This window comes from Delphinapterus leucas, chromosome 4 (genome assembly GCF_059928025.1).
Source record: "Delphinapterus leucas isolate spDelLeu-1000000601 "Yukka" chromosome 4, BTC_Dleu_Yukka2, whole genome shotgun sequence".
Classification (NCBI taxonomy): domain Eukaryota; kingdom Metazoa; phylum Chordata; class Mammalia; order Artiodactyla; family Monodontidae; genus Delphinapterus; species Delphinapterus leucas.
This window is the reverse complement of record NC_143132.1, coordinates 96,463,763-96,535,358: the sequence shown is the minus strand read 5'-3', so window position 1 is coordinate 96,535,358 and position 71,596 is coordinate 96,463,763. Positions and strand designations below refer to the sequence as shown.

At 39.9% G+C, this 71,596-nt stretch overlaps 3 protein-coding genes and 1 non-coding gene across 7 annotated transcripts; 2 read left to right on the top strand and 2 right to left on the bottom strand.

Annotated features, from left to right (window-relative positions):
• Window positions 1-19,510: 19,510 nt before the first annotated feature.
• Window positions 19,511-22,621, bottom strand: ACTRT3 (actin related protein T3). The gene is made up of 2 exons (XM_022575455.2): window positions 22,407-22,621; window positions 19,511-21,827 (listed from the first exon to the last, which is right to left on the bottom strand). Exons 1-2 carry the CDS (start codon window positions 22,604-22,606, stop codon window positions 20,909-20,911), a joined length of 1,119 nt encoding a protein of 372 aa, XP_022431163.1. The 5' UTR covers window positions 22,607-22,621; the 3' UTR covers window positions 19,511-20,908.
• Window positions 22,622-24,122: 1,501 nt separating this feature from the next.
• Window positions 24,123-24,195, top strand: TRNAV-AAC (transfer RNA valine (anticodon AAC)). Its single transcript has one exon. It is a non-coding gene; the product is annotated as a tRNA-Val (tRNA).
• A 3,054-nt stretch (window positions 24,196-27,249) lies between these two features.
• Window positions 27,250-51,368, top strand: MYNN (myoneurin). Of its 4 annotated transcripts, XR_002644412.3 has the most exons (9): window positions 27,351-27,451; window positions 28,344-28,640; window positions 33,405-34,195; window positions 34,920-35,079; window positions 36,912-37,090; window positions 37,977-38,060; window positions 39,125-39,211; window positions 40,976-41,296; window positions 42,934-51,368. XR_002644412.3 is itself a non-coding variant. In XM_022572703.3 (8 exons), exons 2-8 carry the CDS (start codon window positions 28,375-28,377, stop codon window positions 41,236-41,238), a joined length of 1,830 nt encoding a protein of 609 aa, XP_022428411.1. In that variant the 5' UTR covers window positions 27,250-27,451; window positions 28,344-28,374; the 3' UTR covers window positions 41,239-51,368. The 4 variants fall into 4 exon arrangements, 3 of the variants coding, with proteins under 3 accessions (XP_022428411.1, XP_022428432.1, XP_089767044.1); XM_022572703.3 differs by having other exon boundaries at window positions 27,250-27,451; window positions 40,976-51,368; XM_022572724.3 differs by lacking the exon at window positions 37,977-38,060 and having other exon boundaries at window positions 40,976-51,368.
• LRRC34 (leucine rich repeat containing 34) lies at window positions 49,352-68,928 on the bottom strand. The gene is made up of 11 exons (XM_089910919.1): window positions 68,786-68,928; window positions 64,332-64,446; window positions 63,538-63,656; window positions 63,375-63,439; window positions 62,278-62,361; window positions 58,283-58,411; window positions 55,953-56,048; window positions 52,767-52,921; window positions 52,226-52,381; window positions 51,471-51,597; window positions 49,352-49,678 (listed from the first exon to the last, which is right to left on the bottom strand). Exons 1-11 carry the CDS (start codon window positions 68,883-68,885, stop codon window positions 49,475-49,477), a joined length of 1,350 nt encoding a protein of 449 aa, XP_089767045.1. The 5' UTR covers window positions 68,886-68,928; the 3' UTR covers window positions 49,352-49,474.
• Between the last annotated feature and the right edge of the window lie 2,668 nt (window positions 68,929-71,596).

Here is a 71,596-nt window from a genome sequence, read left to right as displayed (position 1 = left end):
TCCCTGGTGGCACAGTGGTTAAGAATCCACCTGCCAATGCAGGGGACACAGGTTCGATCCCTGGTCCTGGAAGACCCCACATGCCGCGGAGCAACCAAGCCCGTGCACCACAACAAAGAGTAGCCCTGGCTCACCGCAACTACAGAAAGCCCGCATGCAGCAGCGAAGACCCACTGCAGCCAACAACAAAAATAAAAATAATTTTTAAAAATCATTAAGAAAATTCAAACAATAGTAGCTAAAATACAGTTTTGTACTAATAAAATAAGTATTTTAAAGTATTCAGTGAAGGGTTATTTGAGTATTAGAAGAATGAAGGAATCCTTGCAGGTGACCTAGGCTCTAACTTCATGTGGAGGGATGGGACTGAAAGTTTCAACCCCTAATCACCTGGTTGATTCCCCTAGCAACCAGCCCCCCCAACCTTAGGTACTTTCCAAAAGTCACCTTATTAACATAAACTCAGGTGTAGCTGAAAGGAGTTTGTTATGAATATCAAGACATCTTTATCACTCTTACCACTTAGGGAATTCCAAGGGTTTTTAAATTTAATTTTATTTTATTTTGCGGTACGCGGACCTCTCACTGTTGTGGCCTCTCCCGTTGCGGAGCACCGGCTCCGGACGCGCAGGCTCAGCGGCCATGGCTCACGGGCCCAGCCGCTCTGCGGCATGTGGGATCTTCCCGGACCGCGGCACGAACCCGTGTCCCCTGGATCGGCAGGCAGACTCTCAACCACTGCGCCACCAGGGAAGCCCTCATATGTATTTTTTGTTTTTTAAGTTTAAAAAAAAATTTTTTCTGTAGTCCTCTCCTTTGCCCTCTATATACAGTAACTCTGTTTTAATTCCATATCTTGCACTAGCAGAGAAAATTACGTTATTGAACATGTAAGAACAATCTTTCTGGAACAGCATTCTGTCAGACAGAGAAGGGGAGACCTGTTGATGTGGAAGTCAACCCTTCAGAAGTATTATCGTCAGCAGTGCTATTCTTTGCTAGAGTCAGCTTGTTGCAATGAACACCAAAGGAAGATTTGTTCTGCAACAGGAATAACACATTAGACAGTCATCCAATAACATGTATTAACTCTTTTTAAATGTTAACTTTAAGACAAAAATTAAAGTAGATGGATATTCTCACTTCAGTTATAACATTATTCATATGAATTTCCCTGTAATAAACAACCAACCAAATAAGGTGAGGGCCTGTTCTGGGGAAAGGAAAGAATGGGAGTGGGAGATGGAGAAGGGCAGAACTTCAAGTTTTCATTATTGTATATCTCATTATTGAAAAGCTACACATCAATACCCCCCCGCCCCCCCCCCCCAAACACACACAGAAGAAAAGATTCTTTCTTATCTTAGGATAAGCATTCCAAGCACACTCTGTGGTTTCAACTTCCTCGCCTTTGGGCCTATATCCTGAATAGCATAGGTCTATTGTCAAGATTGGTTCTGCCTCAACATTACAGCCCCTGTGGCTCTGCTGTTTGATATTATAAATAATCACAAGCCACATCCATGGCATTTGATAGCTACAAAGCATCTCTAATGGGATCTTGCAAATATAGTATCTGAAAGTTGCAAGTCCTGTCTTCAGAAAGGGCAATGCTGGGACTTCCCTGGTGGCCCAGTGGTTAAGACGCTGTACTTCCAATGCAGGGGGTGTGGGTTCGATCCCTTGTTCTTGGGAACTAAGATCCCACATGCCGCCTGGTGCCATAAAAAAAAAAAAAAAAAAAAAAGGCAAAGCCACTTATCATTGGGGGTCCAGGGTATGGGAGTTTAAAGTGGCAGAAGAGCAGATCCCAGAGGTCTCTGAGGCAGGCTTCCTATCTTACGGAGAACATTTCCTTCTAGGACAGAAGCCATCTTAACCCCTCTTTTAGGACAGGACCACCGTACCATTCCTTGGCAAGGTAGCAGTAAAACTGGCAGTCATGCCAGTCCTTCTGCATCGTTAACGTAATTTTAGTAGAAGCAACAAGAAGCTCGACTCCAACTGGATTAAATAATCAAGGTGATCTATCAGTTCATGTATTTGAAAAGTCCAGAAGTAGAGGAAGATTTTCAGTACAGTACATTAAGGATTCCACCTCTCTCTCTGTGTTTCTCTGGATTCAGCCTTTCTTTATGTGTTGACTCTGTCCTCAGAATAGTTTCCCTCTTAGTTGCTAATAGCAGCAACATTGGTTTCTAGCTTCTTCATTCCCATCTGAAGAGAGAGACCCTTACTTCACTCAACGATTAAACTGAAGTGCTGGACTTGTTTCACCTGGACCATCCCAAAACAATCACAATGGCAAGGGAGATGGGATTAGAACCATTCCGGAAATAGGCAAGGGTCAATCCATCCCACCTACAATGCCTGGCTGCAACTGAATGCACGAGGAGGGTGTGATGTAGGAGAGGCACCATTATGTCCATGTTCAGCCTCTGCACTGATATGCTTTGTCCGTGTAACTCAGAACCACAAAGCTGCCCAAGAAATAGACTCACTCCGTTTTTAGCCATTCTCTCTCTCTCTCCCCTTTTTCTTCTCTCTTTCTCTCTCTCTCATTCCCCCTGTCATCTTTACCTTCTGCTTTGTTAAAACTGACTGGCTGTGAAAGCAAGGTAGGAAAGAGGAGGAGGAATAAGACAGGAAAGATATAATGTGTCCTTCATTTTAGTAGAAGAACTCTAGAAAACTCTAGACTCTAGAAAACTTCTAGACTCTAGAAAACTTCTAGACTCTAGAAATCAATGATTAAATCTACACAGTTACCCAAAGTCTGAAGCTGTGGCCAGAACTAGTGCTCTAGATTAGCAGATGTATGTGGTAATCCAGAAAAAAATTTTATTTTGGGAAATTTTAGAAGAGAAAGCAAAATAGGTAGGTTACCCAGACGTACTATACAAGTCTGGACAATTCTCCTTCAAACCAATACTATCCCTTGTGTTAGTCATGCACTCTTAGTAATTAAATAAATGAATAATCTAAAAATATGGCAGGGAGTTCCCTGGTGGCCTAGTGGTTAGGATTCTGGGCTTTCACTGCTGTGGCCGGGGTTCAATCCCTGGTGGGGGAACTGAGATCCCGCAGGCCACTCAACGTGAGCAAAAATAAAAATAAATTAAAATATGGCAAATGTTGTGCATAATAATTATTCACAGTAGCAGGAAAATAATTGAAATTAACTTAAATATCCATCAGTAGGCAAAGTGTTATCTAGATTATTGTATAATCATTCAATGGAACATTAAGTAACAGTATTAAATAATGGTTCTGAAGGATCTGTAATATCAAAAAGTAATGCCTATGATTTACTACCAAGGGTAAAAAGCAGAATTTGAAAAATAATTACATTAAATGTACATATCAGCTATAATTATATAAAATATACATACAAAAAGGAAATAGAAATATACCAATGGTACCTGAGTTTTACTGAAATGTGATTGTTTTCTACTTCTCAACGTTTTTTGTGGTACTGTTACATTCATTTTATAACTGAAAAAAAGTTAGAAAGCATTATCACTTGGCAGATATCTATTTAGCACTTTGCCTCTGTGCTGCTAAAATAGCAGTTACGATTAGGTGGTCTGTCCTCTGTCCCAACAGCACTCATTCATTTACCTGACAAATAATTATTCAGTACCTATTATGTACTAGGCACCAGGGATATTTCACTGAGGTAAATGACTTGGTCCCTGCCTCTATCCTTACAGCCCAGTGAGGGAGACAGACGATAAGCAAATCATTTATTACAAATCAGGAGAACATGGTATGAAGGTAACCAACATAACGTCATACTAGTAAGGGGAAGCTGCTTTAAAAGGGGGCCAGAGAGGCTTCCAAGGAAATGGTATCGAAATTGAGATGACAATGAGAAGGTGCCCAAAACTGCAAGTGCCAGGGCAGAGCAATTTAAGCAGGGGAGCTAAGGTGAGAAAGATCTTAGCAAGTCCTGGGAACCGAAAGGAGGAGGCCCCGGGTGGCTGGAGCACAGTGCAAGAGGAGAAGAGGAGTTAAAATGAGGTTGGAGACGTAAGGAGGGACCAGATCATGCAAAACCTTGATAAGAATTTTGGATTTTATTCCCAGTGCAATGTGAAACTACTGAAGAGAAAAAATACGGTTCAGTTAGTATTTTAATAAGCTCACTCAGGCTACTTTGTGAAGAATGACTTGGTGGTGAGTAGAGGACATGATAAGAAGCAGAGAACTAGTCAGAAGGTCTATGAAGGACATGATAGTGAACTGGAGTAAGGTGGTGGCAATGGAATGAATTAGAGAAAGACCAGAGGATATGATGAGGTGAGGGGAGAATGAGGCAAGGGTGATGCCCAGATTACTGGTTTGAGCAATTGAGTGTATGGCAACGGTGCTTACCGAGATGGGAAAAGTGAGGAAGAATTTACTTAAATTTAAAGAACACTGAACTGCAATTTACAATCTGCTTATATAATCTTACTCTCCAGGAAGACCTTTAAGGATGGGGAATATGTTTTTCACCTTTGAAGTCTCAACAATGCAACATGTTACAGACTAGGCATTTAGTAAGTGCTTGTTAAATGAATGTCACAGCTTTGCAAATATTTCATTCCTTCCAGTGTAATAAGAGTCTACTTATTGTGCAAAGCCTGATTTTAGACAGTTTTCCTTACCAAGGCAAACAAGGACAAAATGATTGACCATTAATTATTCTCTAACTGAAAAGGAGAAAGAAAAAGTATGAGATGCTTATTTTTTAAATGCTTTGTTTAGTTTTCTGTAGTTAAACTAAAATGGGAGTTCAAAGCTTTAATGTGTATGTTTAAATTCTTGGGCCCGCTACTGACCTTCTTCAAGTGATTTTACCTCCCAGTGTCTTAGTTTCTCCATTTACAAGATGGAGATAATGGTAGTTGCCTTATCTCACAAGGATGTCATGAAAATAAGTCAGATAAATTGCTTTGCCCTCCTTAGAGAGGGGCTCTAGAAAGTAAGCATTATTAGATATGATGACGAATACCCACAACTTCAAAGATATTTTTAAATTGCCCCCCAAGTCTTTGAACATGTTAAGCCTGTGAATAGCACCGTGTTAGGTGTTTATACATTTCTGGCAAGCTTTCACCTCTTGTTAAAGCAGTAAATGGTCTTTGAACAAATGTATTTCTCATTCTTTGATAACTGTGCTTCCTTGTTTGTACACTTGAAAGATGATTATCATCTGGCATATGAGGTCGAGTTGAACTCCTTGGTGCCATTACAGTTCAATTGCAGCTTTGAGTTTTTCTCCCAAGGTTGAAAATAAGTCACTTGGTTCACTTTAGTAAGCTACTTACTTTCTAAATAATGCTGAGAAGAATTCAACTATTTTCTGCAAATGATATGTATAAATAATGCTTTTCATTTTAGCTATAATATCCTCATTCAAAAATTGACATAAAACTTCAGTATTTTTATTTCTTCATTGCTGTATTTTTTTTCTGATGGGTTTTCCTAGAATTGCTTTAAATATCTATATTTATTCATTTTAACATTTCTAACATAGACAGCCATGGTACACACATAAATATCACCAAAGTAAACACCTACAACTCTCAAGATAAAATATAGGATAGTGAACATCATCTAGAACGACTTTATTATATTTTTTGGCCAGCCGTGAAGCATGCTGGATCTCAGTTCCTTAATCAGGGATTGAACCCGTGCCCCCTGAAGTGGAAGCATGGAATTTTAACCACTGGATCACCATGGAAGTCCCTAGAACAACATGTCTTATTGCAGATGTGCATCAAGTTCATAATCAGTGTTATATAAAAAACTTGACATTAGCACTTCCACCCTTATCCACACATCCTTTACCTGTATACCCAACACAAATCAAAACCACTTTCTGTTGGAGTAGCCACAATGCTCCTATCAGATTGCTGTAAAATCATTCCTTGCAAACTATGAGAATAAGACCTACCTCTCCTCTTTAATAAAACCATTAGAGGAGCTTCCGGGAAGATGGCGGAAGAGTAAAACGCGGAGATCACCTTCCTCCCCACAGATACACCAGAAATACATCTACACATGGAACAACTCCTACAGAACACCTACTGAATGCTGGCAGAAGACCTCAGACCTCCCAAAAGGCAAGAAACCCCCTACGTACCTGGGTAGGGCAAAAGAAAAAAGAATAAACAGAGACAAAAGAATAGGGACGGGACCTGCACCAGTGGGAGGGAGCTGTGAAGGAGGAAAGGTTCCCACACACTAGAAGCCCCTTCGCGGGCGGAGACTGCGGGTGGCGGAGGGGGAAAGCTTCGGGGCCGCGGAGGAGAGCACAGCAAAAGGGGTGCGGTGGGCAAAGAGGTGAGATTCCCGCACAGAGGATCAGGGCCGACCGGCACTCACCAGCTCGAGAGGCTCACCCGCTGGGGCGGGCGGGGCAGGGAGTTGAGGCTTGGGCTTCGGTCTTTCGGAGCGCCGGGAGAGGACTGGGGTTGGCGGCGTGAACACAGCCTGCAGGGGGTTGGTGCACCACGGCTAGCCAGGAAGGAGTCTGGGGAAAAGTCTGGACCTGCCGAAGAGGCAAGAGACTTTTTCTTCCCTCTTTGTTTCCTGGTACGCGAGGAGAAGGGATTAAGAGCGCTGCTTAAAGGAGCTCTAGAGACGGGCGCGAGCCGCGGCTAAAAGCACGGACCCCAGCGACGGGCATAAGACCCTAAGGCTGTTGCTGCCGCCACCAAGAAGCCTGTGTGCGAGCACAGGTCACTATCCACACCCCCCTTCCGGGGAGCCTGTGCAGCCCGCCATTGCCAGGGTCCCGGGATCCAGGGACAACTCCCCCGGGAGAACACACGGCGCGCCTTAGGCTGGAGCAACGTCATGCCGGCCTCTGCCGCCGCAGGCTCACCCCGCACTCCGTGCCCCTCCCTCCCCCCCGGCCTGAGTGAGCCAGAGCCCCCGAATCAGCGGCTCCTTTAACCCCGTCCTGTCTGAGCGAAGAACAGACGCCCTCAGGCGACCTACATGCAGAGGCGGGGCCAAATCCAGAGCTGAGCCCCAGGGAGCTGTGAGAACAAAGAAGAGAAAGGGAAATCTCTCCCAGCAGCCTCAGAAACAGCGGATTAAAGCTCCACGATCAACTTGACGTACCCTGCGTCTGTGGAATCCATGAAGAGACAGCGAATCATCCTGAATTGAGGAGGTGGACTTTGAGAGCAAGATTTATGATTTTTTCCGCTTTTCCTCTTTTTGTGAGTATGTGTATGCTTCTGTGTGAGATTTTGTCTGTATAGCTTTGCTTCCACCATTTGTCCTAGGGTTCTATCCGTCCGGGTTTTTTTGTTTGTTTTGTTTTTCTTAATAATTTTTTAATTTTAATAACTTTATTATATTTTATCTTACTTTATCTTCTTTCTTTCTTTCTTTTTTTTCTTCCTTCCCTCCTTCCTTCCTTCCTCCCTCCCTCCCTCCCTCCATTCTTTCTTGCTTTCCTTCTTTCTTTCTACTTCTACTAATTCTTTCTTTCTACTTTTTCTGCCTTTTATTCTGAGCCGTGTGGATGAAAGGCTCTTGGTGCTGCAGTCAGGAGTCAATGCTGTGCCTCTGAGGTGGGAGAGCCAACTTCAGGACACTGGTCCACAAAAGACGTCCCAGCTCCACATAATATCAAACAGCAAAAATCTCCCAGAGATCTCCATCTCAACACCAGCACCCAGCTTCACTCAACAACCAGCAAGCTACAGTGCTGGACATCCTATGCCAAACAACTAGCAAGACAGGAACACAACCCCACACATTAGCAGAGAGGCTGCCTAAAATCATAATAAGCCCACAGACACCCCAAAACACACCACCAGACGTGGACCTGCCCACCAGAAACACAAGATCCAGCCTCATCCACCAGAACACAGGCACTAGTCCCCTCCACCAGGAAGCCTACACAACCCACTGAACCAACCTTAGCCACTGGGGACAGACACCAAAATCAACGGGAACTACGAACCTGCAGCCTGCAAAAAGGAGACCCCAAATACAGTAAGATAAGCAAAATGAGAAGACAGGAAAACACACAGCAGATGAAGGAGCAAGATAAAACCCCACCAGACCTAACAAATGAAGGGGAAATAGGCAGTCTACCTGAAAAAGAATTCAGAATAATGATAGTAAAGATGATCCAAAATCTTGGAAATAGAATGGACAAAATGCAAGAAACATTTAACAAGGACCTAGAAGAACTAAAGATGAAGCAAACAATGATGAACAACACAATAAATGAAATTAAAAATACTCTAGATGGGATCAATAGCAGAATAACTGAGGCAGAAGAACGGATAAGTGACCTGGAAGATAAAATAGTGGAAATAACTACTGCAGAGCAGAATAAAGAAAAAAGAATGAAAAGAACTGAAGACAGTCTCAGAGACCTCTGGGACAACATTAAACGCACCAACATTCGAAGTATAGGGGTTCCAGAAGAAGAAGAGAAAAAGAAACGGACTGAGAAAATATTTGAAGAGATTATAGTTGAAAACTTCCCTAATATGGGAAAGGAAATAGTTAACCAAGTCCAGGAAGCACAGAGAGTCCCATACAGGATAAATCCAAGGAGAAATATGCCAAGACACATATTAATCAAACTGTCAAAAATTAAATACAAAGAAAACATATTAAAAGCAGCAAGGGAAAAACAACAAATAACACACAAGGGAATCCCCATAAGGTTAACAGCTGATCTTTCAGCAGAAACTCTGCAGGCCAGAAGGGACTGGCAGAACATATTTAAAGTGATGAAGGAGAAAAACCTGCAACCAAGATTACTCTACCCAGCAAGGATCTCATTCAGATTTGATGGAGAAATTAAAACCTTTACAGACAACCAAAAGCTGAGAGAGTTCAGCACCACCAAACCAGCTTTACAGCAGCTGCTAAAGGAACTTCTCTAGGCAAGAAACACAAGAGAAGGAAAAGACCTACAACAACGAACCCAAAACAATTAAGAAAATGGGAATAGGAACATACACATCGATAATTACCTTAAATGTAAATGGACTAAATGCTCCCACCAAAAGACACAGATTGGCTGAATGGATACAAAAACAAGACCCATATATTTGCTGTCTACAAGAGACCCACTTCCGACCTAGAGACACATACAGACTGAAAGTAAGGGGATGGAAAAAGATATTTCATGCAAATGGAAACCAAAAGAAAGCTGGAGTAGCAATTCTCGTATCAGACAAAATAGACTTTAAAGACTATTAGAAGAGACAAAGAAGGACACTACATAATGATCAAGGGATCAATCCAAGAAGAAGATATAACAATTGTAAATATTTATGCACCCAACATAAGAGCACCTCAATACATAAGGCAAATACTAACAGCCATAAAATGGGAAATCGACAGTAACACATTCATAGTAGGGGACTTTAACACCCCACTTTCACCAATGGACTGATCATGCAAAATGAAAATAAATAAGGAAACACAAGCTTTAAATGATACATTAAACAAGATGGACTTAATTGTTATTTATAGGACATTCCATCCAAAAACAACAGAATACACATTTTTCTCAAGTGCTCATGGAACATTCTCCAGGATAGATCATATCTTGGGTCACAGGTCAAGCCTTGGTAAATTTAAGAAAATTGAAATCGTATCAAGTATCTTTTCCGACCACAACGCTATGAGACTAGATATCAATTACAGGAAAAGATCTGTAAAAAAATACAAACACATGGAGGCTAAACAATACACTACTTAATAACGAAGTGATCACTGAAGAAATCAAAGAGGAAATAAAAAAATAAGGGTAGGGTAAGCTGTGACAAAGCAAGAGAGAGGCATGGACATATATACACTACCAAACGTAAGGTAGATAGCTAGTGGGAAGCAGCCGCATAGCACAGGGAGATCAGCTTGGTGCTTTGTGACCGCCTGGAGGGGTGGGATAGAGAGGGTGGGAGGGAGGGAGACGCAAGAGGGAAGAGATATGGGAACATATGTATATGTATAACTGATTCACTTTGTTATAAAGCAGAAACTAACATACCATTGTAAAGCAATTATACTCCAATAAAGATGTAAAAAAAAACATTAAAGGTAAGTCTTAGTATATCCATTTAATAAATGTGGAATTTGAAGTTGGGAGACTTATACTAGATTCTTTTGGCCAGGTCAGAACCCAGGTTAAAATCGTTTGACCATTTCTTCCTGTTTCCTTTTTCTCTCAAGGAAGAAATGAGAATTTGAAGATACTGTTATCAAACAAAGTTTGTGTGCATGATGCAGAGTGAGGACAAATAAACCAAAACGTCAGAGTTTGGAGCAGAGAAAGGTTTATTGCAGGGCCAAGCAAAGAGAACTGGTGGCTTGTGCTCAGAAAACCTGAACTCCCCATTGGTTTTGGGGGAAGAGTTTTTATAGGCAAAATTTGGGGCGAGGGCTGCAGGGTGTATGACTTTCTTCTGATTGGCTGGTGGTGAGGTAACCCAGGGTGGTGCTCCAGGAATCTTGTGCTCAGCCTGAACTTGCCATCCTCTATCTGGGTGGGGACCTTAGTTCTGCCGAAGAACTCAAAGATATTGTTATAACTATTCCTTGAGGAGGGACTGGGACCCTGCCCCAAGGCTACACTATTGCTTCTTGACTGCTCCTCCCTTGTTTCTGCATTCTCTCTCCTCCCGGATTAGCAACTGTTTGAACCTGCCCTTTGAAGCTCAGGGAAGTTCATGGAGGCTAAGTGAAGCCTATTTCCTACAAACTATTGGGTTGGCCAAAAAATGTGTTGGGGTTTTTCCATAAGATGTTATGGAAGGTACAGTGGTTAAGAATCTGCCTGCCAATGCAGGGGACATGGGTTCCATCCCTGGTCCGGGAAGATCTCACATGCCGCGGAGCAACTAAGCCTGTGCAACTAATGAGCCTGTGCTCTAGAGCCCACGAGCCACAACTACTGAGCCCACATGCTGCAACTACTGAAGCCTGTGTGCCTAGAGCCTGTGTTCCACAACAATAGAACCCACTGCAATGAGAAGCTCGCAACGAAGAGTAGCCCCTACTCGCCACAACTAGAGAAAGCCCATGCTCATCAACGAAGACCCAATGCAGCCAAAAAAAAAAAATGTTATGGAAATACCTGAATGAACTTTTTGGCCAACCTAATAGAAATGGGCGACACAGAAAGGATTTGTACCCAGGAGCCCCACAGGGTCCTGCTTGGTTTCAATACTGCACACCGTGATGACTTTCTAAGAAGGGAGATCTAAACCAAGGTGGAGGAAAGGTATGGGAGAAATGTCCTCAATTCCACCAGGTGAAGGTATAAGCCTCCTCATGTTACCAAGTCCAAGCTCGCTCTGCTTGCTGCATGACAGGCCAATGAGTCGGGAGATGAGGTGTTGAGATAAGGAATACGACTTTATTTGGAAAGTTGGCAGACCAAGAAGATGGCAGACTAGTGTCTCTGAAAAACCATCTTACTGGGGTTTGGATGCCAGCTTCTTTTGTAGAACAGAGAGGGGGAGGAAGTAAAGTAAGAAGGCCATAAGATTCACATATGTCCCCTGGAATGGCCAGCCTCGAGGAGGGGATATGTTAATTTCTTCTTTCTTCAGCTATCTACAGGTGGACAGGGTCAGGATGTTTCCCTGAACAAAGGCACTTTTGTTAAACATTCAGGCAGAGGGGCAGTGTTCCCTGAGGCAGGCCATTGTGTATAGACAGTATCCTTTTAGTGAACAAAAGCAACGGGAAGCAAAGGTTAAAGTAAAAGAAACAGATCCAGCTTGTAGTCAGATTTCGCTCTCCCGTGTTACACTCACAGCCCCACCAGGATCTGACAGAATAGACACTGAAGGACAGGCCTATGCCTCAGGCTGATTCATAGAGCAAATATCGTAGGTGTCCTAAATGTGGGGGAGGAGTTCCAGTTCTATTTTCAGAATATTATTAAAGTTTTATTTTGAAATTTCTGTCTTTAGTGATATTCCCAGGGGCCTATAAAAGATGCTAAGAGCATAGCCTCCTTTCACATACAGTTACCTTGCATAGGCCTTTAACTGGTGGGATGGCCCAAACTCCCATACTTCTGGGAAAATCATTCCTGACTTCTAGTATCATTGAATTTGCGTAGGCCAAAGGTCACAGATTAGTAGCTATGATGGGCCAGATTTTTCCTCAAAAGGTTTTTTGAGTGGCCCATTGCAATGACTTCTGACACCAACACCCAAGTTAGGCCAAACTTCACAGGTTAAGGGCACAGGTCTCCACAAGACTGCCCTTACTTCAGACACCAGCTTAAAGTCTGGGGTTCCCCAAGCCATCTCCACTTCTGACCAGCTGGCTACAATTCAGCTGGCTAACCCTCAGCTTAGATAATTCACTGGAATGACTTGCAGAACTCAGAAAAGTGCTATACTTACGATTACAGTTTTATTATAGAAAAAGGATTCAAATCCAAACCAGCCAAAGAGAGAGATGTATAGGGTGAGGTCTGGGAGGGCCCCCAATGTGAAGCTTTCTCACCCAAGCTTCAAAGTGTCCAGAGTTTTGACTGGGACTTCATTACATCAGCATGATTTGTTGAGTCATTAGTCGGTCTCTAGCCCCACTCCTCTCCTAGGAGGTCTGGCTGATAATGACATGTTTGGTCTTGTTGATGTGACCAGTCCCATCTAGGTCATCCCATAAGCTATTAGTGTTGTCTGAGGGGCCCACCAGGAATAAGAAAGGCACTCCTACCAATCAGGAAATTCCAAGGATATGGAAGCTACTTCTCAGGACTCAGGAATAAAAGCCATCCAAATTCTTTATTATACACACACACAATATGTAATTTTATTTTAAATTAACTGTCAACATTTTAAAATCAGTCTTCACATAAACTAAACTTTTTGTCTCCCCCTGAAATATTTCCAATTTTAGGCCTCCGTTCCCACAAGGCTGCTTCCCCTTTAAAAAGGGTATTTCCCCACCATCTCCACAGTCTTATTCTTGGTGTGATTCACTCCTTTTGTTTCCTTCTGGTGCACTGCAGACATTTAAATTTGCAAACCTTGGCCTAAGCCTTGGGTATTTTTGCTGTTTTTACTTCCATCACACATTATTACCTTAAAAGAATAAATGGGGAAGGAATGACAATTACCTTTTGTCATTTCATTCTCACCTTAGTTTAATTTAAAACTACTTTTCCTCTACACTTTGTGTGAGTGCGGGTGCAGGTGTCTTCTATTTGTCTCTTATGTCTTGAGCCAGGCCAACGTGGAATTTTTCACCGCAGAACCAGGACAAACTAAATTAAAACTCACATCATCCTCAGAATCAAAAACCACAGCCAACCCAGGACCTTGGAAAAGAAGCCTCTCTTTCAAAAGACAAAACAAAACCCATGTTTCTCAATATTTTTAAAGCTGTAATTTCCTTCACAAGCATTAAATTCTCACATTCTCCTTTATTATTTGAAATTCATCATAAGTAACTAAAAATAAATAAATGAGACAAATAGTTATTTTCAAATTTCATTTACCCCTTCCCCCATTAAAACCCTTTGCAAATCACTGTTTAAATAATCTTAAAGGCATGAAATAAGCTCCAAGTACTTCAGGGGCCATGTGGATACATGCAGTCTCTCTCAGGTACAGGGGTTGCATAGACCTTGAAGTATAGGCAATCCTCAGTATTCGCAGATTCCATATTTGTAAATCCACCTACTAAAATTTATTTGTAACCCCAAAATCAATAGCTACAGCGTTTTTACAGTCATTCATGGACACATGCTGAGCAGTGAAAAATTTGAGTCACTTGACACAAAGTTTCCCCACTGAGGTCCAACAAGGTGACACGCTGCCTACTTATTCCAAAAAGAACACTGTAAACAAGTGCCCTTTTTGTGATCTATTTAGTGGAACTTTTTTTTTTTTTTCATTTTTGTGCTTGTTGATGATTTTGCTGTTTAAAATGACCCCAAGTATAGTGCTGAAGTGCTGTCTGGTGTTCCTAAGTGAAAGAAGGCTGTGATATGCCTACAGAAAATATATGTGTAGATAAGCTCATATACAGGCAAGAGCTATATATAGTGTTGTTGAATATGAGTTCAATGATAATGAATCAATAGTATATATTAAATAAGGTGTCTTTAAATAGAGACACACATAAAACAAGATTATTCATTGATCAGTTGATGAAAATGATGTGACTAGAGGCTCTCAGGAACCTAATCTTGTATTTCCCCTAGGGGAAATGGTTTCGTATTCACTAATTCAGTGTTAAGGTGACTTTATAGAACAAACTACCACAAATAACAAGAATGAACTGTACTTGTAAACTAGTGAAACACACAATGGACTTTCCAGCACAAAATCCTATCAAAGAAGGTTGTGGAGGGAAGAGAGCAGGGGATGAAAACTAAGCTCACAGGCAAGTAACCTTTAAAGATGTTATTTTATTTTAAACCAGAAAACGGTGGTGGAGTTAACACGAATCATCTTTCCCAGGCAAGCCAATGCAGCATTAAGGTGCCACATAGTAAATGGAACACTGGACTTTAAAGTTCAGGGGGCTAACTGCCGGTTCCAACTCCGCAAAAAATTGACTTAGCCAAGGGGGTTTCTTCATCTGGTAGAGGGACTCAAATCTTGTAGCAATAAGAAGTCACATTTGCCATAATTATTATCTCCAAAATGTTATCATGTAAATTATCTCATTGGTTGAACTCTGTGGCCCCTTCTTGCTCCAAAATTATATAATTTAAGGAAGAGGATCATTCTGCCAAAACAGAAAAAAATATATCAAATGTTCATAATACTGAGAATTTTCCTTTGGAATGTTTATAAGACATTTGTCAAGGAGAGGATTTCAAGTATAAGAACTAGAAAACGGCTGTGGTCTTTTAAATTGTATTTATTAAATCACTACTTTCTTTTTTAAAAATGAGAGAGGGACTTCCCCGGCAGTCCAGTGGTTAAGACTCTGGGCTTCCACTGCAGGGGGCATGTGTTTGGGAAACCCTGCAGGCCTCAGGAGGCCGAAAGAAAAAAAGAAAAAAAAAAAAAAAGGCCTTGTCCCCAGTAGGTGGCCATCCTTGCCTCAGGGCAGACTCCATCACAAATTTTGTACATGTGGAGAAGCAAAAGTACCACTAGATGGAGCAGGAACAAAAGACATCTATTTATTTCTAGTTCAAGGAACCCTGGCAGTCTTCAAAAACGATCTTAAAAGGTCACTTTCTGAGTAAATGGAAGCTTAGTGAAGCTAGCTGAGTTACCTGAAAAACCAAGAAAAATCTTTGGCAAAATCAGAACGAGAACGTCATTCACTAACTTACCCCATGTTCTTTCCACAAAACCATGCTGATGGGAAAACTTTTCCCTTCTTAGAGAACATTACCAGAAACAGGGCAGTCCAGGTTTTTCACATTTCTTAACTGAAAGCTAAGAATTGTATTAGACGACACCGAGGGACCTACTTCAGGCAATAGGATGAAATGCTAGACATGTTCATGTAGATACTGACATGGTCCTGATTTTTCTTTTCCATTGTCGGGTCCAGCTCCAGGCTGGATATCACACTGATAATTTGCCTTTACAATTCAGGCTGCAGGGTACTCTCTCTCCCAGCAATTGCCGCCAGAATAGCTGTCTCAAGGAAGTGAAGGCACTGACTTCAATTCCCACATAAACCTGGAAGTTAGATTTCGGAGACGAATGGGCAGAATGACCTGTTGATTGTTTCCTAATGGGCCTTTTTCTTTTTTTTCCCCCCCTTGGCAAAGAAACCTCACCCAATTCTTGGGGGGGGGGGGATATATTTCTTCGTACACTTTTCCGTCACCACTTAATACTTTGCACCCAAAGACGGAGACAAAGATGAAAAGCAACGACCATTAAGGAAGAATTTCCACTGTTTTAAGAACAGACTAGATCTTCCAGTTAACAAATATTAAGTGTTTAATAATCTCACAAAAAAACACTTCTCTTCCATACCCGATTGTCGGGACTGATCGGGATATACTTTGGAAGAGGCAAAAACCTCGACAAAATCCGCAGAGCAGGAACTGCGTTGTGATACTATGATAAAGGGCAACAAAACCAGAGGAGGGGGAGGACAAAAAAGCCCTACACAGGAACGGCCAGCTGGCTATTCGTCTCACTGCCCGTTCACTGGGACCAATTTTGGAGGTGCCTCCACGTGTCCTTCTGACAGTTGATTTGCACGCACTGTGGTCCAAGCTGCAAGTTTGGAAGCCCACAGGCCCACCACTGACGGCGAGGGAAGACGGACGCGCACCAACGGAGTCCCTCCCAGGGAGAAAACGGACTGCCCGCGCCCCACCCCCGCAGCTCCTCCGGCTGCAAGTGTCTGAGCCGAGTCCCGGGTGCACGTCCCACAGCTCAGGGAAGCGCACCGCGCGCGGGGACCGGCTCCGTTCCTTTCCCTGCGGTAAGAGCCTCGCCTCGGCCCCCCAAGCGACCCGCGGCTGACAGAGCCCAACTCTTCGCGGCGGCAGTGGGCGCCTCCGGAGAAGCCCCGGCCGACCGCGGCCTCAGGCGGGGCGCGGGGCCTGGGCGGGCGAGCCACGCAGGTTCCCGGGAGAGGTGAGCGAGCCAGCGGCTGACATTTTTTGTTTGCTTCAGTCTGGATGGTGGATGGCGGTAGGCCGAGGCTTTTCCGCCCGCTGAAAGTCAGCGAGAAAAACAGCGCGCGGGGAGCAAAAGCGCAGCGCCTACGCCAGTCTCAGTTAGGGTTAGACACGAAATGGCAGCCACCACTCCCGGGCCCACCCTCCGCAACCCACAGCGCCTCCTCCAGCGTCTCCTTATAAGGGAGCGGCCGCCGCCTGCGCGGATTGGCTGGGGCCAGCCCGCCGCGGCTCTCGCGAGAGCCGGTCTCGCAAAATTTTTTTTTTTTTCAAAAGTTCTGTTTCCCGCCATGAGGACAATCGCCGCCCCACCCACACGTTCCTTACGGGAAGATTGGATCTTTTCTTCAGACGTATTAACTTGTAATTTGAAAACTAACTTGAATGCTTTTTAGTGCTGTTTTCCATCTCTTACGGACCAGGCGAGGTGCACGTTACTATCTTAAAGAAATGGAGTTCATACAAAAATTGTAGGGCCAAATTCTCAGTTCGGATCATCACGTTTGTTAGAGAACTTTACCAAAATAGATTCCCGAACAGAATCTTGGCTTGGCTCATTGGGCTACCTCCGGGATCCTAACCTGTTCCCTTCTTGAGCAGAGGTTGTTTTATTACGTATAACTACTCTCTTCTCGATCTCAACATTGAGGACTGAATCTCCCTTTTATTAGGAAATAAAGGCTTTTCAGTCATTGACTTTGCTTTAATGTTGTGTCGTGATTGTGTTAAAAAAGAACAATGCACCATAAATTGTAGCAGGTTTTTATATTGGCCGGTAATGCTGTTTTTCATATAATTGGCTAATCTTAAAAGTTGAACTCTTCAATTGGGTGAACTTCATGGAGTTGTCGCTAGTGGCACCGCGATCTGAAAGAAAAGTAAAATGTTAAGGGGATTGGTTCGATATGGTTTACGATAGGGGAAAATATAACTAAACGGAAATTTCACATTTTATTTCCTTTCCCTAGATTACCTGAAAAGGATCATCCATGACCCCAATGAAGAGGCTAGAGTCTGTACAGAACATTCCAGGCTAGTTGTTGGGTTAACTGCCTAAGAAACCACAGTTAAGGACCGTGCCCCTGCCTAATCTAGCAAGCTACTTTGGAGAACACTTTAAATTTACATCTCTTAACCTCTTTACATCTCAACTTCTTAATTTGTAAATGGGAATACTATTTGTCTTGCCCATCTCTCTGGGATGTTGAAGTTTAAATTAGATAAATGTATCTAAACAGGTTAGCCGAAATTCCTTTTAGGAAAAAAACACTTTAAGAATTCTAAAGTGAGGGGGTTGGGATCATTCTGTTAGGGGAACCACTGACTGAAACCGCCTGCCCTGGCCAGGTACCATAGTAACCACTTGCAAGAGCTATCTTAAGCAGGAGGTCCTGGTAAGGAATGCGGAACTAATAAGCTACCACCAACCGGAAGAATTTGGGAAAGATCAAAAGTAGAGAGGAGGGCTTCCCTGGTGGCGCAGTGGTTGAGAGTTCGCCTGCCGATGCAGGCGACACGGGTTCGTGCCCCGGTCCGGGAAGATCCCACATGCCGCGGAGCGACTGGGCCTGTGAGCCATGGCCGCTGAGCCTGCGCGTCCGGAGCCTGTGCTCCGCAATGGGAGAGGCCACAACAGTGAGAGGCCCGCGAACCACCCCCCCCCCCAAAAAAAAAAAGGAGAGAGGAGACTCCAGTCCATGTGTTGTACCAACCTCCCAGAATCCTTCTCGCTAGAATCCATCTTGGCTGAGTGATGCGTGTGCCACCAGGAAGGATCCTGTGGCCAGAGACAACACAGAAATCAACCCAATTACCATAAAACCCGAGACTGCGAGCCACGTGGCAGCGCAGTTCTCCTGTGTTCCCCTACCCTGCTGCTCTCTGCCCCGTCGCCCCGTCCCAATAAAGCCTCTTGCTTTGTCAGCATGTGTCTCCTCGGACTATTCATTTCCGAATGTTAGACAAGAGCCCACTCTCGGGCCCTGGAAGGGGTCCCCCTTCCTGCAACAATTCTCTCTACAGTGCTTGTGACTCTAGTGAGTACAGCATCGACTATTCAAACTGCTCTCAGATAATCATTTTCTACACCTTATCCAATCTAGTAGTTTTGCTTACAATCACTAAAATGATAAAGACATGTCAAAAAATGAAATGCACCTCTTCACAAATGCTTCAGGCCAAACTGAATTACTTCCTGCTGCTTGTACATGCCCAAAGCCTTGGAGGCTTTGCCCTAATGTTCCCTCTGCCATCAGTGTGCTTCTGGTCAATTCTATATAACTGCATATCTACTGGGAGTGCACCACAGAAGTCATCAGGGAAGGGGACAGAGATGAAAGGAGAAAGCCCACAATCCCTGTCCTCTAAGAACATATCTAGTAAGGGAGAAAGACAAGCAAACCAAAAGATAAGGCTGCATAAATTAAATGGTCAATAAAAGTACAAGTAATATAATGTGCTGAAGGATACAAATAATCGATTTTGACTATGGAGGAAGTAGCATGAGCTGGACCTATAAATAGTCTAATTCTATAAGCAAAAAATAACATTGTGAAAGTTCCCATAGAGACATTATCTTATTTGTATTTCATAAGGACCCTGTGAGACAGATAGGCATTAGGATTAGCAACCCCACTTATCAATGAGGAAATTGATCTTCAAAATATTTAAACAATTTGTTTAAATCATGCAGCTGGTAGGTGGCAGGGCCTGGACCTGAACCCACATATACTGCCCCTAAATTCAGAAGGACGGGCACTCTATTAGGTTTAAATTTCAGCTTCAAGCCCAGTCCCCAAAAGCCTTCCCTGAGCCTTCAAGTTGTTTTCCCTCCTATAAGTCCCTTTTTTTTTTTTTTTTTTGCACGGGCTTCTCACTGTTGTGGCCTCTTCTGTTGCGGAGCACAGGCTCCGCGACCATGGCTCACAGGCCCAGCCGCTCCGCGGCATGTGGGATCCTCCCGGACTGGGTCACGAACCCGTGTCCCCTGCATCAGCAGGCGGACTCTCAACCACTGCGCCACCAGGGAAGCCCTGTAAGTCCCATTTTATACTTCTCTTAGAACACTAAATCACTTTCCACCTTATATTACTGCAATTAAAGTATGAATTTCACCTCTCACACTGGACTGCGGGCTTCTTAAGGACACAATCTGACTCCTGATTTAGCACTTACTGCACTTAGCACAGTGCTTTCCATAGAGCAGATACTACATACTTTGAGTTATGTCAACATTGCCATCATTCTCTCAGCTACCTTCATCATTTCAGACCCTTCTTTCCCCTTCATAACTAATTAGGCACCAAGACTTGTCAGTTTTTCATAATTTCTTCTTTTTAATTCCTATTGCCTATAATCTTGAGTATAAGACTTGACTACTTTACATCTACACTAACAACTTTCTAATTGATCACTGAATCTCCAGGGCCTTTCCCAGTCCAATTTATCCTCCAAACTACTACCACATTCATCTTAATTTCCTTATGTCTCCTGTTTTCAAATCTTTAAAGGCTCCTTTTTGCCTATAGGACATTTAAAACAAAGCCTTCCAGTCTCTGGCCTTAATTTACCTTCCTAGTCATTGCTCTTAGTCTGCTCAATATGAGCTCTTCATTTTTAACAAAACCAGTGTATTAAACATGCATTGAGTATGCTTTATTCATCCTCATATCTAGCTTCTTGCTCATTTCCACTATGCTCTTCTGAATATCTGCCCTCTTTTATTATGCTCCCACACCCATCCTAATACCACCCCATTCATCATGGCATACCTCTGCTATGAACTCTTCCCTTATAGCAACCTTCCTTCCATAAACTTCAACAACCTTCAATCTGTATCACTCATTTGGCACATATCATGTTCTACCACAAATTGCTCTCTCCCTCCAAAGGAAGTGTAAGATCTCCAAGGTAAAGAATAACATCTTCTCAGGACTTCTCTCGTGGTGCAGTGGTTAAGACTCCATGCTCCCATGTTAGGTGGCCCGGCTTCCATCCCTGGTCAGGGAGCTAGATCCCAGATGCATGCTGCAACTAAGGAGCCCACCTGCTACAACTAAGACCCGGCACAGCCAAATAAATAAAATTAAAAGAGTAATGTCTCCTCTAGCATTTAATTTGGTTCTACTCAATAAATATGTTATTTGACTGCTTCATCATTATTTTCCCCCATTATAGAAATGCAACAGAGAAATGGACCTTCCAATAACTGAAATATTTTGTTCTCCCAGAAACATATAATATCCAAAGTTTTCTGTCACATGTACTCAAAACATTTTCTTCTAACCATTTTATCTGTATTCAGAAGCATCTTTGGTGTACTATGTTGGGTCCGACTTCTTTAAATTCTGCAGCGGTGATCCACATGTGCTGGAAGGCAGAGAGGGATGCAAGAATAGAGCCTCCCACCCACACTGATATTTTCCTTTCTGGGGGAGCAATAACCTGCACAGGGGTGTTGGCAGGCACCACCTTTGCTATATCTTTAACTAGCCGCTTATCTAAACCAGGGAAAGAGGTTGATCCCCCAGCAAGGATAATATTGGAGAAAAAGGAATTCCTCAGATCTGTATCACATTTCATTATGCTGCTGAAGCACATCTTATCAATGCCAGGGGTCTCAAGATGCAGGAGACTTGGAGAGAAGAGGGCCTCTGGACAATGAAAGAGCTGGTCATGGAGTTTGATTGTCTTCCCATCAGGTAGTTGGTAAACCTTCTCTATACAATCAGCTTTCTTGGCCTTTTCCTCTTCAAAGTTCATTGCCACATAACAATAGGTTTCCTTAATGTCTGTGACAATCTTTCTGTCTGAAGCACTAAGCAGCATGATGCCGTGCTCCTTCAACAGCATCATGAGGTAGTTGGTAAGGTCAAGACCTGCCAGATCTAGCTGCTGGACACTATGAGGCAGACAGTAACCCTCAAAGATGGGTACACACTGGGTAACCCCAGCACCTGAATTCAGCACAAAGCCAGTTGTGAGGCCAGCAGCAAAGAGAGCTAGCACCCCCTGGATGGACATATAGAAGGCAGGAACCTCCAGATGCTCAAAAAACACTTCAGTGACCCGTTGCCGGTTGGCCAGTGGGTTCAGTGCTGACTCTGTAATCAAGACTGGGCCATCACAGGGCTTTAGCTTCAGGTTATCGTCGTAGATATGCTTCCACATGATCTCCATGTCCCCCCAGCAAGTAATGAGACCACGCTCCACTGGGTAGCTGTAGGAAAAGCAATAAGATAAATGGCAGCTTTAAATTTTTCCAGTGTCTACTCTCTTCAAACATGGGTTAATCCCCGTATTTATTACCAGTAGCACTTTATGGGCAGTGCCCGCCAGAACCTCTCAGAGATGGTAACTGCCAGCAAAAGATAGCCCAGCTACCTTCCTCTGCAATTTTTGTTGCTTTCCATCTTCCCTGCCTCTTTGGAATACCCTTTTTGACTTTAAATATATATATAGGGAAATCTTCACAGTTTTAATATCAGTTAGTTGAAAACAAATAGCCCGGAAGACAAAGGTACCTTGAATTAACATTCCTAAATGAACTTGTATTTTATGAACGATAACTGTGTTTGTACGTTTGAATACATTTGAATAGATACAGCGAGCAAGTAATGTTCACTCTTTAGGTATGCGGTACCCTCAGAGATTTGCGGCTCGAGCGTTGCAATAATGATAGCTGGCAGAGACTTTCCTGTTCCTCACTTCTTATCCTTTCTCTCAGTGTTGGGCCTCTCCTCTGGGATCCCCCTACTTTGCCTCCACGCGGGTCCTGCCCGCCGGGAGAAGGCGGTACCTGATGGAAAGTGCGCTTCTCCGCTGCTGCGCTTGGTCTCCCACGCACACTTCCTGCGCGACCTCTGCCCCGCAGGTCTGGCCTTTGGCGCGGCCTATAAAGTTCGGGTAGACAAACTGGGGCTCCCGGGACCCAGCCAGGCCCGCCTTGATCACTCCTGAGCCGTTGTCGATCACCACCGGTAGCTGGTAGTAGCTCATGACGCCGCCGCCTCCTGTCGCCCGGCCGCTCGGGCTGCCCTGGCTGCGGGCTAGGCGGGGAGCGCGGAAAGTGATGTGCCGGTCAGACGACCTGGAACGCCGCGTCATAGAGACCCCGGCACGGCCCCGCGGGGCCTGAGCCGGGCTCGTGGGAGCCGGGGGCTGGCGGGGAGGCGGGGGGGAGTCCCAGGCCGGGGACTCAATGGATGCAAGGTGCACTCTAAAGTGCCACCCACGATTGCGTCTCACCCGGGTTGGACCACTCCTCACCCCTTGGAATCTGGGAATACCAATATCAGGAAAACCTGACTTTCTTCCCAGAAAGCTAGATACAAATCTAACCTTTCACAAGAGGCTTTCTCTAATACCTCGATGGGCCATAAAAACAGTTTTATTTCTCAACGTCATTACATTCTGGTTAATAGATGTCTGTCCAAGGGCCTGCGGGAAGCTCTGAAATGCGCCCTCGAAACTGGAAAAAGGTGGAGAGATTTGACAGGGTAAAGTGTCGTAGCAGGGGAGGTACGGTTCATGCTTCTTAACTTCTAAAAAGAGAATTTCGTCAACTTGTAAAAAGAGAAAGGGAAAAAGTGCTAGAACTTAAAGTGGGTTTTAAATACTTTTATTATTATTTCTATATATTCTGGGCAGTACTTTGTTGTGTTTCTTTCCCCGTGTTTTCTAAGCAAAATGTACTCAAAACCAAAAAAGTATAATCTCACTTTAAAATTTTTTAAGCAATCCCATCAGGTTACCCACCCCACGCCCCCGCCCCCGGTGTAATATGGAAGCTCATTCTCATTCCCTAAAAATTCTTGATTTTTAGGCATAAGGATGTGTCTGTCTCTCTGCAGGAAAAACGATATTCCTTAGGTCATATGAAGCTCAGGCTTAGAAAAATTTATTCATGTTTCGTGCCCAAAAAGTGCATCTCGATGTCTGATTTTCATTTTTAACCTCTTCAATTTTGCACACCCTGTAGAAGATTTTAAAACAAATGCCGTCTAAAACAAGCACAGAGCAGGGGAAATTCAAAAGCTAACGACACGTCCCTCCACCAGAGGCTGAAAGGATCGCTTTCTCGCTAAGTAACAGCTAGGGAGTTTGGTGCTGCGCGGAGCTGCGCCCTGCTGCGAGAGTCGGGACTCCGGGATTCGCCTGCGGCCAGCCCTTCCTAGCCCGCCAAAGCCCTGAAACTCATCCGGTACTCTCAACAGAGTAACGCGAAGAAAAGAAATATAACACTTCTTTTCCGTAGAAGAAAGTAAACCGCAAAAAAGTGCAACCAACGGGTGCCCGATTTCTAACTAGGGGCTTTGCAAAAAGTGTATGCAAATTCCAACTTTTGAAATGGTAGCACTGTTCAACTGGACATACGGTTAATTTTCCTTTTTTTTTTTTTTTGGTTTCATTGTTTTTCCTATTAAAAGTTACGCTAACCCTACCTTTAAGCGCTCATGAATTGCACGTTACAACAGCGATATCAAGGACTTTCTCAGCCACTGCTGACAGACTGGTTTCCGTAGTGTAGTGGTTATCACGTTCGCCTAACACGCGAAAGGTCCCCGGTTCGAAACCGGGCGGAAACAGTGTTCTTATTTTTCCCGTTTACGTCCACTTACTTAACAGAGTCTTATGATGCTCCTTATGTTTACCCAGTTACTTAACAGGGTCTTGTGATGATCCTTACGTTTGCTTTTTATTTTATTTGATCCTTACGTTTGCTTTTTATTTTATTTTTGTTTACTCCTTTTCCCCCTGTTTACGTCCACTTAAACAAGGTCTTGTGATATTCCTTATGTTTGCTTTTTATTTTTTTTAACATCTTTATTGGACTATAAGTGCTTTACAATGTTGTGTTAGCTTCTGCTGTATAATAAAGTGAATCAACTATATGCATACGTACATCCCCACATCCCCTCCCTCTTGCGTCTCCCTCCCACCCTCCCTATCCCACCCCTCTAGGTGGTCACAAAGCACTGAGCTGATCTCCCTGTGCTATGCAGCTGCTTCCCACTTGCTATCTACTTTACTTTTGGGAGTGTGTATATGTCAATGCTACTCTCTCAATTCGTCCCAGCTTACCCTTCCCCCACCCCGTGTCCTCAAGTCCATTCTCTATGTCTGCGTGTTTATTCCTGTGCTGCCCCTAGGTTCATCAGACCTTTTTTTTTTTCTTTTTAGATTTCATATATGTGTTAGCATACGGTATTTGTTTTTCTCTTTCTGACTTACTTCACTCTGTATGACAGACTCTAGGTCCATCCACCTCACTGCAAATAACTCAATTTTGTTTCTTTTTATGGCTGAATAATATTCCATTGTATATATGTGCCACATCTTCTTTATCCATTCATCTGTCAATGGACACCTAGGTTGCTTCCATGTCCTGGCTATTGTAAGTAGTGCTGCAATGAACATTGTGGTACATGACTCTTTTTGAATTACGGTTTTCTCAGGGTATATGCCCAGTAGTGGGATTGCTCGGTCATATGGTAGTTCTATTTTTAGTTTTTTAAGGAACCTCCATATTGTTCTCTATAGTGGCTGTATCAATTTACATTCCCACCAACAGTGAAAGAGGGCTCCCTTTTCTCCATACCCTCTACAGCATTTGTAGATTTTTTGATGATGGCCATTCTGACTTGTGTGAGGTGATACCTAATTGTAGTTTTGATTTGCATTTCTCTAATGATTAGTGATGTTGAGCATCCTTTCATGTGTTTGTTGGCAATCTGTGTATCTTCTTTGGAGAAATGACTGTTTAGGTCTTCTGCCCATTTTTGGATTGGGTTATGTTGGCTTTTTAAAAAACATAATCCTGATAGTAATTTGCACTACCTTGGGAATTTGAACTTTCAACTTGGATGTTATTTTGCTTGTTCACCAAATGTTTTTTTATTAACGGCTTGCACATGGAAGAAGTGTTTCACACTTTAAAAAAGTTTTTAAAACTCACAACCTGATACTGAAAAAATAATATAATGTACAGCCTAATAAGAGTAATCAAACACCGCGTAAAAAATAAGCTCTGTTGCCCCCAGCACTCTTTGTTTTACAAGTCATTTGGTTTTCCATTAGTTTTCCCCCTGAGATTGCTGATTTCTCTAAACGCCAGAGACCATGTTTTATGCTTTTTCCATATTCTTAGTATCTGACACCTAGTAGAGACAAATATTTCTGAATTAATAAATTACTGAAAAGGATTCTGACAAAAATAAAGTGGAATCAGAAAAAAATTATATTCATAAAAATGAAATCAAGAAAGAACCAGCCTCATTTTTTTTTTCTTATAAACCTAACGGTTGTGGGTTTTTTCACAAACATGATTCTTACCGGGAAGAAAGAATTTACAAAGAGAGCAAACAGAATCTAGTTGTAAAAAAATCTCAAGAGAGAAGAAAAGAATAAATTCAAGTTGAGACTGTCCTTTAATATAAAATCACGAGTAAATTTCCTGTGGTCCTGACACACCTTTTTTTTTTAGTTGGAGTATAGTTGCTTTACAATGTTTTGTTAGTTTCTGCAGTACAGCGAAGTGAATCAGCTACATGAATCAGGATATATACATATATTCTCCCCTCCCTTGGACCTCCCTCCCACCCCACCCCCCAATCCCACCCATCTAGGTCATCACAGAGCACCGAGCTGAGCTCCCTGGGCTACAACTTTTTTTTTTTTTACATCTTTATTGGAGTATAACTGCTTTACAATGGTGTGTTAGTTTCCGCTCCATAACAAAGTGAATCAGCTATATACATACACACGTTCCCACATCTCCTCCCTCTTGCGTCTCCCTCCCTCCCACCCTCCCTATCCCACCCCCCCAGGCGGTCACAAAGCACCGAGCTGATCTCCCTGTGCCATGCAGCTGCCTCCCACCAGTTATCTATTTTGTGCTACAACTTTTAACAAGAAAAAATGTTGACGTTTTGGTTTTCTTAGATTATGTTGTCCGCGGGTAGTACGGAAGAATTCACCCTAACATATCAGCACGACTTATCTTACCGTTTCTGCGTCTTTTTATATTACGCAGATAACTGGCACCCCTTTCCCTCACTGTACAAAATCTGTAAATAATTGTATTAAAAATTTTCTAGTCCAGACGCAGAAGAACCCTTTCCGGTACAAAGCCCACCTTTCCCCATGCGCATGCCCAGTGTACCCTACGGCTTTGCTCCGCTTTCATGCAGCTCAGACTTCAATCACCACGTAAGGGTATCCTGGAAACTGGGCTCCAGTCGGCTGATGCAAACCAGACTCGTGGGTTCCCAAGAGCTTTCGGGTACGTAAACTAAAAAGGGGTGATCAGTTTCAGCCCAAAAATTCCCACGGCCCAGAGCCCGAGTACACACAGCAGCTGTTCCTACTCGTGGGGCCACAAGGAAGGGGAGGATGATGGGAGAAGACGAGCAACTAACTACAAGCCCCAGCATGCAATGCGCTATTTGGCTCCTGGAAAGAGGCCCGTGGTGCAGCGCGGTTCAGCCTCGGCCCAGAACGCGGGCGGAGCGCGAGATGCCGACTGTCCTCCAACCAGAATGCTCAGAATGAGGAAGACAGGTGTGGCGCTGTGAGCGAGCCCTTAGATCTCGTATCCAAGACTCTCCCTGTTTCTCCCTAGCTCCTGGCATGCTAGGTAGCGGTGTCTCTGTACGCCAGACTATTCCCCACAGGCCGGCATCGGCCCTCCGATGTTGCCTACGGTGTTGCCACGGAACGCTCGGAGCCGGATGTGACGTCGCCGTGGAGGAAGAAGGGAGAGGTGGAGCGTGTCGCGGTGACGTCCTTCCAAGATGGCGGAGAGAGAGTGAAGAAACTGTGTTCCCCTTTGGGTTACTATAGGTGAGTTCTGTCTTCGCCCTCAGCCTGCTGTCCCCGCTCTCTTCAGACCCAGTGGCATTGGAGGGCAGGCTCCTTGGAGTTCGCGCTCAGGTCGGAGTGAAGGTGTTAGTGTGGAAAGCTTGGGCGAGGCAGCCCCCGTGTTGGCCTTGGCCACAACCTCTGCTGTGGGAATTCGCGGGAGTGGGAGCTCCGCGAAGGGCAGGGAGGCGGAAGCCAGGAGAGACCGGCTTTCGCAGTCACTCTCCGATGCCACCTCGAGTGGAGGCGGGGTAGGGAGGGGTGTGGCCTCCTGGGGCGAGTGACCTAACCTTTGACAACTCTTGGCCCTGCTGGTTCTCCGCCCCCTGGGCGCCCACCTTGCGTTTGAAGCCACTATGCTCCGAGGAAGCTAACAGGTTTCAGGGATTTGAGAGTTTTACATTTGATCTTAGCCAAAAGGCCGAGAAGCGATTGAGAGCAATTTTAAAGAACTCATACCGTGTCCTTTCCCCCTTTGTCCCAAGAAGTCATTTCTTAGTGGTTTATTAATTTTTTTCGTAATACACGTGTGCCTGCTGAGCTTGAAAGTCTGAAGGTTCAACTGATGCAAAAGCGTGAAATTTTGCGGTGCTTTTTTTTTTTCCACTTTGTGGGAAATGTTTTCGCACATCGCCATTTATTGACGTGTCCAAAGGATTGTGTTAGTTTACCAAGCTGAAATAAAAGCTAGAAAGGCATTTATCCCTTCGGCAGTTTTATCCATATCTGTTTGATAAGAATTTTCTGGGGATATAAAATGAGAACAGACTTTATTCTAGTTCATGTTCTGTGTCTCTTCACTCACCAATTGCTTGGGTGAAAAGTTTGATGAAAACTTAGGGTTACTGATTTACTATTTCTTTTTGTTTTTTAGAGCAAGGGTAAAATTCGATTCTGATATCAAAATGCAGTATTCGCACCACTGTGAGCACCTTTTAGAGAGACTGAACAAACAACGGGAAGCAGGTTTTCTTTGTGACTGCACCATAGTAATTGGGGAATTCCAGTTTAAAGCTCATAGGAATGTGCTTGCCTCGTTTAGTGAGTATTTTGGTGCGATCTACAGAAGCACTTCAGAGAACAATGTCTTTCTTGATCAGAGTCAGGTGAAGGCTGATGGATTTCAGAAACTGTTGGAATTTATATACACAGGAACTTTAAATCTTGACAGGTAAGGTACACATTTTATTTCCACTTATAAAAACTGGTCAATAGTCTTTAGAGCTAAAGCAGATTAGTTTTTTTGCATTTAGTCCCTGAACTCTGAGTCTTCAAACATTGATATGCACAGTATTGTTTTTAATAAAGAAGTCAGTGTCTCTGATTTGAGATAAACAGACCACATTTCATAAGCACAAAAAGTACAGATGTTAATACGATTAAAGTATGGTTTTTGACACATTTATCTACTGAAACAAAGCTTGTGATTTCAGTTATGTAAAGTTAAAGATCAAAATATGATGAATTTTAATTGAATTCCAATTTACCCTTGCTTTTTGGTCTTTATGTTCCTCTGGTCTTCTCTCTCACTCTCTATCCCCTACCTCTTAAGGTGTTAGGGGTGGGGAAGTATAGGTGGAGAAAGAAGGAAGATCTCTGTTCATTTAATAGTGCTCCCATTTCCAGCTGTAAATAGCAACCTGCAGGACCTCTTCCTGATCTTGATTCAGGAAAATAACTTCATTGGCGTGTTAATGGCCATGACTCCTGTTGCCTGGTAGAGCTATCAGTGCAAATGCTTAAGTCTGGTCTAAGATGCTAGGATGCTTCTCTGAGATGCTTAATGCTGTCACTGCACTGACAAGAAGTAGGTTCTGAGGAATCTGATAATGCAGGCATTTTGTGTCTTTCATACGTGATGAACTGTATAATTAGATTAATACTAATATGTTTACTCGTTGTTGAGGGAAAGGTGGTGGGGATAAAAGGAAAGAGAAACCAATCAACTTAACTCCTGTCTTCTTTTCTCCATCTTTTATGAAAGTGTAAACATGAATAGATCATCATCTGACATAGAAAGATTATGGGCTTTAGAATTAGATCTTGCCTGTCAAGTCACCACGTCTCTGAGCAAGCTATAGCCTCTCTGGGCCTCAGTTTCTCCATTTGTAAAAATGAGATGATAATAACCACATTGGTTGTTACTGTGAAGATTTAGGATTTACTACCTCCCAATGAACATTACTTTCCTTCCTTTATTTCCTCTTCTCTATCCTACTCTACAAGCCCATTAATTCCGCATTTATTGGAGAAAAATTAGGGAAAAAACAAAAAAGGAAACACCTGAAATTCTGCCACCCACTGATAACCACTCTTAACACTTCAGTAAATATTCTTTCATTGTTTTCCAGATGATCTCTATAGATATATGCATGTACACATTAAGCAAAGTTCTTCCCTCTCTTTACACTGCAGCTTATTGTGGAAATATACTTATTGAAAAGCTGGAATTAGGATGTTCCTTAATCCTATTGAAAAGGAACCATTCATGCTGTTTGGAATTGCTTTTAAATTTTGATGTAATGAAATTTTTGAGTCAGTTCCGTGTAAATTGATTAAAGGAATAAAGCAGTGTCATAGATAAATGTCATATGATGTTATTTAAATTTACTGAATATTTGGCTATACAAATGCCTCTGATCTAAAAATTTAGAATACATAATATAAAATAATCACAAAACCAGTGAATTTTGGTTGATCTTCAATTTAGTGGTTTCCCTTTTTCAAATAACTTTGCCAAAAATCTTGAACTAATTGGAACACAATGAAGAGCGCCTTACTTTGAGCCTTCATGCAAAAAACCAATGTGAAGAAGAGCCAGATGTTTGGCTCAATCTTTTTTTTTTTTTTTTTGATGTGGACCATTTTTAATGTCTTTATTGAATTTGTTACAACATTGCTTCTTTTTATGTTTTGTATTTTTGGCCCCAAGGCACGTGGGATCTTAGCTCCCCGACCAGGAAATAAACCCGCACACCCTGCATTAGAAGGTGAAGTCTTAACCACTGGACTGCCAGGGCAGTCCCTGGCTCAGTCTTTTTTGATACATGTCTTTCCTGGGGAGCTGGGGAGCCAATTGTTTGAGCTCAGACACAAATGCAAGAGAAGACATATACCAAAAATAGAAAGTCTGTACAATTTAGTGATTAAGAAAACAGAATAATAAAGAATTAAGTGGACTCAGGAGCTAGATTACCTTGGTCAAATCTTAGTTCTAACACTCTGTGATCTTGGACAAGTTACTTAACTTCTTTGGACCTCTGATCCTTCATTTGTATGTAAAATGGGGATTATAATTGCTCATATAAAGCAGTTAGCCATATACCTGGCAATATGTAATTAAATGACTTTCAGTGACTATTCAAAAAGTGAAAGCAAGTTTGCAGGCACTTTAACTTCATGCTTATAAACAAAAGCAGATCAGTTATTGACATAAACAAACGCTGATTCTCTTAACTGTAACTGAGATTATAGGCTATCTGTGAAATAGATAAATAATTTGTATGAATTACTGTTTCAGTACTGAACAGTTAGTGTGTGACTCAATACTAGTTTGTATTGGTCTTAAAGGCAATCTCACCTTGTTGGTGATTCATTTTATGAAGCACTAAGCACAATTATAATTTGAGACCTAAGTATAATAAGTGATGGAGTAAATTTGGTTTTCATTCTAATAGTTTCTCTCATTTATTGTAACTTAATAATAGACTGTGTAACAGAATCAATAAAAATGCTTAAGAAACGTAATGTTTTTAGAGAGTGACAGTGCTATATACATGCAAAAAGCATTTTGTATGGAAGATGAATAAGATTATGTTTGGGGCATTCATGCTATATATCTTTGCAAACAGGGAGTTAACTTGATTACAAAGATCATTCGTTATTTGCTCCAGAATTATAGCCAAAGGCCATAAGAAAAGACTATTGTAAGTAATGTTTTCTTAGCTAAGGGAGTCAGTTTACAAACAGATTGTTTTCCAAAAGTTTATTTGTAGTATGTTTAGGAACTTGGGATGGATTTTCCGAGAGAATAAAATGTTCACTAAAAGTGGTGATTAGGTTTCCAAACTAGCCTATAAATCTACTTAATTTTTCTGAAGAATTAAATAATATCTGGGGAAAATGACAAGTAGGAAGGTTACTTGAGGGTGTGTGTGTGTATATGTATGTGTATGTTTATGTATGTATCCATCGTCAGATAATTAAAAGGGCATATTTTTAGTGTTAATACCAACTCAGCTCTCTGACTTTACAGCTAAGAAAATTGAAGCACCCAAAGATGCTGATTTATTCTAATTAATTCAGCTAGTGATCCAGAGCCATTGCTAGCATAACTGAACAGCCAGCCTTTCACTACATTGTAAACTTCTGGAGGGCAGAGACTATTTGATATTTCTTAATATCGCTCTCAGTACCACACATGGTAAATGCTCAGTAAATTTTTTTTTTTGCTTTTTCTTTTCTTTTTTTTTTCATATTTTATTCAATACATATAACAATACATATTAAAAGATTTAACAGTAAGGAGATTTTTAATTTTTTGCTTTTCTTTTTAAAAAAATTTTTTAAAAAGTAAGCTGCAGGCTTTGGCTTTGGCTTGGAAAATACCAGGGGAGTGGGGGGCATAAACCTGAGGCTGCTGCCCCTTATCTGCCTTCACGGTACTGTCCCCTTCTCCCAGCTCCTCCCTGACTCTGTGAGCCAGGCCTCAGACCTTCCAGCTAACCACTTCCCATGAGCCACTACTCTGATGTCAGCCTATAGCCAAAGGAGCTGGATGTCTGGGCCTGGTGACCAACGCTTTGCCACCCACTCAGTCAGGGTGCTCCCCACCTGCAGGCAGGTGGCAACACCCTATCTGCTACCATCAGCCCCTTCCAGAGCCCACTGCCCCACCCCTCCCTGTCTAGCCCAGCCATATGCAGCTCTGCCCCATCCAGGGGTGCTCTGCTCAGAGATGGGCCAGCAGGGCCGCCCCAGCCCCTCTGGTAGGCAAAGACTCTGGAAACTTCTGGGGTCCTGTGTTCGGCCATGTGATCCCAGGGGTGCACATGGGCCCCTTGGGTATCTGAACAGAAGGGCAGGGGAGGGAGGGCCGCACCCCTGCAGTCCTGCTCTGCTGGTCTAATGGGCAGCTGCCCACCCTTCCCCACCCCGCACTGCAGGCTCCTGAGTTGGCAGATTAAGCATTTTATAAAGTGAAATGCTCAGTAAATATTGATTGGAATGTTGAACATTAATTTTTTCTATATAACTCTAATATGACAAACTCTAGCTAATTTGGGTTGGGGATCATACACAAAAAAAGCTGGGAAGGTTGCTAGAGAGAGCTTAGTGCATTCTAAAACCTTGTTCTTCCAAACGTGATCCATGGACCAGCAGCATTGGCATCACCAGGGCGTATGTTAGAAATGCAGATGCTCAGGCCCCAAAGCAGACCTGCTGAATCAGAATCTACATTTAACAAATCCCTGGGTGACTCACATGCACAGGAAAGTTTGAGAAGTGCAGTTGAAGTTCTTCACAGGGGAGCAGAGGAAGATAATAATTTCTTTAGACTCTTCTTGTTGCCAGTCCAGAAAAGTTGGTTGGTATCTGAAGAGGCCTCAGGAGAAATGGGAGGAGGCAGTAAGTTGCGAACAGCCACTTTCGTGTTCCAGCTGTTTTCTTAACAAGTAGAAATTTTAACATTTTGTTTTTCCATGGTTGTACATATGAATAATCCATTACTTTTCATCTTTTCAAGTTCTGTAAAACTGGAGATTTTTGCCTAAACATTCTGAGTGAATAAATTTTTTATAAATTTGTTCTCTTAGGCCTTTTGTATCATTCTACTTCATTAGGTCTTTAAAAGACAGAAATATTTGTGTAGCTCTGTTTCAAAAACGTTTTTTCTTTGATCAGAACATTGTCATTTAGCCTTGTTTCCTTACAGTTGGAATGTTAAAGAAATCCATCAGGCTGCTGACTATCTCAAAGTGGAAGAGGTGGTCACTAAATGTAAAATAAAGATGGAAGATTTTGCTTTTATTGCTAATCCCTCTTCTACAGAGATATCTAGTATTACCGGAAACATTGAATTGAATCAACAGACTTGTCTCCTTACTCTACGAGATTATAACAGTCGGGAGAAATCAGAAGGGTCTACAGATTTAGTTCAGGCAAATCCTAAACAAGGGGCTTTAGCAAAGAAGTCATCTCAAACTAAAAAGAAGAAGAAGGCCTTCAACTCCCAGAAAACAGGGCAGAATAAAACAGTGCAATATCCCAGTGACATTTTAGAGAATGCATCAGTTGAAGTATATCTAGATGCAAATAAATTGTCCACACCTGTAATAGAACAAGTTGCACAAAGAAATAATTCAGAACTTGAGTTGACATCAGTTGTGGAAAATACTTTTCCAGCACAAGATATTGTGCAAACTGTTACAGTGAAACGGAAACGTGGAAAATCACAGCCAAACTGTGCTCTGAAAGAACACTCTATGTCTAATATAGCCAGTGTCAAGAACTCTTACGAGCTGGAGAGCTCCGGGGAAGAGCTGGATCAGAGGTATTCCAAGGCCAAACCAATGTGTAACACGTGTGGGAAAGTGTTTTCAGAAGCCAGCAGCTTGCGAAGGCACATGAGAATACATAAAGGAGTCAAACCTTATGTCTGCCACTTGTGTGGAAAGGCATTTACCCAATGTAACCAGCTGAAAACGCATGTAAGAACTCATACAGGTAAGACTGGTTTGTGGAAAGTATAATTGTTTATATATTGTGACCGAAATAATATTTTCATAAACATATTAACATACAGTGTTGACTGTGACCAAAATTTGGTATATACTTGTATTCATAAAAGTATTGAGCATGTTAGACTTGAAAATGTCTTTGTAATTGTGACCAAGTATTTAATGGCTATTTGTTTTGTTGTAACTGATACTCTGAAGTCCCAGTGTGTGAACTCTTTAAACCATTTTCCCTCACAATTAAAATAAGCATAAATTTAGTTCTACCTTGCTAAATATTTAACAGACAATATATTAAAACTGATAAAAAGTAATTACAACTCAGGCTGATTCTCAGATTTTACCAACACATCTCACCACCTGTTCCTTTGTCGAACTTCTGAACATAAATTATATATACATTCCTTCCTCAGCCTCTATATTTACCTTTATTGGTACACTTAGATTTGTGCTTTTTAAGATGCATTAGGTATTTCTCTCATTGATCACTTTTCACTATTATGGACTAAGAAACACTAATTTCTTTTAACTCTACTGGTGGTTTCAGTAATCAATCTGGAAAAATATCCTATTTGCTTTTTTACTTCTAGAGTTAATATTTTCTGAATACTGAAACTAGTACTGGTTGATGAACTCTTTTGAAAGCTTGTATGGCTTAAGCAACTAAAACAATATTTCCTTCTAAATATAAATTTTATTTACTTTTCTTTTAGGTGAGAAGCCATACAAATGTGAATTGTGTGATAAAGGATTTGCTCAGAAATGCCAGCTAGTCTTCCATAGTCGCATGCATCATGGTGAGGAAAAACCCTATAAATGTGATGTATGCAATTTACAATTTGCAACTTCTAGCAATCTGAAGATTCATGCAAGGTAAAAATAAAAACAAAAAAACAGATGTTTGATCTTTGAGTCTGTCATTCACTATAGCCTTAAATAGACTATTGTATGAGAATTCAGGACAGTAGAGTTCTAATTGTGGTACCACCACACTGTATTCTTAGTACAGTGAAGGAACCGCAAGGGAGCCATGGTGCCTGGAGGGGAATAGTGAGGGAGGGAAATAAGATCAGAATGGTGTTAGGGTGTCCAGATGGTGAAGGTTTTGTAGGTCATTATAAAGCTTTTACTCTTGAGAATGAGAAGTAAGTGATGTAATCTTGCTTGCATTGTAAGAGGATCACTATGGATGCTATGTTAAGGAAAAGATTGTAGGATTGCAAGAGTGGAAGCAAAGTTACCAGTTAGGAAGCTATAGATAAAACCCAAGTGAGAGTGACAGTGGTTCAGGTCTGAGAGATAGCAGTGGAAGAGATAAGTGGTAGTCAGATTCTGGATGTATTTTAAAGGTACAACAAACAGAATTTGCTGCACATTGGATGTGGGGTATGAAAGAAAAAAAGAAGAGTAGAATTAAAAATGATTCTCAGGTTTTGAGCCTGAGCATCTGAAAAGATAGAATTACCATTAACTGAAGTGGAGATTTGTGGACAAAGCAGTTGAAGTAGGAGTACAGGAGTTGAGTAGAGTTCTGATCATGTTAAATTTGAGATGACTATTAGACATCTGAATGGAAACGTGCATTAGATAGTTGGTTATCTAAGTTTGGAAGTCAGGGGACTGGTTTGAGTAGATAGTATTTAAAGTCATAACATTAGATGAGGTCACCAAGAGAATGAAGATGGATAAAAAAGAGATCAAAGGATGGAGTCATAAGGCACACTAAGAGTTCTGGGAGATGGGCAAGTCACTATAAGTGACTAGGAAGGACCAACCAATATAGGGGCAAACCAGAAGATTGGGCTCTCTTGGAATCCAGGTGGAGGAAATGATTTCAGAGGGAGTGATCATTGTGTCAAATTCTGATGATAGGGAGATTAAGAGTGAGAATTGACTATTGGATTTGGCAAAGTGAGAGGTTAGCAGTGGTTTTGACAAAAGCAGTGTTAGCGGAGGCTAGTAGAGAAGAAATGAAAGTAGAACCATTGGAGACTCAAGATTTTACTAAAGGGGAACAGAAAATAGAGGAGCAAGTAAGGTCAGGGGTCTTTTTTTTTTTTTAAGATGGGAGATATTTCAGTATATTTGTATGCTACGATCCAAAGGGGAGGTGAAACTAGATGATATAGGATGGAGGAAATTGCAAGAGTGATCATTGAGTAGGCAAGGAGGATAGTATCTTAAGTATATAAACTGGAGTACTTGGATTCGGAAGAACTGTCATTCTCATATTAGAGTTAAGAAAAGCAAACCCTATAGATACAGATGCCTATAGGTGGAGATTTGTGTGGTAGAAATTTACTTCTGATTCCTTAAATTTTTCTCAGTGAAACGGGAAGCAAGGACATCAGCTGAGAATGAGGATGGGTGAGGAGGTGCTGAAGGTTTGAGGAAAGAGTTTTGAAGAGTGAGTGAATGGACAGACAAAAATAGTTGCCTGCAGTATTATGGGCACACTTGACTACCACATAAGGCTGATGGCAAAACTTTGAACTGTCTCAGAACTAATGTTTTGAAAACCAAAACATTTATTCTTGACAGTATACATTGAAAACTGTTGATTTTAAATACATATTGTTGATCTGTTAAGATGAAATGAAATAAGATACTGCATGAAGAATTTGTATGAAAAATGTTTGCTGTGTGGCATGATCCTTAGATTGTTTTACTTGCCAACATGTATCTTTATATTTATTTACTAACAGGAAGCATAGTGGAGAGAAGCCATATGTATGTGATAGGTGCGGACAGCGATTTGCCCAAGCCAGCACATTGACCTATCATGTTCGAAGGCATACGGGAGAAAAGCCTTATGTGTGTGACACCTGTGGGAAGGCATTTGCTGTCTCTAGTTCTCTTATTACTCATTCTCGAAAACATACCGGTAAGGATTTGACAAAGAGGTGGCTTAAAACAAGGAAAGTTGTAAATAAAAGAAAAAGGGAAATTAAGCCTTTACAAAAAGTAGGTTATAGGCTTTGTAGTTATATATCTGTTGTGTCTGTGCTTCTTGAAGCTTTTTGTGTTTCTGATTTTCACATAAATATTAGATATAAAAGCAGACTTATTTTCTAGAATACACAGTGGGTGAAATTTTTTATCATGTAACTTATATACATTAAAATCAGATAATTTTGACAATATATAAACTTGAGTTAATAAGACATTTTTTATGACCTTAGAAGAACTCCTTAGGGTCTTGAAGCTTCATTTCCCTTGGATAAAACTGTAAAGTTAAGGGGTTGGGGTGAATTTGGGTAGAACGTTGATTTAATAACTTCTTAGGACTTTTTCTACAGACATTGTAGATTTGCAAATTAAATAGATACTTCAAACCCAAAGTATCAATTTTGAAGCAAAACCTGTTGTTCAAAATTTTTCATTTTTTTGTAGGGTAATTTTTTAATAGATCTTTCCTAAATGATTTTATTCCCCTTTAATAATCTTATAGATAGCAAAAATTGAAATATGGATTGATGAATTTTCATGTTTTTAATTATATAAAAATCAGACTTTTTGCCCACCTCTAGTCTACTAGAAGGATATTTGGAGAAAGTTTTATTATATGAAAAGCATCAGGTTACATGCACAGCGTAAAGTAATTACTAATGTTCATTTAAGTTGGATCACACTGAAAATACCTCTGAAATACAATACAAAGAGGTTTTAATTTAAATAATATTTTAGAACAGCTTACTTTAGATTATTGTAATTGATAAATATTATATTGGTATAGTACACCACTTCGCTATCTTTTATTTTCCATCTAGGTGAAAAACCATACATATGTGGTATTTGTGGGAAAAGTTTTATTTCCTCAGGAGAGCTCAACAAACACTTTCGATCCCATACAGGTCTGTGTTTAGGGAGAACGTATTATTTTTTGTTCTCTCTAATTTCTTTTTATGTAAACCTTGACTTTAAACCATTATGGACTAGATGGTAACTAATCATACTCTAACTGTAGCTATATTTTAATGTATGAATATCAACTTTTTATTTGTTTATTTTTTTTTTTTAGTTGTTTGGATTATGGATTAAATTTGGTCAAGAATTGTGTAGATTTTCTAAGAACTGTGCCAGATAATCAATGGTTTTTAAATGATTTGGATAAAATTACACAGATAATACCAAAAAATGAAAAGGAATAGATAATACCAAGATAATATCAGATTTTCTTATTAAACAATGTTCAGTATGCACGTTTTAGGAATATATTTTAATATTGACATGGTTATTGTAAAAGGTAGTATATAAGTAGTATGAAGAAAATATGAAATACACAAAAAAATGTTTAAAACAAAGGAGAACACCACTTTGAAAATGTACTGTACTTTTTTCTTTCTAAAAGTTATTTCTTGTAATTCCTATCTAGTATAGTGTGACCACCTAGTAATAAACAGTTAATAAGTTTATTGGCAACTTCTATATCCTCATGTTCCTTACTTTGCATTATAAAGCAATGAACAGTTCTTATTTCAAAAGAATTATAATTTTGTAGTATTTTTATCCTGTGAGTATTTTTAAAGGATTTTCTAATTTATACGCTACCTGAGAGCAGAAACCATAATTACGCATTTTTCCTCCAGCTACATCTCTTAGCCAGAGTCTGGCATATAATTGGCACTCACTAAATGTCTGATAGAAATAAAAAAGTAAGTTTTTTTTTAGTTTGAAGGTTCTGTTAGTGAAAATGCTCGATTTTTCCTTGAAATAGGTACACTTTGTATGATAAAGGAAAGGAGTGCCTGTGTGTATAGAAGTTTTCATTTCACTATATTAGAACCAAGAGATTAAAATGGTAACTTGAAACTAAATTTAAACAATATAATGTTTGCATTGTGTTCGTGAACATTGATATTTTTGCCTTAGTAGCTTCTGAAATACTGAGATTTTAATTTTTTAACTTGTTTTTCAGGAGAAAGACCATTTATCTGTGAATTATGTGGAAATTCTTACACAGATATTAAAAATTTAAAGAAGCACAAAACAAAAGTCCATTCTGGTAAATGCTTCTGTTTTTTAAAAATTTGGTGCTCTCATATTTGTACTATTCCTTAAAATGTTGAGATACACATTGTAACAGTTTATATGAGATATATATTTTTAAAAACTAGGTGCACACATATGAGGAAGGTAGCTTTATAATGTGCAGGTGAGTTCACTCTGAATTTCTTTCCATATTGACCTTGTAATAAACATTGCTTGAAATACTTCCTCCTTTAAAAACCTGATATATATATATAAAGCAATTAAACTCCAATAAAGATGTTAATAAATAAATAACCTGATATATGAACAATTGCAAGAATGAGAGAATACATAAACAACTATATATCACTCTTTCCCATACTAGAATCTAGGTTAACTGGGGTTTACTGTAGTTATGCGAAGAAAGGAGCATCATGAACGCTAGTCTGAAAATGTATAAGAGGAAATAGGGAAACAGGTATCCCCAAATTGTTATGATGCATGAAATGGAAAGCCACACTACACAATTTTTAGTCTGTTATTTAAAATGAATCCTTGAGAAAGTTTCACTGTGCTTACCATTCTGTCATGATTAGGAACAAAACACTAGTCTTCTTCACTGTGTAGAGATGATAGTCTTTGATAGTAAATATAAACATTGTAAGGATTGAGGTAGTGATGTCTGAAAACTTCAGTGAGTCATTAATTCAACAGGCATTTACTAAATACCTCTAAAGTACACATAACTGCAGGGTACATGAAGTTGAGCAAGGCATAGTCCTAGTCCTCAGAGAGCTTCCCATCTGGTGTGGGAGACCAGAAATCTACATAAATAACTGATTACCACACAAAATACAGGATATAATAGAGATGCAAGAATACTGAAGAAGAGATTAAGTCCTTCTGAGGTGAGTATTGGAAAGGCTTAATTCTAGGGAAACTGAAAGGTGGAGAAGAGTTCAAAGGGTGGAGATGGGAAAGGGAATGTTCATCCCAGGCAGAGAGAATATTGTGAAGAGAGTCATCGCGACAAGAGAGCGCAGGTTGTATTCTTGGCTGGCTGAACTGAAGAATAGTCTGGCAAAAACAGAATCATAACTTTAAAAAAGCAAATATGCAATTTTGTCTAACAAGGTTAGTGAGATTGAAATCATGTCAGTACTTGGAAGTGAGAAGAGCGTGCGTGGTAAAGCTAGTGGAAAATTTGAAGGGAAAAATGTATCTTTAGTCAGTGGGGTAATTACTCCCTTGAGTAACACAGAATTTCTTACTTCTGAAAATAAATGAAAGTGCCATACCTCTGAACTTGAACTCACAGAATAATATGAACTACTCATTAATACATTCACTGAATAAACTGGGTACTTACTATGTGTGTAGCACTATAAGGTACTTTGAAGGAATTAGAGAAGTATAATTAGACATTTACTTTGAAGGAATTTATAGTCTGTTGAGCATTCAAGGCACACCTAAGTAGAATGTTACGTACCAGTAAGATAGACAGATGTCACAAGGTGGTATATGAAAAACTGACAAATGAGTGATAAAGTAGATAGGAAACAGCTTACCCTGGTCTAGCACAATTAAGTCCATTTTTATAATGGTGCTTAAACCTAATCTTGAGGCCCCGTAATGGATTTGTATAGATAATGCTAAGGGCAAATCAGCAAAAAAGAAACAGTGTGACTAAAGGTGTGGGGCCGAAATGCAAGTTCTGGGGGTGGTAAATAGATTGAGTCTTCCTCATGGTTTTTGTTTTGTTTTTAAAGATGGTGAATTTTTTTACCTTCCATTTCAGGTACAGATAAAATTCTAGATTCCAGTATAGAGGATCATCCCTTGAGTGAACAAGATTCCATACAAAAAAGTCCTTTATCAGAAACTTTGGATGTGAAGCCTTCTGATATGACTTTACCACTAACTCTTCCACTTGGGACTGAGGACCACCACATGCTTCTGCCTGTTACAGATAATCAGTCTCCTACATCAGATACATTGTTGAGGTCAACTGTGAACGGGTATTCAGAACCACAATTGATTTTTTTACAACAATTATACTGACTTTGTGAGGAATATGGAATTGCTAAATCGTCTCTGGTAGTAAACATAAACATCTCTGGTAAGGTGCATATATTCATATTAAATTAACCCTTCATTTGAGTTGTGGCCATTATTTTTCATTCACTGAAGTAAAAGCACCTGATGCTGCATCATAACTGTGCAATGCTTATTTTGATATTTGGCTTTTATGTCTACATTATACACATAGCTTTTAGAGGAATGAATTATACTACAGTAGCACTATTTGGGGTGGATAAGTTTTACTATCTTTTAGAGCTGCCTTAATTCCATATTTATTTTCATTTTAGAATTGCCTTTCATTTACTCAAGTGGAATCTATCAGTTTATGATTCACTTATGACCTGTGGGATGTGTTTATTTTCTTCCCCTCAAAATTTAAACAAAATCCATAATAATAAACAAAATCAGCCCAAGAGTGGTGCTGTTACTAAGCGCCACAGACCAGTACATAAACTATGGGGAAAAAAATTCGTATCTCTGCCTAAGAAAATTTAGGTACTGAGTAAGAATTGTGCTATTTCTCTATTAATATAGTCCATTGGAGGTAACTTTTCTAATTAAACAAAAAGTGCTTCTCTTAAAAACTAGAAAACTATGTATAAATTTTGTTCATTTAGAACTCAGTATTCTGGATAAAACCAATGGTCAGTACTTTTGATTTGAATTATCTGAGACTACATTTTCAAAGTGAATTTTAAATAGATATTTGGTGTTTTTATCTTATTAAAGACAGTTTCAGATTTGATGCAGATTGTTTTAATAGGTTTCTAGATTACTGGAGATGAGGAAAATATACTGAGTTTTGATAATTTTTGATAAGCCTCTCATATTCTTATGCACTTTTTAAAATATAAAATCCTAAAAAGAATTTTCTAAATAGAAACTTAATGCATAGTATAAAACACTTGTCTTCTGAATTTGATAATTATATTCATAAATAGTTAAGAAATTAACTTAGTTATAAGTGAACATTTGCGTGATATCAGAAAGCGAGTTTATTAAACATTTTATACTTGAGTTTTCTGTAAGTTTCGAGTTTTACATTTTTATAGATTAAACCACAACAGTTCACGGTGGTCGTAGTTTCACAGTAGTCCTTTTCCTTCCTAATGAACTTAGAAAATTCAGATTTATTCTGATATTTACTACCACTCTTCCCCCTCCCATTTTTCCCACATATTGATTTATTTCACTGCCTAATCTTTGGACAGTAAATTATCAGTTCCTCAAAGTCAGTTCCTATACTGCTGATCAAACACCATGGTGACATTATTTCTTATTTCTGCCGTGCATCATTTGTTTTCTGCTTTTAAACTATACCTGTAACAAAATTAACGTATTTTCTATTGGTATTGATTTCTTTAGTTGTATTTTCTCTGGGGTTCCTACTCATAGGAACCAAGTAGAAGACTTAGTAAAACTAAATTCTTCTAAACTGTACAGATCATCACCATTTTACAGCACATGCAGCATTTTTACAATAAATTGCCACCAGTGGGATTGACTTAATTAGAGTTTGAAATACTGCCTTTGTATAACATACATCAAACTTAGTATTTAATTTATCTAAGAAATCTAATTATGCATATGTATTAATTTAATATACTGGGTTTAAATACAATTTATAAAGTTATAAAAATGTTCAACTAATCTATTCTGGCTTAAATTCAATAGGAATTTATTGGAATGTGAAGAAATTAAAGAAAATTAAGACTCAGCCTTTTTAAGAAGTCTGCTGAAATGGAGAGGCTATATTTAATTCACATCTTCATTAATCCAAGCATCTAATGAACAAAATTTCTTTTTAAAAACTGCTGTAGTGATGTCATAATTCTGTAAGGGTAGTAGTTACCAAATTTCCTCTAACATGATGATAATTAGCATTTGCCTTTACATAAATTAGCCTTTAAATTTATTATTTTTAGGATTATTGGATTGGAGTGACTGAAGTTGATCTGTTCTCTTCATCACATTATCTGCTTCTTAGCTAAAATAATTTTATTTTAAATTGACATGGCTTGACGCTCTTCCAGAATGACATGTAAAGAAAGCTTGAAGACTGAGTATCTTTGTCTTGTCATTCTTCTCATAATGCTGTATTATTCTTTATCATAATATGCATATATTTTAGTTGTATCTGCTATCATTGTAACACTCACAATTATCAGTTAAATTCATCTTTAAATATATTTGCTACAATGCAGTGTTTTGGGAAAGTTCTATTCTTAATTATGTAAGTATTACTAAGTTTTTTGAAAGTCTTTTTAGGATGCTGAACATCTTATTGAGAAATTATTTTCTAAGTTAATTTTGTTTTGTATTTGTATTAGATTATTCTTTCTGTATCGTTAGATTTTAGGCTTTTTAAAAAACCATAGATTATATATAAATGATTTTTTGCTGGTATTTGTTTTATGTTTAATTTCATAGAATGATTTTGATAGACAGATTTTAGAAAATTGTTTTATTTTTTTCAAAAGAAAAGGTTCTGTCATTTCTCTTGGAACAATAGTGTGTTACTTTTCTGTATGTTTCATTTCTACAGCAGTTGTGCAAATAAGAGTAGTTGAAATGTGCTTATATAAAGACAATCTACATGTACTCATTTTTTAAAATATCCTAGAACAGTAACTGACATTTGATGCATATCAGAAACATAGCTTAAAAATAGTGGTGTCCAAGCCCCACCCCACCTTAGGCTCTCTGAATCAGACGATCTCCAGAACATGCTGAAAAGCTCCATAGGTAATCTTAGTGCATACCAAACACTGAGAACTATTATCCTAAACATTTCTTGGTGTTCTTCCTTTGGGCTCTTGATATGTGATGTGTAGGCTCTATTTTTTTTTTCTTTTGGCCGCGCCACGCGGCTTGCAGGGATCTTAGTTCCCCGGCCAGGGATTGAACCCGGCCCCTTGGCAGTGAATGTGCGGAGTCCTAACCACTGCACTGCCAGGGAAGTCTCTCTGTGGGCTCTTGATAAATGAAGCTCTTGATATAACTTTTCACTTTTTACTCAGAGATTTTGAGTCTTTAGAACTTGGCTAGAAATACCACCAAATAAAAAGAAATTGTACTTTAATGCAATTTCTGTAAATTCTACATTTTTACTCATTATGTATGAACAATACCGATATTTAGTTATTGGAGCATTTCTTGAGACAGTGATATGGTCTACTCACCTGTCCTTTACAACCCCTGCCCCCTCTTCACTGAACAGAGATTTGGTGTATTTGCTTAAGGAATTTAGATAATTATCATGTAAACACAGTAATCATTCAGAAATAGGGTATTTAATTTCAAGAATATACTGAAATAAACACCATGGATGTGAATCAGATATTTGGATTAAAATATCTGGCCATTATTTCAAATGCTGGAAAATTATTGAAATCAGAATACATACAGCTGTAAAGATGAATAAAATGATCTCCTCTTTTAAGTTTACAGTCAAGTGGGAAAGACAAGCCTGAATGCCAAGTGTTAAAGTGGAGGAAGGAAAGAAAGGAAATGCTGAGCAGTCAATGGAAGTTGAGTGGACAGAGAAAGGGCTGTTACTCCCCTGGATAGGCAAACAAGAGGAGATGGCTAATGGGAGGAATCTGTACACAGCTGACTGAGGTAGGGAGAATGGAGAGAAAGTCTGAAAGGTGGTGGCAGAGATAGGAATCAAAGACACATCTAGCACTATCTATACCACCTTGAAATAGTCCTCTACCTTTAGCCTGTGCTGAAAGAGTGGGATTAGATAGCCATGTTTATAATCCAGGATCTCACACACTCAACTACAGTTGACTGCTGAAGGGCAGGGATTAGACAGCCACACTTGTAACATATGATTCCATACTTGTGACCACAGCTGACGAACACCTTACCAGGGAGAAACAATTCTTAGGCCAAACGGAGCGACTTTCTTAAGAATTTGAGCTATGAAATTCAGAGACTTCCTAGGTATTGGTGTACATGGAAAAGATCATTTAGATCTGGTCCAGAGTCACTGAAGCAAGCCAAAGTCTAAAAGAAATAGTGAAGAAGCAGAGAAAGCTGACCTGTAGAGCGAAGCAAGGGGATGAAGTAGGTTTGCAGAACCAAGTGACTGAGGCCCTGTGAGAGAAGTGGCTTGGTTTCTGGCTTTGCAGACCTTTCTTGAGGTCACACAGCTATGCTTCATTTCCTTGTTCTGGATGCCAGTGGTTTTTGCCTATTAAATTCTTAGAGTAAAGCCCCCTTTCCTTTTTTTTTTTTTTGCCGTGCTGCGCGGCCTGCAGCATCGTACTTCCCCAGCCAGGGACTGAACCCGCAAATTCCCTAAATCCACCTTTTCTTAAGCAGGCTTGAGTCAGTTTCTGTTGCATGTAGTTAGGCAGTTTCAACTTAGAATCCTAAGTTCTGATCCTCAGCGATTGAGTATATGGAGGTGCGATTAACTTCTAGGCAAGATAAGGGGGAGGTTTATGGAAGAGAAGACTTTATTTTGTATGTGCTGAATTTGATCAGTGGTGAGATACCTATGTGAAAATGTCTAGCAGTAGTTGGAAATGGGGACTGAAACCCAGCAGAGGTTAAAGCTAGAGAAACAGATCTTGCAGCATAAGGCTAATAATTATTGTGATAGAAATGATTTAGGCAACCCTGGGAGATGGTACGGAAGAACAAAAGATGAGGACAAAATCTTGGGGGAAATGCATTTTAAGAATGAGCAAAAGACAGAAAAGGAGATGGAAAGTGATAATAGGAAGAAAACCAGGGTGATGCAAGTTTCACGAAGACAAAAGTGGCTTTGTACTGATCACGTGGCACAGAGAAATTAGATAGGGTGCAAATCAAAGACAACATTGGGTTGAGTAATTGGGTTGGGTAATTGGAGTATGATGATCCCCTGAGAAAGGCAGCTGCAGTAATAATAGTGGGAGTAGAACCCAGGTGGATATGGTTTGAGTAGTAGATAAGACATAATGAATACTACCATTTAGTTTGAAAAGCAGAGTGCGTACAGCAAACAAGATCATTTTATCAAATATCTAAAAGGTATAAACCACTTTATTTCTTGCTTTTTTGCTTCAAACTTGAAACTTTGTTAAATAATGAGCATTATAATAGAGTCTGTAACACTGTAATTTGAGCTGGATCTTAAAGGATGATTGCTAAGAGGAAAATGGAAGGAAATGTATAACATGTATATGATTGCAGATTTGCTCGTTACAATTCAGATGTGCAGAAGAAGGGGAGTTTTCCTACAGAACTCTTGCACCCGGTGGGAAGTCTAGAAAAAAATTAACTTTTAGTCCTAGGCACTTTAAAACCTAATCTGATACAAAGCAGCTAGAATTTATAATATCTTAAGGTAGTGCTTAAACATTTTGAAAATTGCTGTCTTATTTCTACCCTTTGTCTTTTCCCTAAAATGCTGTCCACATATATGGGGAGGAGAGGAGGCTTGCATGACAAAATGGCATCAGGGAAGACACTGCCTTCACTCTATTCTCTGAGCATCCTGCTGGCTTCTCATGCAATAGGCAATACCTTGTAAAATACGTCATCAGGTTTTCCTTAGCCTGGTCAGAGCCCAGTAATTCTCGGCTGACCTGGCTTCACCTTAGTTCTCTTGGATGTGGAGGAGAGAGCTCTGAGACTTCTGCAAAAATGTCTCAAGCAGTCCCGTGTAAGTCAGGTTGCAGGTTTAGCACATGCCACTCCACTGCAGGCTCCAGATAAGCCTACTTCCCATTTACCTATTTGCTTCCCACTCAGCTACCTTGTCAGTCTCCCCTTGGGAGAATATAGGAACTTGTGGGTCCCCTCTGTAGCACAGAGGAACAGAGTAGCTTGGGAAAGCAAACTGCATTAGGAAGGTTTACTTTGATATGGCTCTGTCCTAGCCTGGGAGTATCTCTTCCAGAATCCTGTGGACTCCTCTACTACCCAACATATTATGGAATACTTCAAAACAATGAAAGCTGAATAGACACTGCTACATTAGACAACATGAATGACTTGCACTAATATAATGTACAAAAGAAGTCTGACACAAAGCATATATATACTGTATGATCCCATTTATATAAAATTCCAAAACATGCAAAACTACTCTGTGATGTTAGACATCATGATAGTGGTTGTCTATTGGAAGATGGTTGGAGGTGGTTCTGGGGAAGCTTATGGCATTTACTATCTTTATCTGGGTCCTGGTTAACACAGATGGGTTAGCTTTGTGATAATTCATCTCGCTATTCACTTAGATACTTCCATTTAAAAGAAGTATATATTAAAGAAACTAATTTGAAGAATGAGAAAACCAGAGCATTGGTTTTCAGACTTCAGTGAGATTAAAGATGACCTGGATTGTAAAACTGCGGATTCCCCAGACTATCCTCAGAAATTCTGATTCAGTAGCTCTCACTCTAAGAATCTGTATTTTTAACATTTGCTCCAGGTAATTCTGATGCTCCATACTTTAAAAAATGCTGATTTAGTATCTTCAGTTTAAACTGTCTTTACTCTTTGGACAAATGTTCAAGTGTCTGTGACAGAAGTCTGTCATAGTGTTTCTCAAGTCTGAGTTTATTGGCTATCTAATTGCCAGGAGTAGCATTTCCTCACCAGCTTAACGTTTTCCAAATGTAATGACAGTTGTTAGAAATGTTTGTATTTTTTCCTACACCATGGTTTTCTTGCACTCATTGAATTCTGCAGTTTTTCAAATTTGATCAAAAGACAAAATTTTTTTTAATTTCCTATTGCATTTTTAACACTATAGACATGACTTTCCTCGGACACACAACTTTTTTTTAGATACAGTTAATTATTTCTAGCTATATTCAGCCTGTAATAATGTAAAAGAACTTGGTAAAAAACAGCTAGTCTTTATATCTGCAGAGAGATCTTAAAGTGGAAAGAAAGTAAGATCTGAAACATGTAGAGAACACTGGAAACTAAAGTTTGATAAAAGCTAATAACTAAGAGTAAAATAAGATTCATCTCTCTGAAAGCATGAGAATGGATTTGGTAAGGCATTTAGGTCTTTTCTGGCTCAGCAGCTCTAGAACATTAAGTGCAAATCATGGCTCATATAATTTATTCAGATGTTCTTCCCATTTCATAACCACCACCACCATCTGTGCCACCCCCTCATCACCACCACCCCAGTTTCCCCAGGGAGTATGGAAGTGTGGTATGAGGTGCTGAATATAAGGAAAAACCTGTTAAACTTTAAGAATCATTAAGTAGTGAGTAGGGCATATTTAATTCTTTAATCTATTAAAGGAATGGACAATGACAGATGTGGGAGTTTTCTGTAATGTTAAATTTTGAATAAATACAGCTATGATTTGAGGAATTCCCAGTACTTTAAGTGAAGGCCAATACTTTGACAACTGTAAAGCTATCACCTTTATTTCTCTCTCAACATTTAGAGATAGATGGTTTTTCCATTTAGACTGCAGAACTTAAAGTAACCTCTTTAAATTGTTCACATAAAATTTTTTTTCTCACACTTTGCCCAGCTTTAGCAGTAATAAATCATTCAGATTAAACAGTTAAGTGGTATGTACGAATTAATTTGTGAACATGGGTGTGTAATCAAAGGATCGTGGTGTCTGTTGCCTCTTCATAGAAATTTTAATTTGAAAACAGGATTGACCACAGACAACAGTAATTGTTTGCCATCAAATCATGAAAATGTTATTGGCATCCTCCAAAAGAGAGAATTATCTTTTTTAAAAGTTCACTGGCAGCACTGACTTGTTTGGAAAGTATACATTTATATGTATTTGTATATGTTTATATATATTTGCCTGTATTTGTGAAATTGTATCAATACCCATTTGTAAAATACCTAAAATACTTTTTCAACCTCTAAACCCCTTGACAGTCCCTGGAATCTGCCACCTGAAACCTTTTTACCACTTCATGACAACTTTCAGTTAGGATACCTATAATGACCTATCCTTGTATGCTGCTTTACTCTTTGGGTATATTTTCTTTATAAAAAGAAATTAGTTCCTTGATTTCCTTCTCCAGGTGTTCAAATTTTAGTCCCTATTTTGCTAAATTTCTTTGAAAAAATTACACTACTCAGTTTTTCACAATGGACAGTTACTCACAGTTTAGTATCTCTTTTCATTGTTCTAATTTATGAAAGAAAATTTAATAGACAATAAAATGTAATCTCCGTGAAGAGTAATAAGACAAATATATGAAAATTAAAGCTTGTTTTTCATAGATATTGACCTACTGGTACAAGAGTAAGACCTGCATTAGATGATGGGCTGCAAGCTTCTCCATAACCTGGTGTCCAGTAATAATGCCTTTTAAGGCCATTGGAGACTTCTGCAAGGTACACGTGTCCATCCACCACAAATGGCTCCACATCTGTATTGTCTGATTTTAGACGGCCCATGTGAATTAAATCTGAATATGCCTAGGATTTTTAAGAAAAACTGTATCATTAAGAAAATAGTTTATTCATTTTACAGTGCTTAAACAAATATCAACATTCAAATTAGATGTGATAATTTATAGTTTAAAATATTCTGTGTAACACTGCTGAATTTTAGTATTTTCCAGGCATTGTAGTTTTTATTAATTCCACACAATGTAATTACAATCTTGCAAAACTTATTTCTACATTTTAACGTTATTAGGCATGTTTTGTTGTTTCATGACTCCCAGAGATAACAATTCTATGTATTACCAATTTTGTGGACCAAAGGTCTCATGGTCAAAATTTTCAAGTCCTAAGGTGACTGAGTCATAAATAAGGATGGAGTGCTGTTGTATATGCCCTTGAAGATCCGATGACAGCCAGGGATCCATTTTTCAGAAAAATAAACAATCACAGATTTTGGCATACAACTGTATGGAGTTCATGGACCCCCTGAAGATAATCTACAGATTTAGGCTTAGACTAGAGACCATTCCCATAGTATGAGATGCTGGCCCGGCTGGCCACTAATTATTTCTTCATTGTAGAATTTTCTTTGTATATCTCTTATGGATCATTGATATCTACATAAAAGTGTCGTACAAACATGTTAAACTAGTTTGTCAGTAAGGTTGCGATTATAGAGAAAGGCAGAAATTAGACAGTAAAAGATTCAAAAGTCTAGTTGCTTTCTGCTGTAGCTTGTCATTAGTAGTTCCAACTCAGCCTCTAGTGTATAGAATGTGGATATGATGTTTTTCTGAAATCAAGGGTTTTTTTTTCTTTTTTCTTTTTTTTTTTTTTTTGCGGTACACGGGCCTCTCACTGTTGTGGCCTCTCCCGTTGCGGAGCACAGGCTCTGGACGCACAGGCTCAGTGGCCATGGCTCACGGGCCCAGCTGCTCCGCGGTCTGTGGGATCTTCCCGGACCGGGGCACGAACCCGTGTCCCCTGCATTGGCAGGTGGACTTTCAACCACTGTGCCACCAGGGAAGCCCAAGGATTTTTTTTTTTAATAGTGTACATTTTATTAGCCTTTTTAGTGATAGAATTCTGGTTAGTCTTTTGGCAATTTTTGAGAATTCTAACATATATATATATATATTTTTGGCTGTCTTGGGTCTTTGTTGCTGCGCATGGGCTCAGTAGTTGTGGCTCACCGGCTCTAGAGCGCACGGGCTCAGTACCTGTGGCACACGGGCTTAGCTACTCCGCGACATGTGGGATCTTCCCGGACCAGGGCTTGAACCCATGTCCTCTGCAGTGGCAGGTGGACCCTTAACCACTGTGCCACCAGGGAAGTCCCCTAACATCTTGTTTTTCTTTCTCTTCTTTCCAAATGAAAACTATTTGTTACTATGCTTTTTGTGTGTGTTGAAAGCAGTATCAAGGGTTCTCTGTATTTACATAAGCAACACACCAAATATTTTGACAGCTTTTACTATATCTCTCTAAATTCTGTGTCTTGGTTTAATTATTGGGTAGCAGATTGGAGATTGTGCCACAGCAAATTTAAAATAAATCAACAATTGTGATTTAAAAAAACTTAACTTTGGAGAAATTGGGACTGTGTAATTCAGTGATCTTTATACTAATATGTAGTATTTGATATCTTTTCCTATTTCAACCACAAAACTTTCCAGTAGCTAATTTTTAGGACTTAACATTAAAATTTATCAAAACTGCAGTGTCTCGTTATACTTTGTAATCATGTCTAAGGCATCTGTATATAACATCTGACGTTATAGGGAAAACCCCAGAAAAAGCCTCAGTGAAGAAAAAAACTTACCACACATGTAGCTTCATCAAATTTGTTTCCCCAAATGTAGATATTAGAGAGTGTGGGATTTGTTTTCATTGATTGTGAAAGTGCAACAAGTCCTTCTCCCTCTATGTTGTTGCTTACCACTGACAACCTTTGGAAAACCAAAAAGTAATAACCCTGGAAACCAACAGTTCCACAAAGAGAATGCATAAGCTAGCAACAGCATTTATTACACACATTTTTTTGTGTTAAGTCTTAGCATTAAGTACATTTAATGTATAATCAAAATATTGACCTAATAATTCCTAAAATCCAAGAAACTTAGTTTTCTAATTGGATACTTCATGTACCTAAGTAGAGCTACCTACATTTTGGAAATAAACAGCCTATTGTTTTCTATTTATTATTCAGTAAAGGTTTGGGGTGGATTACAGATATATTTTTCAAGATAAAGTCATCCAAGTAATATTTTCTTTGATTCATTCTTATTTTAGAGTCTTGACCATATTGAATGATTATAATTTTTCTGTTAGAATTCAGGATAAAATAATAAGAGTTTTCTCATTAATTTTAAGCAGTCATAGCTAGAATCAATTTTTAAAAGATTACTTTTGAAAAATAGAAGAAATTGAAATGTTTCCTATAACTTAATATGTCAATTTAGAAACTGAGTTTTCATATTTCACCATGAATCTTAAGAGGTAAGAGGTTTAAGGTTAATATTCTAAAAAATTTAAGGTTTTCTTTGTTATTTTGGTTAAATATAAAACCATACTAACGCTTTAAGAGTCCTGTTGTGTGAAGCAAGAGTGTCACTGAGATAGTTTGCTCCTGCATTTTCTATTCTGTTAAAAGAAAGATCTATTACTTCCAGGGTAGTATTCTTTTTCAGTACATCGGCCAAACACACCATTCCATCCTGAGTTATTTTATTGCTGGGAAAGGAAAAATATGTAGTTATATTTGGAAATATGAAGTATTCTTTTATTCATAGAGATAGCATGCTTGAAAACTTATATAGTAATAAGTACTTTCTATTTTAGTTAAGATTTACTTTAATCACTCAATTTCCAAAAAGTTAATAAAAAGTTGCCATAAAATGTTGCTTCTATTCTGGTTTACATACTTAAATTGCTCTCAAGTTATTATATCGGTATAAGCCGAATAAATACTAAGGCTCAAGATAAAAAGTTGACAACAATGGTTGCATTTTCTAATTTTTGGAATTAGTGTCTAACAAAGAATCTTATCTACAGTGAATATTTACAGAGATTATTCCCATGATTTAACTCCTGCATTAATATATAAGTTATCACTTACCAGCTTACATCAAGGTAGCGCAGGCTTCTGTTCAGATACAGTGCATCACATAACTGTTTCATACCACAGTTTTTTATGTCATGCTTACACACATGTAGTTCAACAAGGCACTGATTTTCTTTCAACATGTGGCCTAGATGAACTGTGGACTCTTCCTAAAAATAGATAGTCTTTTTTCTAGAATATAATTTTGAAGCAGTACATGTTTATTCCAAACATGCAAAGTTATTTAAATTAGCTTTTTAAAAAGATTTTATCAGTTAAGACTATTATTAGTCTACGATTTGCAATTTGTTTGGCATGGCTTTTTAAAAAAATCATTTTGCCACAAATATCTTTACTGTCTTAGAAACAGGCAGCAGGCACTTGTAAAGTGCAGTGACTAAGTGATTTAAGAGATGCTGGTTAAAAAAAATCATTACTAAAAAAGCAACAATCATCTCAGCAGGAAAGATAAATCAAAATAATTGGTCCCATGATTGAGCATGAGGGAATTCCCTGGTGGTCCAGTGGTTAGGACTTGGAGCTTTCACTGCTGGAACTCAGGTTCAATCCCTGGTCAGGGAACTGAGATCCCACAAGCTGCATGGTGTGGCCAAAAAAAAAAAAAAAAAATTGAGCATGAAAGCTCCTTTACTAGCTGTCCTCTCAAGACAAGGTGTTCTTGCCCCTTACAGATGTTTCTAAACTTTGCTCTTGATCTCCACTCTTTGTAGTTTTTAGACTCCCTCCCTCCCTCCCTTCTTCCCTCCCTCTGCTGCTTCCAGGCAAAAGGTATATAACCTCAGTGAGGATCTGAACACCAAGCACTTTAAATTTTTAACAGAATCAGAGCATGTCCTGATGCATTACTGCTGTTTTTATAAGTTTTATAGTCACTGGAAATGCTGATCATGGATAGCCATATATGCTCAAATTATCTAAAAGTACTTTGAGAAAAAATAAAAGTTAAATAAAATCATATAGCAATAGCAGATTGTACATGAGCTTTATAATAAAACTGTCCAAATGCTAGCTTTACCTTGTACTAACTTTATCACTTTGGGCTAATTATTTCATCTAGCTGAGTCCCAGTTCCCTTTTCTATATAAAATAGGTAAAATTTTACTTCCCTCACAGAAGTAAATAAATTAACAGAAGTACCTGGCACAAAATTGGTGTTCTATAGAAAACCACAAAGCATTTATTATTGTTCAATATTCTATAATACGGTATCTGATTTAAGTTATTGCTTTGACACTGAAAATACATATCCAGAGGGAAGCTGTAGTCTGAAATCTTAAATGAAAACTGACCACTTACGAGGTCCAGTATTGCTCTGCATAGTGCTGGAGCAGAGGACATAATACAGATATGATGTATGTGTTGACTGCGTTTTTAGGTCAAGAAATTTGAAAGAGGGACCATCCTTATTAAGAAAGGGAACTAGTATCACAAATAGTAAAGGGTTTTTGTTTTTTGGTGTTTTTTTATAGCTCCACTCAGTTTGTGGCTTAGTTTGGCCTAGGGTGGCACCTAGCATCAGCGTTTTTCTAAGCTCCCCGGATAATGAACAGTAAAACCCTTAAATGAAATAGGTTTGCTGGCTTGTATCTGGGAACAGCAGGTATGAGGAAGCACAAGAGGATTCTACTCCACAACCATTTAAGAGAATAGTACTGTGAGGGACAGAAGGTGGTGGCTGCCTTGGAGAGGAATAGAAAGCAGGCTAGTTTAGCTGACTGCCCAGAAGCACCAGGCTAAGAGCAAGGTCCGGGGCCTGAGAAAGAGCCCTGGGCTTTTTTTTTTTTTTGGCTGTGTTGGGTCTTTGTTGCTGTGCGCACGCGGGCTTTCTCTAGTGGGGGCCCTGGGCTTTCAGTAACTATTCTCAGATGGATTTAGGAGTAATGACACCACTCAGCATTTAAAAGAGAAATTGTGCTTCTAATATAATTTCATATAGTTTAACAAACTTCCTCAGGGCTTTAATCCGGAAAAGTTTGACTCAGCCTTCATATCTCTTAACATGTCCTCAATCTGAGAAGCTTCCCTGCCACCTCTCATCCCCCTGCATTGATTTATATGTCTTTTCTCCTGCTCCCAAGGCACCCTGAGCATATCACTCTCCAGACTTGTGGATCTCCCTCCATGTGGACTGAAAAAAAGCTCTTTGAAAATGAGGGCTATGTGCTTTGACATTATCCCTGGCACCAGCATTGTTTCTTGTTTAGGGTTGCATTCAAATATTTACTGAGTGAAGAATGAGAAATGAAGCAGTCTACTGAATGCTTACTTTGAGCCAGGTATTTTGCTGGTCTTTAAAGTAGCTTCTTCTATTTGAGGATTCTGGTTGTCTTTTTGAGATTAAATTTGTAAACGTGAAGCAATTAACATGATGTAAAATTCCAAAATTTTTCGTACAGGCAAGTACAGAGATAATTCAAAGGGAGAGATCTATGTAGACAACGAATGCAAAATATACTTACAAATATGAAAAATATTTTAAAAATATGGTTAATTCTCAATTACTCATACTAATGGGGAACAGTGAAGTAGCTGATTTAAAGACCAAAGTCCTTGAACTTTTTCTTTTAGTAGATATTCTGTTTTTGTTTAGACCAATAGTAAAATGAGTTCTTATTCCCTAGCATTTTGCTTATAGGAGAGCCACCTAAAAGAGTGTTAAGGGGCAAGGAGAAGCCTTGAGAGTGGGAACCATGTTTTTACCGTCTTTCTGTCTCTAGCGTGCAGCTTACCTGAAGCACCAAGTCCAGACCTCCCAGACTGCTATTCATATGCAATTTGCCGTTATAGCTCAGGATTTCAAATGAAATGGTTCATCACATCAGTGTAACAAGAGCAAACAAATCACAAAACAGTTCACACTGGGCTCTTATAATCCTCCAGCCTTTAAAACTTTCATCATTTGTGCTTTCATCTTAAGCCCTCTGCCCCTCACAGGTTTACTCACTGAGAATGAGTTTATAAGAAAAATAGATGACATGTTTTCTGTTTAAATAAGCAACATCTAAAACCATATTTATAAAACTCTTACCAAGATTTTAAATTTTCAAGTTTTTCTTTGTAAACAGTAGTTTACAGTTCTAAAAATACAATGCATTCATGAATCTTGACATAACCCTCAGTAAGTAGTGCCTTCGTTTTATTCACATGTAGCCTTATTAACTGCTCACTTTGAATACATACCTGTTCACCGTAAAGTATAGGTCGGCTTAGGTTTAATCCCTTAATTGTTTGGTTTTGAGTTAGGACTGTAGCGAATGCTATCACACTCTGCATTCCCTAAAAACAGATAAATTCATTAAGGAAACTGACAAAGTATATAAATTAACCCCTAATATTTCAAGATCAGTAATCTGGATTCTGACCAATCAAAATCGTGTTTTTAAAAAGTTTAAGTAACTTCCTGATCCTTCAATTGTAGGTTGATCAAATTCAGAAATGAATTGTTACTGTGTTATTTTCTTTCTGCCCTAAAATCTGTAACATACATGGGGAGCTTCTTAAGGTTTCAGTATCCATTTCATCCGGTGTTTACCTCTAGGTTTGCTCCTAACCCCTCAAGGTTCTATATGATGCACAGAAATACAGACATACAAGTGGATCCCAGCTAGGGCTCTATACTACTTATAGTGTATATCCTTAATGCAAGCTTTCTTTTACATTCATACTAGTACTTTAAGTGTGTGTTTGTGGCAGGAAAGGGTTACTAATCACATTTTTTCACTGCTGCCACAGGCCTCGCTCTACCTTATTGGAAGGGCCTAGTCCTCCACCATCTCTGTGATGCACACACACCTAGTTGTTATGCCAGAAAACCTGGGCTTTCTTCCACTTCACCAGTCAGTCCTCTTACTCTCCTATCAGTTGATCAGCAAGTCTTACAGCTTCTGCCTCCAAAAGATGTTTCAAATTAGTCCATCTCTGTAGCTACCACCCCAACGCCAGTCCTCATCACCCACCTGAATTACTGCAGAAACTGCCTAAGTGGTCACTGGGCTTCCTCTCACCACCCTCTAATTCCCCACAGAGAGACAAGAGTGATCGTTTACAAGCACCAATCATATCATGTCACCCCTCAACTTAAAGCCTTTCCATAATTTGCATTTAACTCCCTTTGTGTAGCTACTCTGGCTTTTTAGTTCTCAGACTCAGTATTTCATCATTCATGTACTCCCCTCATGATTTTTGCCATCTCTGAGTATCAGTTTTACTCTTTACCTAATACTTTTCCATTAAATCAACTCACTTTTCACTTATATTTATTTTAAAACTGTTTCACTACCATAAATTGAAAGCCACAGTCCCTTGAAATAAATAGAAAGCATTTGTAAAAATAAATATGTATTAAAATTACCTCAAATTATGTCAGTCAGTATGCTACCCATACCACACTTGGGGAAGCACTATCTTAGAGTCTGTGGGTTCTGGAACCCCTGCCTGGAATGTTCTGCTATGGACCCTCTTCAAGGGAGCTCTTTCTCATCCTTCACGACTACTAAGTATGACCTCCTCAGGTCTTCGGGGAACCATCCTATCATGCATATTTCTGCCCATTATCAGAGTACTTTGCCAACTTTGTAGCACTTTTCTCTAATTTATTGACGTTTTCCTAACTAAAATATAACCTTTATAAGGGCAGAGACCATACCTGATGCATTCCTGTATCCTTAGAACCTAGAATTGTGACTGGTATGTGTAGACAATACACAGTTGACCCTTAAAGGGTCAAGGATCAACTGTGTACCTTGGTATCCATGGATTCAAACAACCTTGAATCCTGTAGCAACTGTAGTATTTACTATTGAAAAAAATCTGCATATAACTGGACCCCAGCAGTTCAACCCATGTTATCAAGAGTCAACTGTGTATTGAATTAATGCTTTCCCAAGACCATACTGGCTGCATCTACCCGCTTCTTAAGCTTTAGAGCCTATTACCCCAAAGAGCCTCCTTGGCCCATCTTACTGTTTTCCTGTCCCAGTAATTTTGCATTAACCTATTAACAATAGGTTCCTAACAGTAGGCCTGAAGGTTTGAAGGCGTGTTTGAGAAAATGAAGCCTAGAATTTGAAGACATGCAAAACAGACAAACTTCTCATTATCAGTCCAGATGAAGGCTCAGAGCAGCTCTTAGCATCATCTTAGGTTTTAAGCTATAACATAACTACTCACTGCAAGATGTTTCCATAAGTAAAAAATTTATATTATACAAATGAAGTAGTATTTGTTTAATTAAAAGGAACATAATCATCATCTTTAGAAAATCCCATACAAGTTAAGAGGGGTAACAGATGGAAGTTTAGGAAGATTTTTATTACACTGGATATTCTTCCATAATATTATTATAATCTGATTCTTATTTAAAAAAATATTTTCTCTGATATTAGACCTTAGAGACAAGCTTAATCATTCATAAGACTGTCATTTAGCTGGTCTCTGACACTTCTCTATGCTAGTTTCCAGGGAGAATGATCCAATATCTGAGTGACTATCTCATACCCAATTTTACTCACCAGATCACAGTCACCCAGATCTAATTTCTCTAAGGATGAATTAATTTGTAGCACTGCAGCAAAAAACATTCCACCCTTATTTTCAATCTTGTTTCCAGTCATTCTTAGGTGTTTCAGAGTTGTATTCTTCTGAAAAGGAAAAGAGGCAAAACTTGGTTAAAATTTTAACCCACAGAACTCTCTTTAGATTACATGAGTTAGGAGACTGTATTACTATTTGCAGACTCATCAGGTTTTCATGGAGATAGAACAGGATATATTCCTTCAAGGTCACATTCAATTTCCCACAACAGATAAAAATCTAGTTTAATAGTTTAGTAGAAAGAATGCCCAGGAAATAGATACCAAAATAATGACCAGTGAATGAAGCAGATTTTAATAACTTTCCTTTCATTAGAAATTCTATAAATTTATCTTCTAAGAAAATTATACCACCTTTTAAAATTGAGATGAAATTCACATAACACAAAATTAACCATTTTGAAATGGACAATTTGGGACTTCCCTGGCGGTCCAGTGGTTAGGACTCCATGCTCTCGCTGCCGAGAGCCTGGGATCAATCCCTGGTTGGGGAGCTAAGATCCCGCAAGCAGCATGGTGCAGAAAAAAAAAATAAGCAAGAAAATGTACAATTCACTGGATTTTACTACATTCGCAGTGCTGTGTAGCCATCACCTCTAGCTAATTCCAAAACATTTTTACAGGACACCCTGTACCCATTAAGCAATCACTTCACATTCCCCCGTATCATTTTGAAAGTGATACAATTTCTCAGACATTTGCAAAGTTTAATTCCTTCTCTTATTTCATTTCTTTTGATAAATCTTTCACAAAATTACAGACATTTCATTGTCCTAGTGAATAAATATTTGGACATACAAGTGTAAATAATTAACTTTAAAATTAAGTCAAACCCCTTTAAGAGTGGGAAGAAGGCAAGGATGTCCACTCTCACCACTTCTATTTGACATTGTACTGAAGGGTCTAGATAGGACAATTAGGCAAGAAAAAGAAACAAAAAAGGCATCCAGGTTGGAAAAGAAGTAAAACTCTTGTTTGCATACGACATGATCTTATATGTGGAAAATTCTAAGGCATCCACCAAAAACACCCAAAACAAAACAAAACAAAAGCCGTTAGAAATAATAAATGGGGAATTCCCTGGCAGTCCAGTGGTTAGGGCTCCGTGTTCTCACCGCTGAGGGCCCAGGTTCAATCCCTGGTCAGGGAACTAAAATCCCACAAGCCGGCCAAAAAAAAAAAGAAGAACTAATAAATGAGTTCAGCAAGACTGCAGGACACAAGATCAATATACAGAAATAACTGTATTTCCATACACTAGCAATGAACAATTCAAAAATGAAATTAAGAAAATTCCATTTATAATAACATCAAAAAGAATAAAACATTAGGAATAAATTTAACAAAAGGGTAAGACTTGCACATTGAAAACTACAAAGCATCAAAGCATGGTTGAAAGAAATTAAAAACAACCTAAACAGGGACTTCCCTGGCAGTCCAGTGGTTAAGACTCCGAACTTCCACTGCAAGACGCATGGGTTCAATCCCTGGTCCGGGAACTAAGATCCCACACGTTGTGCAATGTGGCCAAAAATAAGTAAATATTAAAAAAGTAAAAAACTAAAATAAAAACAACCTAAGTAAATGGAAACACATCCCATGTTCCTGGATCAGAAGACTTAATATTAAGATGGCAATATTCCCCAAATTGATCTAAATATTTAAAGCAATCCCTCTCAAAATCCCAGTTGCATTTTTTGCAGAAATTGATAAACTGATCTTAAAATTCATGTGGAAATGCAAGGGACCCAGAAGAACCAACACAATCTTGAATAAAACAAAGAGGACTCACTTCTTGACTTTAAAACTTACTACAAAACTACAGTAGTCGAGATATTGTGAGACTGGCCTAAGGATAGACATATAGGTTAAAAGAATAGAATGGAGAGTACAGAAATAAACCCTCACATTTATAATCAACTGACTTTCAACAAGGATGTCAAAATTAATGGGGAAAGAACAGCCTTAACAAAAGGTGTTGGGTCAAATGGATATCCACATGAAAAAGAATGAAATTAGACTCCTACTTCACATCATATATAAAAATTAACTCAAAATGTATCAGAGAACTAAAAGAGCCAAATCAAAAAGCTGTTAAAAGAAAACGTAAGTGTAAATCTTCATGACTTTGGATTAGGCAAAGTCATGAAGTTGTAGCCTTCTTAGGTACATCACCAAAAGCCCAAAACAACAAAAGAAAAAATAGATCAAATGAATTTTATCAAAATTAAAAAATTTTGTGCTTCAAAAGACACCACTAAGGAAGTTAAAGGCAACCTACAGAATGTGCGAAAATATTTGCAAATCACATATCTAATAAGGGGCTCCAGAAAGGGCAAAAGATTTGAACAGATAGTTCTCTAAAGAAGATATACAAATGACTAATTAGCATATAAAAAGATACTCAACATCTTTATTCATTAGGGAAATGCAAATCAAAACTACAAAACCTCTTCATACCCACTAGGATAGCTCAAATCAAAGAGACAATAGGGCTTCCCTGGTGACCCAGTGGTTGGGAGTCTGCCTGCTGATGCAGGGGACACGGGTTCGTGCCCTGGTCCGGGAGGATCCCACACCGCCGCAGAGCCGCTGGGCCCCTGAGCCTTGGCCGCTGAGCCTGCACGTCCGGAGCCTGTGCTCCGCAACGGGAGAGGCCACAACAGTGAGAGGCCCGCGTACCGCAAAAAAAAAGAAGACAATAACAAGTACTGGTGAGGATATGGAGAAATCAGAACACCCATACATTGTTGGTGGAATTGTAAAAAGGGACAGCCACTTTGGAAAACAGTTTGGCAGTCACTCAAAATGTTAAAAAGAGTTTCCAAATGAACCATTTCAATCCTAGGTATGTACCCTAGAAAACTGAAAACATACATGCACAGAAAAATGTGTGCAAATGTTCATAGCAGCATTATACATTATAGACAAAAAGTGGAAACCCAAATGTCCATTAACTAATGGATGAACAAATGTGATATTTCCAAACAATGGAATATTACTTGGCAATAAAAAGAAATGAAGCATGTTACAACATGGATAAAATCTGAAAGCATTAGGCCAGTCACTAAAGGCCACAAACTGTACGATTCCATTTATAAGTGGCCAGAATCGGCAATCTACAGGTAGAAAGTAGATGTGACTGCCAGGTGCTGGAGAGTGAGAGAGAGAAGCACAGAGAGGGATTACGAACGGGTACAGGGCTTCTTTTTTGGGGGAAAATGCTCTAAAAACAGTGATGGTGCTGATGGTCACATAACTGTGAATATAACCGACTGTTGAACAACACAGGGGTTAGGGGCGACAACCCTCTGTGCAGTTGAAAATGAGTTTAACTTTACATTTGGCCATCTGTATCCGAGGTCCTGCATCCTCAGATTCAACTGACAGTGGATTGTGTGGTACTGCAGCATGTATTTAGTGAAAGAAATCTACATATGAGTGGACCCACCCATACAGTTCAAACCTGTGCTGTTCAAGGGTCCACTGCATTCAATATACTAAAAAAACACTGAATTGAACACTTACAAAGGGTAAATTTTGTATACGTGAATTATATCTTAATAAAGCTCTTTGTTTTTTTATTCTCTATTTTTTTAACTGAAGTATAGTTGATTTACAATGTTGTGCTAATTTCTGCTGTACAGCAAAGTGACTCAGTTATACACATATATACATTCTTTTTTTATATTTTCCATTACGGTTTATCCATAAAGCTGTTTATTTTTAAAAATGAGTTCAAAAGTGCTCATGTAATGTCCAGATTTTAATAAATTGAAGTGAAATAAAAAATATACATTCGCACAATATTAAAATAAGTTGACATTAACATTTGTTTCTGTTGGTTCCAAGCTAAAACTAAAGAAGTTAAAATTCCCAAATAAAATGTTAGTTTGAGGTATACGAATGCTTACATGTAGTGCTTTAGCAATCAGTTCTCCACCTTCGGGCCCAATGTCATTAAACATAAGGTTTAAGTAAATGAGATTATGTTGTTCCTAAAATAAGGAGAGAAAAGAAGCTATTACATATATATTATTAGAAATCGATAATATGTAAGAGCTGCTTTTTAAGTAAAAGTGTTTACCTCCAAAAAAAATCTTTATAACCAGGAAATTTCAAGGTCCAGCAAAAGAAAGGACCATTAAGGGAAAAAATCAACATGATCATTTAAACAAATATGATGGCAGTGTAAAGAAAAGAACTATATTCATTTTTGATCAATGATTCAAAGTATGGATGTGCTTTATGTACTTAACCGTGGTGTATGAGTTTGCAAAAGATGACTCAGGAGGCTCTGGGTACCAGCTCTACTGAGACCAAATACACAAATGGGTTTTTAGTATATTTCAAATGTTATAAATATGGCACAGAGTCAGGACACTTGACATTTTGCAAAACTAGTGTTTTGTGTGTGTGTCATTAGACTAGGTGATTTCACCGTAAACAGAACTAAGAATATTTTGATGACGATGCTTTTGCAGCATTTTTATTTGTGGTTGATGAAAATAACTTGGTTACTTCACTTTTTTTTTTTTTTTTTTAATCTTCACTCTGTCCTTACATTGTGTGCCATTTCATGGACGTGAGAATTTTAAGTTCATTTTAAGCTCATTAGAAGCACTTGTAGCAGATGAGAAAGGAACAAATAGGAAATTAAAAAGCCAATTTAAGGGAAGGATGAAAAATGATATATGCTGCTTTAAACATTTTATTTTAACTGAAAATACAGACATACATACGTATGTGCCAATCTTCTGAGGTTGAAACAAAGCCTTTTCTTTAACGACACCTATTCTGATTGGTGGACCACACTGTCTTTCGTAAATAAAATGCAACCATAAAACAGCATTTCAGCTTGGGTATCTCCAAAGTGAAGTCTGCAATAAAGGGTTAGCTTAGCAGGCTAGGGGTGCTGAAACCCTGCACATTCCAAAGAAAGGGCTGGTTCTTAACTGGGTCCTGGGAGAAAAAAAAAATTAACCAAGAACATTTTGTAGTAAAATAATACCTGAAGCAGTTCTGTAGCATAGGATGCACCAACATCACCTATGAGGTTATATTTAACATCCAAACCTGAAGAACACAGATGAATAGAAGCTGATATTCCTTCTAGTGAACACTTAAAATCAGGAAAATGAAAGCTGGAAGGAATGATTCTCAAGGAGACATACCATTAATATATGGATTATTCTTTAAAATTCTGCAAAGAATCCAAAAATCTTCACCTGTTACTCTTTCTACTGGCATTAAGTGACAGTTACCAGCAACATTTAATGTGATTCCTGCCAATCTGTTAAAATATAAAAAAGAAATCCAGTAAAGAAATAAAAGTATTTTTCCTTCATGTTTAGTAACATCATGGATAGAATATACTGGAACCAAGTATGTACCACAATACAGATTTATATCAAGTAACTTAAAACTACTGAATATGCTACAGCTTTTGCAAAGCACCTTAATATATGCATAGTTTAGGGCTTCCCTGGTGGCGCAGTGGGTGAGAGTCCGCCTGCCGATGGAGGGGACGCGGGTTCGTGCCCCAGTCTGGGAAGATCCCACATGCCGTGGAGCGGCTGGGCCCGTGAGCCATGGCCGCTGAGCCTGCATGTATATATATATACATATGTGTGTATATATATATATATATATATATATATATATGCATAGTTTAATTTCTCAACCACAAGAAAACCAAAGTATTCCCACTTGACAGATAATGACATTGAAGACTTCAATGATTTGCATAAGTAAACCCAGCTCACAGGAGTTAAGGACAAATCTGGAACTCAGTAAACTCCACCACCTCCAAGACCTAACTATGTCAATCATCTGTGCTGAATCAAAAAGTATGTCCACTTTATCAAGCATTTGCAAATGGCTTTCAAATCACTCAGTGTTCCAGTATTTTCACACAGATGAATATCAGTGAATGTTACTGATGTAATCAAGTATTTGTCTTCCTTACCCCTGTTCAATTTCTTCATCCACTTCTTGGAGTATATGCAATATAAAAGGTTTAATTTCCTGGGACTTTTCCATACATAGCTCATAATAATATTCCTGTAGACCACCAATAGGTTCTGCAGCTTCTGAAAAATAAATGCGTTACCCTTCATCACATATACATTATCCCAGGAGCTTCCCCCCTGCCAAAAAAAAATTAGACTTCTTTCAAAGATACAAATGTGTGCGTATAGAGTTGAGGGCAGGGTGAAGAAAAGGAGATGACGTTAAGAATACAGAAAGGGAAGAAAAATAAGAAGGAATGGGAGAGAAGAAAAATGCTGTTTGGAGAACTAGGGCCAGAGAAGTACCCACTGAGGGTGGGCAGACACTAACTTCGAAGTGACACAAAGGGAGAACTAAGCTCTATTATGTAACAGGCCTGGCAGCTGAGGAAAATGATGTCCAGAGAAATTACGTATTTTGCCTAAAATCATACAGATAAATAAGGGCAGAGTACAGAATCATACTGACTCCAGTCTCTTCCTACTCTGCTATAATGGGTTAGGGTGACTCAAGGTTGCTTATCATGGCTTCAAACAAAGACAATTCTATCACAGAGTCTAAACTCAAAAGGGATCTGAAAAATCACCAAGTCCAATAGGCTTCTTGGAGACCCTCTATACAATGCACGTTGATGGCATTTGAATACAGCTCTGTCTGTGCTTCCTAACACCAAGTTGAGGCCTAGCTCACAGAAGCACTTCACCTACCCAGGCCTTCCATTTCCTCTTTCTAAAGGTGATTTTCCCTGTCCAGTCCTTAGTAAGGAAGACAGAAACAAAACAGGAGTTAAGAACTTGTTCCTCTGTTATACCTGCACTTTTCCTTAATGGTCTTATTATTTTCGATATTACTTTTTAAAAAATTTTTATTGGAGTCTAGTTGATTTACAATGTTGTGTTGGTTTCAGGTGTACAGCAAAGTGAATCAGTTATACATATACATATATCCACTCTTTTTAAGATTCTTTTCCCATATAGGTTATTACAGAGTATTGAGTAGAGTTCCCTGTGCTATACAGTAGGTCCTTATTAGTTATCCATTTTATATACAGTAATGTGTATATATCAATCCCAGTCTTCCAATTTATCCCTCCCCCCTCCCCTTCGCTATTACTTTAAAAGCATCCTTTTTGAGGCCCAGGCCTTCTTGGGTGGAAGGTATGCTGACACTTTTCTTAGAAGCACGCACCACTGTCTGTATTTTCTGTCCTACCTTTTGGGTATGTCTCTCTAAGAGTCCATGCTCAGAGATATCACTACTCAATCAGCCTGAGGTCTTTAGGATCCAGCTTCTCTAAGTCTCTACATCTCAAAGATCTTATTTGCTGAGTGGATTTCTGCACTATATGAACTAAAGAGTTTGCTCAACAAATATGCAAAACAAGATTTAAGATGAGGAACATCATAGTACAAGTGTAAGCAAATAAACTTTTCTTGTAGTTTTTTAAAATAAACTTTTAAAAAATAAATTCAGGGGACTTCCCTGGTGGTCCAGTAGTTAGGACTCTGTGCTTTCACTGCACTGCAATGCAGCCCAAATAAATAAATAAATAAATTTAACCCACACTATTTCAGATAACTTGGAAATTTCAATATCAAAAAGAAAATAAAGAAAAAAGAAAAGAAAAGAAACATTCATCAGCAATCCCACTACCAAAGAACCACCACAACTGAGGTCTGGGGCTATTTCTTCCCTATTATTTATCTTTTTCTATATCCTTTTTTTCTTAAGTTAACATTGTGAGCAGCTTTCCCATATCATTAGATATTCTCTGAAAATTTTTAATATCAGCATAATTTCTGTCTTGTGGACAGATGTACATAAGAAATCTTTCACTTACCAGATATAAAACAGATAAACAACAAGGACCTACTATATAGCACAGGGAACTATATTCAGTATCTTGTAATAGCCTATAATGGAAAAGAATGTGAAGAAGAATATACTTATATATACGTATGTATAACTGAATCACTGTGCTATACACCTGAAACTAACACAACATTGTAAATCAACTACAATTAAAAAAAATTTTTTTAAAGAAATCTTTCACTTACTTTAGGAAATTTTCATGTATTTAAATAATACTTTAGCACAATATTTCCCAAATTGTGTTTTGTGGAATACTAATCTACAAGATGCTCCAAATAGAATAGGTTTTACTGTTAAATAAGTTTGGGAAATGATGAATTGAACAATGCTAAACAGATTCCTATCTACAACACTTCTCAGGACATTTAAAACTCTCAGGTGCTCAAAGATTCCTCAGATTGTTGAGCCTGGCGGGGAGGGAGGTTAAAAGTGCTCCCAGACTTAGGACTTTCGTGACCATGGTTAACATGGAATGCAATCCAAAAAATGCTAGTTTAGCGTCCTCAACAGAAAACAAAGCAAGTAGATCTCAAACGGATTTACTTCCTGGAGCTAGGCTCCCACTGGGTTTCTTTCCTCTCTTCTGGCTACTACTTTCCTCGGTATTAAAAATGTTAAACAAGGGGCTTCCCTGGTGGCGCAGTGGTTGAGAGTCCGCCTGCCGATGCAGGGGACAGGGGTTCGTGCCCCGGTCCGGGAAGATCCCACATGCTGCGGAGCGGCTGGGCCCGTGAGCCATGGCTGTTGAGCCTGCACGTCCAGAGCCTGTGCTCCGCAACGGGAGAGGCTACAACAGTGAGAGGCCCGCGTACCGCAAAAAAAAAAAAAAAAATGTTAAACAAAATTTCAGAAATAGAGACCTGATTGAAATAAAGACGTGTTTATTTGGGGTTTGTTAGGACTGCAACCCAGGAGACACAGATCCAAGAAGCACTTGAACTGTGTTCCACCAGACTACAAAATGGTGGGGGCTTATAAATGCAACCACAAGGTTACATAAATTGTTTGTCAAGAATTAGGATTGGAGCTGGCAAGAAGTAAGCTTGCTTGGTAAGCAAGGACTGGTTAGGAGTCTGAAACAATTACAAAATTGCAAAGGTGGGGGTAATTTGAAACTACAAGGTTGCAACTAGCAGCTGCTAGCAGATTCTGTTTTGAAAACAGCTGGTAGTGTCCTTGAGTCTGATACAGTTTAGAGAAAATTCAAGTTCTCAGTGATGAAGGAATGCATCTGAAATCATATCCACAACGGCCACTTGGCTCCATTTTGCATGTCCGTACCACAGTTACTCCATTTTGATTTTTAAACGGTCTTAAGTACATCATCAAAGAGAAGAGAGGATTGCCCTGAGAATTTCTCTGACGTTCATTCTGCCTGCCCTCAGCTGGCACAACCGTATCCAGGATGTGCAGACAGACAGACTTACAGGTCATGTTTTTGTGAAGACATGAAGGAATCTTAGATTACAAGCTAAATATAGCTAAAGAAATTTACAAGAATATTTGTATTTAATTACCTGGCCATGGATGTAGATTATTTTAAAGCTTCAGCTATATCTTTCTGCTACTCTCTCTTTTATTTAAAATTCACCTAAGTATTGTATGTCAGGATTCTATGGCACCAATAATTTATTTCCTATAGTGTATTCATATTAGGAGAAAATAATAAACCAGTCTGCAAAGTGTAAAGCAAAACCTAGGAATAACCAATTACACAAAATGTCAAGACTCTAACCTAGATTTCATTTTTAATCCACACCGGAGTCTTGAATTCCAAATAATTTTTACTTAACAGCCTGTTTAAAAAATTCTAGTTAAGGGCTCATTTTGGAGGTGGTTCCCAATGCCCTCCTATACTGGAACAGCCAAGTACTGGGAAATCCAAGGGTTGAGGGTGTCATACTTGGGTGCCTATCCAGAACGTCTGTGTGGCGCTGAACAAGTTACTTAAATTCTTCGATCTTAAATTTCCTCTTATGCTAAAAGCAGAGTATATCAATGCTCATCTCATGGTGCTTTGAGGAATACAAAGGCTTCTGGCACAATTCCATATCTACAACAAGTGTCCAAGATGGAAATGGTGGAGGGAGAGGGCGTTCACACTATACCTAACTTGCTACCGGATAATTCATGGGTGCAGAAATACTTAAAACCGAGCTGGCGTAGAGGTGCAAAGAGCGGTTTGCAGACCCTCTCGCCCACCTGGGCCCTGCTCTCTGGAGACTGCACAAAAAGGGGCCCAAGAAGTATATCCAGACAACCTTCTCAAAGACCGTAAGAGCAAAGCGACACACACGCTTTAGTACTTCAGGACAACCCACCGCGCGAACAGCGTACCCGCTGCGGGAACTTGGGGCTCCGCTCCCGCCTGCGTTTGGGGGCGCCCCGAAGTTCCGGCCACAGCTGGGGTTCCCAGGGTCGCCCTCCCGCCGGACCACCTCTGGCCCGAAGTCTGCTCGAAGGAATGGGCCTGGCCCCGACGGCCCTCGCGCGTTTCGTCCGGGCCAGGCCGGCGCCAAAGGACCCTCTATTTCTTACCGCTACCGTCGGCCGCAGCCCACGCCGGAGTAGGGGTCGTAGATGGGGCGGAAGGTGGGGTCCGGGACTCAGGCCTGGCCTCCTGCGGGCTGCGCTGCATGCTCTCTGCATCCCGCGGGCCGCAGCAGCGGCGTTGTCATGACGACCGCGCGCGTGCGCCAGCCGTCTCAGGCGGCCAACGATCTGCGCCGGGAGCAGATCCACCGCGCGACCCTGAGCGCCGGAACCAGCCGGCTGTGGCGACCTTCGCCATTACTCCCTCGGTCCCTGAGGCCTGATTGGGCGGGCAGTGACCGCCGATGCTATGGAGGCTCCTTGGTCACCCCGTCTGGGTCCAGGTCACCTGCCCTGGGTTAAAGACACACTGAGGGAGGGCACCCTGGCTCCTTTGCAGGGAGAAGTTCTCGAGGTTTAGGGGGCCCAGCTGATGGGCTAGGGCCCGGGGATACAAAGACGATTAGGACACAGTCCTTCCCCCAAAGTGTGCACATACCTGCGGAGGCCAGGCGCAAAAGCACAGAGTGGTACTAGCACAGATAGGGCGCGGAGGTAAGGGAGCGTAAAGGGGCTTGTCGATCAGTCTTGTGGAGGGGTGGGGGCATCAGGGAGGGCTTCTTGTTAGAGGTATCATTCTGACTGGCCGGGGTGAACCTGCCAGAGGGCAAAACTGCTTTGTGCGTTTCTGGAGATGTGCAGGTTCTTGGGGCTGCCCAGATGAGCCCAGACTGTGTATTGGGGGCGAAGGGGGAGCTGTGTGGCAAGCGAGGCCAGATCCACGTGGAGTCCTGTGCATCCTCTGAGAAGCAGAGCTGTTATGGGGCAGGGCGCTGGGAGCTCTCAAGTGGGGAACAGCTGATGGAGGATGGATTTGACACGACCTAGGGGAGATGCAGTATGAAGCAGCTCAGGAGAGATCATTAAGCATCAGCTAAGACTGGACTTTGGGGAATGAGAAGGAGACAGAACCCAGCGATAGTTACAGGGTAACATGTTCAGGATTTGGTACTTGGGCCTGGGGGAGAGAAAAAAAGGAAGGAGGGAAAGAAGGCCCTCTATTTGGGGTTACCATAGATCGAAGAGAAGTGGAAGGCCCCTGTAGAGCAGCGGTCCCCAACCTTTTTGGCACCAGGGACCGGTTTCGTGGAAGACAATTTTTCCACAGACGGGGGTTGGGGGGGGAGGTATGGGGGGGTGAAAGGGGCGGGGGATGGTTCAGGCGGTAACGTGAGCGATGGGGAGGGCAGATGAAGCTTCGCTCACTCACCGCCACTCATCTCCTGCTGTGCGGCCCGGTTCCTAACAGGCTGCGGACCGGTACTGGTCCATGGCCCGGGGGTTGGGGACCCCTGCTGTAGAGGACTCTGGAGCCAGTCAGAGACTCCTTGGCCTGAGCAAAGGTGTAAGGAAGATCCTCAAGGCAAAAACAGGCCAGTTAGGAAGACAGTGCAAAGGTGAAAAACAAAATGTCTGAGTCCTCTCTCCTTCCCACTACCCCACCAGCCAATTCCAGACCACCGCTCCACTGCCAAGAAATTGTGCCAGGCAAGGCAGAGGTCTCTTGAAACCCTGTGTTTCAAGAGATTTTTAAGCATCACCCACAGATTTTAAGCATCACTTGTATTTCTTCAGATTACACATGATGATGATAGAAAAGACAATTATATTTTCATTTACCCCACGTGCTACCAACAAAGTTGAGAGGTAGCCTGAAATACTCAGGTGTGAGTGTAGGTGCAATTCAGCACCCGCCCTTCCCTATTCCTCCCTTAAAGTATTTTGAGTTAAGAAAATAGGGGAAAGAGAGGTTGAGGATTAATTAATTGCTGCTCCAGGGGAAGGGAAGAATACTCTTCCAAAGGAGCAAGAAGGGCAGAATTAGACTTTTGTTCTAGAGAGTGACTAACAAACAGGGTCAGAACAAAGAGGAAAGAGCTGCTTTAACCAGGCAAACAGCACCTACAGCACTGTTCTCCCCATCTGCCTTAGCAAAACAAAACAGTATTTACACAGAATGACAGCCTGCAATGTCAAAATGCATATCAAATAGGATGGTCAAAAAGACACCACATGTACAGCTCATTTCCGTTAGTACCTTTCTCATCACCCCCAGTGATTTCCAGGTATGGAGGAGGGATGTAGTTTGGGAAAAAAAAAAACCCTCCCTGATTGGGGGGTAGGGGAGCAGGGGAGAGGGATGCTGAGTGGATTCACTGGGTGCTTATGTGCCAAGAACTCGGAGTAGAGGTCTAACTCGAATCTGAGCTTTCTAGAAGTCAGAACCAAAGAAAATATGTGAGGATGTCATTGTTCCTTGTCGTCCCTCGGTGTCCTAAGGGATTAGTTCCAGGACCCACTGGGATCCCAATATCCGTGGATGCTCAAGTCCCTTATATAAAACAACATAGTATTTGCATATAACCAATGCACGTCCTCCTTGCATCCTTTAAATCACCCCTAGACCACGTATAATACCTAATACAATGTAAATGCTATATAAACAGCTGTAAATACCATGTAAAAGCTATGAAATAGTTGCCAGGGCACGGAAAATTCAAGTTTTGCTTTGTGAAACTTTCTGGATTTTTGTTTTTTTGGGGGAGGTACGAGGGCCTCTCACTGTCGTGGCCTCTCCCGTTGCAGAGCACAGGCTCCGGACGCACAGGCTCAGCGGCCATGGCTCACGGGCCCAGCTGCTCCGCGGCATGTGGGATCTTCCTGGACCGGGGCACGAACCTGTGTCCCCTGCATCGGCAGGTGGACTCTCAACCACTGCGCCACCAGGGAAGCCCTCTACTGGCCTTCTTTACATCC

Bases quoted from the DNA above. Each gene is read 5' to 3' on its own strand.
- MYNN (XM_022572703.3), top strand. From the start codon at position 28,375: ATGCAGTATTCGCACCACTGTGAGCACCTTTTAGAGAGACTGAACAAA. The intron at 35,080-36,911 runs GTAAAAATAAAA...ATTTACTAACAG, and splicing joins AATCTGAAGATTCATGCAAG to GAAGCATAGTGGAGAGAAGC. The intron at 38,061-39,124 runs GTCTGTGTTTAG...CTTGTTTTTCAG, and splicing joins ACACTTTCGATCCCATACAG to GAGAAAGACCATTTATCTGT.
- LRRC34 (XM_089910919.1), bottom strand. From the start codon at position 68,885: ATGCAGCGCAGCCCGCAGGAGGCCAGGCCTGAGTCCCGGACCCCACCT. The intron at 63,657-64,331 runs GTAAGGAAGACA...ATATTTTAACAG, and splicing joins GATGAAGAAATTGAACAGGG to ATTGGCAGGAATCACATTAA. The intron at 52,382-52,766 runs GTAAGTGATAAC...TTCCTTTCCCAG, and splicing joins CGCTACCTTGATGTAAGCTG to CAATAAAATAACTCAGGATG.
- ACTRT3 (XM_022575455.2), bottom strand. From the start codon at position 22,606: ATGAGCTACTACCAGCTACCGGTGGTGATCGACAACGGCTCAGGAGTG. The intron at 21,828-22,406 runs GTACCGCCTTCT...CTTTTCCTACAG, and splicing joins AGAAGCGCACTTTCCATCAG to CTACCCAGTGGAGCGTGGTC.